Source organism: Megalobrama amblycephala, linkage group LG9 (genome assembly GCF_018812025.1).
Source record: "Megalobrama amblycephala isolate DHTTF-2021 linkage group LG9, ASM1881202v1, whole genome shotgun sequence".
Lineage (NCBI taxonomy): Eukaryota > Metazoa > Chordata > Actinopteri > Cypriniformes > Xenocyprididae > Megalobrama > Megalobrama amblycephala.
In genome coordinates this window covers 20,970,826-21,042,914 of record NC_063052.1, presented here as the reverse complement: position 1 = coordinate 21,042,914, position 72,089 = coordinate 20,970,826, and the positions used below count along the sequence as shown (strand labels likewise).

Below are 72,089 nucleotides of genomic sequence, written 5' to 3'. Positions count from 1 at the left end.
TGCCTCTGACCTGAGGCGAGAACACGGGAGGAGACCGGCTCCACACAAAGGCTATAGTATCTAGCGAACGTGTTAGGTGTCGCCCAGCCCGCAGCTCTACAAATGTCTGTTAGCGAGGCGCCACGAGCCAGCGCCCAGGAGGATGCTACACCTCTCGTGGAGTGAGCATGCAACCTGAGCGGGCAGGGCACGCCCTGAGCTTGGTAAGCCAGGGCGATGGCATCCACTATCCAGTGGGCCATCCTCTGCTTGGAGACAGCCTTTCCCTTCTGCTGGCCTCTGTAACAGACAAAGAGCTGGTCTGAGGTCCTGAAGCTTCGAGTTCTGTCTACGTACAGTCGCAAGGCGCGAACTGGACAGAGCAAAGCCAGGGCTGGGTCTGCCTCCTCCGAAGGCAGCGCTTGCAGGCTCACTACCTGGTCCCTGAAGGGAGTGGTAGGAACCTTGGGCACATAGCCAGGCCGGGGTCTCAGTACCACATGGCTGTCACCCGGCCCGAACTCTAGGCACGATTCGTCGACCGAAAATGACTGCAGGTCCCCTACCCTCTTGATGGAGGCCAATGCCACCAGCAGCAAAGTCTTCATAGACAGAAGTTTTAAGTCTGCCGATAGCAAAGGCTCAAAGGGAGCAATCTGAGGTGCTCTTAGCACCAGAGTGAGGTCCCAAGAGGGTATGGAGGGGGGACGAGGAGGATTTAACCGTCTCGCCCCCCTAAGGAACCTGATGACCAGGTCGTGCTGACCAACAGATTTGCCATCTATGTGGTCGTGGTAAGCGGAGATAGCAGCAGTATGGACTTTGAAGGTGGAGTGGGACAGCCTACGCTCCAGCCCTTGCTGCAAGAAGGAAAGCACGACTCCGATCGAGCATCTTCGGGGGTCTTCCCGGTGAGAAGAGCACCACTCGACGAACAGGTTCCACTTCGAGGCGTAAGCACGTCTCGTAGACAGTGCACGAGCTGAAGTGATGGTGTTAAGTACCTCGGGGGGTAAGTCACCTAGAACCTCTGCGTCCCGTCCAGGGACCAGACATGGAGTTTCCAGAGGTCTGGACGCGGGTGCCAAAGAGTGCCCCGTCTCTGAGAAAGAAGGTCTTTCCTCAGAGGGATGGGCCAGGGAGGGGCTGTCGCGAGGAGTGAGAGTTCTGGGAACCAGGTCCGGTTGGGCCAGTAAGGCGCAACTAACAAGACCTGCTCCTCGTCCTCCCTGACTTTGCACAGGGAAACGCATATTTGCGCAGGCCCCGGGGCCAGCTGTGTGCCAGTGCGTCTGTCCCGAGTGTTCCCCCGGTCAGAGAGTAAAACAACTGGCAGTGGGAGGTTTCTGGTGAGGCAAACAGGTCTACCTGAGCCTCTCCGAACTCTCTCCAGATCAGCTGAACCACCTCGGGGTGGAGTCGCCACTCTCCTGGCAGCGCAGCTCGTGATAGCTCGTCGGCCACACGGTTGAGCACACCGGGAACATGAATGGCGCGAAGCGACCTCAGATGCTTCCGACTCCACAGGAGGAGATGGCGGGCGAGTTGCGACATGCGACGGGAGCGTAGACCACCTTGACGGTTGATGTACGCAACGGTCGCAGTGTTGTCCGTACGGACCAGTACATGCTTGCCCCGTAGCGGGCCTTTGAGGCGGCTCAGAGCAAGGTGTACTGCCAGCAACTCGAGGCAATTGATGTGCCAATGCAGATGGGGTCCCGTCCAAACCCCTGACACTGCATGCCCGTTGTACGTGGCACCCCAGCCGGTGGCAGAAGCATCTGTGAATACCACAGCATGCTGGGACACTTGTTCTAGGGGCACTCCTGCCCGGAGAAACAAAGGGTCCGACCACGGACTGAAGGTTTGGCGGCACTCCTGAGTGACTGGCACCCGGAACGTGCCGCGTTGCCACGCCCATCTCGGGACTCGGCCGTGAAGCCAGTGCTGAAGCGGTCTCATATGAAGCAGACCGAGCGGTGTTACAGCCGCTGCAGCCGCCATATGCCCCAGGAGCCTCTGAAAGAATTTCAGTGGGACCGCTGTCCTGCCGTTGAATGTATTCAGGCAGTTCAACACCGACCGAGCACGTTCCTCTGTGAGGCGTGCTATCTGTTCGACCGAATCCAACTCCATACCGAGAAAAGAGATCCTCTGCACTGGGGCGAGTTTGCTCTTTTCCCAGTTGACCCGAAGCCCCAACTGGCTGAGGTGACTGAGCACCAAGTCCCTGTGTTCGCACAACTGATCCCGAGACTGTGCCAGAATGAGCCAGTCATCTAGGTAGTTGAGAATGCGAACACCCTGTTCTCTCATGGGAACGAGGGCTCGGGGAGACAGGGCCAGCCCGAAGGGTAGGACTCTGTACTGATATACTCGACCTTCGAACGCGAATCTCAGGAATGGCCTGTGTCGCGGAAGAATCGAAACATGGAAGTACGCGTCCTTCAGGTCGATCGCTGCAAACCAATCTCGGGGACGGATGCATTCGAAAATGCGTTTCTGCGTGAGCATTTTGAACGGTAGCTTGTGGAGGCTCCGATTCAAAACTCGCAGGTCCAAGATCGGTCGTAACCCGACGCTTTTCTTGGGTACAATGAAGTAGGGGCTGTAGAACCCCAACCTCAAATCGGCTGGGGGGACCGGCTCTATCGCGTCCTTCGCCAGTAGGACTGCGATCTCCGCACGCAGGACAGGGGCATCGGCATCTTTCACTGTAGTGAAGAGGATGTCCCTGAATCGCATAGCCGAGCCTGATGGTCCGAAGGAGCCAGCGAGACGGACTGGGGAGCACTAGCCAGGCTCCCAGAGAGAGTGGTGAGGTTCTTGCCCTCCCACTGCTCTCAGAGCCCTCTTCGGACCCGGAGATAGAGGAAACTGCTCTTTCATTGAAAATGTGGGTACCGCTGGCTGTTGAGCCAGCGGCGGAACAAAAAAGGGAAACAAAGGATTCTCCACCCGGCCCTCCTCCGGGGGAAGGAGCGGTGCGGTCACCACCTCCTGAAGAGCAGTCCCATCCATCTCCGGGTCGCCCGTCCTAGGGCCGCTTGGACTTGGCCTTGCCACCCTTCTTCTTAGGGGGTGGCTGGACGGGCTGGGCACCCCGCCCGCAACCGGCTCCACGACGCCGCTTGGATGTAGGTTGCTGCTGCTGCTGGGGCGTGGGAGTGGGGGCGGCTGCAGGGGGGCGCCCTCGGCGACGGGCAGTCTGAGGTGCCGCCGGCGGTGGAGGTACAGCAGCTGACCGCCTCGGCAAGATGTGACTAATGGCCTCAGACTGCTTTTGTACAGCCGAGAACTGTTGGGAAAAGTTCTCGACCGCGTCGCCGAAGAGGCCGGTCTGGGACACGGGGGAATTAAGAAACCTGACCTTGTCGGTATCCCTCATGTCCGCGAGACACAGCCAGAGATGGCGTTCCTGGACCACCATGGTGGACATCGCACGACCCACTGACCGCGCCGTAACCTTCGTCGCACGAAGCGCGAGGTCCGTCGCGGCACGAAGTTCTTGCAGAACTTGCGGATCATGACCACCCTCGTGCAGGTCCTTAAGTGCCTTGGCCTGATGGACCTGCAACAACGCCATAGCGTGTAGGGCAGAAGCGGCTTCCCCACAGGCCTGATAAGCCTTGCCGGTAAGATCCGACGAGTACTTACAGGCCCGGGAAGGAAGAGACGGTTCCCCCCGCCAGGTGGAGTTAGGGCACAGTTGCATAGCAACAGACCGTTCCACAGGGGGTATGCGCGTATAACCCTTCGCCGCTCCGCCATCAAGGGTGGTGAGGGAGGAGGACCCACCGACACGGTTTCGGGCAGTAAAAGGTGCCGTTCACGTGCCAGTGAGCTCTTCATGCACCTCCGGGAAGAAAGGTACTGGGGTGGGGGGCTGAGAACCAGCCCTTGCCACCCCGAGAAACCAATCGTCCAACCTCGAGGGCTCGGGACACGGTGGAGGATTCCACACGAGCCCGACCCTGTTGGCGGCCCGGGAAAGCATAGCCATCATTTCCGGGTCTGAATCGGGCACAGTTGTCACTCCCGAAGGAGGCAGAATGCGCCGAATCATCATCCCCAGAAGCGTCGGGCTCACCCTCCGATGCAGCGATCGACATCCGGTCGTCTTGGGGAGCTCCGAAGGATACGGATGGTACACACCTCTGGGGTGGTCCACCGCGTTCCCCCGGCAGCTCTACTGGCTGCGGAGTGCAAGAGGGGCGAGGGTTCCTAGGGGGTTGGTTCCCCGAAGGAAGCGCGCTCACCGTAATCCTCAAGTCACCGGTCCCGCTGCCGAAGCAACCCTCTGGGGAGGATTGGAACGAGGCATCGGGACCGGGACTCCGCCCCTTTGCAGGAACTGGAGTCTCGACCGCAACTCTGCGACGGTCATCTTCCCACAATGGGTACATGACTCGTCCACAAACGCTGCCTCAGCGTGCCTTAAGCCCAAGCACGCGATACAGCGTTGGTGACCATCCCGAGGCGCCAGGTAACGACCGCATCCAGAAACACACAAGTAGAACGACATCTTTAAAAAGACGCAAACTACTTGTGTAAGCTCTTTCAAGGACTGACTCTTTAAGGTGCTGAAGCACGCAGGGGAAAAGCCGCTGCAACACAGACAGGGAAATGTGCAGCCTGTCGTGTGCACTCTCCTTGAAGGCGCTCTCTTACCAGCTGTAACAACAGCTTTTTAGCGCTCTAGGCGCACCGTTTCACCAGCCGTGAGAACGGCCTTCACGCTGACTACAGCTTTTTGCTCAAAATAAAAAGGCAAAAGGAAAAACAAAGGAGAAAATCGGCCCCGCTGCTGCGCTGTCCGCCTGCACCGCAACAAAGAGACGTCTCGAAGAGCTGACTCGTTTTCCAACACTCGTGCAGATGCAACGCACCTGCTGCTCATTATATACCCGCGCTGTGAGGCAAGCAGCTGATGCATATGATTGCATGCCAATGTGCATTGGCTCGTTTAGTTACACTCGAAGTAGATTGGCCTCTCTAGCGAGATTTCTATTCGTCGGCCTGTCCGACGTACGTCGAACGTGACCGACTGAATGGGAACTACAGTATAATGTGCTCAAAGCTCAGTACTAAGGAGAACATACTACCTTTCTTGTTAAGGTCTTTATGCAGAGACATGATCCTCTATTGTGACATCTCACTCACGTTATGTTGTCTGAAGAGGTCCTCCAAAAGGTCTCTGTAGATTTTCTTGTCCTCTGCAGTAGGGCTGCACGATTTGGAGAAAAAATCGAATTGCGATTTTTCTGGTTAAAAATGCAATTTGCGATTTAAAATGCGATTTTATAAAACAAATGGAAATATATATAACAATACCAGGCTTGTTTTGCTTGTTTGTAGGGCTGCATGATTTGGCCCGAAATTATTTATTATTATTATTATAATTATTGCTAAATAAAAATATTAAACAAAATAAGAAATATTTGTAGCGTATGCACACGTATCAGGATAATCAATAAACTTTGGAATGTTCAGAACGCTTTTAGCATGCTGGACTGGGTTGTAAAACCATCCCGGCTCTGAACAGATCTGCCAAAGATGAGCCCACTTGACACTTTTGTGGACCTGCGAGGGTAAACAGAAAGTGCAACTTCCTCACTTTGGTGACTTCAAAAGGAGCACCCCCCCCAGAGACTGACCAGATCCACATTCCAACACCCCACACACACAGGGGCACACAAAAACACACACACAGACACATACAGAAACACACAATCATACATTTTTAACTGTATATGTGAACTACCACTATGCTGGAATATATACATGATATATTTTAGAGCCTATGCATGTTTCCTAGTGTTTAAATGAGTGTATTTGTGCTAGTGTGCATTCTAATAGGGGAATCCTGTCTGTAAACCATAACTTCTTGTCTATGCCTTTCTGATCTGTCGAGTTTGATCTCTCCGTTAAGCTCCGGACTTGAGCTATTCACTGAGGTGGGTCACATGGCTGACATATGCATTTTTCTATGTGTTTAATGATACTGTGAAGAAAGCACTCGATCTCGAAATCCGGGCTGATAGCCATAAATCATGCAGATTAAGTCGTGAGGCCAAACAAAGGGAAAGCTTTCCCGCCAACTTTGCACCCATGTTATTGGCTACCCCACCTCAAGGAGGTGTGTCGGCTTATCTGTCATAAAAGCAAAGACACACAATTTCTTAGTGCTCTCCCGATTGTCTCACGAGCATCTCGTGCACGTTTTTCCCGGACATCTCCGGTGACCACGCGCTGCCATCGCGCTCAGCTTCGGGACCACCATCTTCCAGCGAAACTCACTCTCAAGTCCTCAGTTCAAACCTTCCCGCGGAATGGAAGAAGCCAACGAACTGCACCAGCGCTAAACTGAAATTCGACACGCCCAACCAATGCAAGTATACTGCCGTTTCTCAATCTTAGATGATGAAACTGATTTCCGCGCTGGCCTCAAGGACTGTTTTGTAAGTTTGCTACTTGCCTTCTCTCTTTCTTTCTCTACTTCCACTCTTGTACATATGTGTGTATATTCTTGTATATATATTTAGACGTATAACCTCAGTATTCGTAGTTTGCATATATTAAACACTTAATTCATGCTCGATTGTTCTGTTCGTTCTTTCAACTGAAGACCAAGTCACTTTAACATTTTTCGATCGCTTTATGCTAATAGCAAGTTATTTTCATGGCCAGAGAATAACTCCGTTTATAATATTCGGTGAGGGACTTAGTTTGCTGGACAAACGAACAGTTTCTCTAAATAATTATTAAACCAGAACTAATCATATATGTAATTGATTATAATTCGTTGTAATTGATTCACAATATATGTTTAATTCCCCGTTGGGTCGATATATGAATCATAATTTATTCATAACCTTATGAATTATTATATTCATATTTCATCCATAAATTGATTAATAACTGTACGAACCGCTACATTGTTACATTTATTTGGTGGAGGATGCGGGCACGTTTTAAACTTGGTTTTCGGTAAAAGAGCAATGTAGAATAATTTTGTATGATTTAATGTGTAACGCGCGCTATTTCAGTGAGCTGACACGCCGTACTCACTCTACGCACCGTAAACAAGCTGCTGTTTGTGTCTAAAAACACTGCAGGCCTAGCCTTGGTTGACCGTGAAATACACTGCAGTCCATTGATATTTCAAGCTCGTATCTGTGAAGGACGACAATCTTTGCAGTAAGTTACAGTTTTGAATATTAATTTCCGCTTGAATAAACGAATTGAATCGTGTTCAGCGAGTTTAGAGGGTCGTGGCGAGATTCCTGCGATCACTCTTTCGAGGCCTCATTATATTTGCCACTATTAATCTGAATTAATTGTGTCGTCCAAATAATTCACAATAGTTGGCGCTCCTGGGTTACGTCGTCTGGCCTAGCTACCCAAACCACGTGATCCCCGTTACAGATCTAATCGGAAAAGCAGTCCGTCTGATTTATCGATTGGTGTGTAAGAATTTGGAGCTCATATCAGCATTCTGATCCAATGTTGATTAGTAACAGCGGCGAAGCAATCCCGCAAAAGTTACATATTCGCGTGCATTAAAGTTTGCACCAAAGGGACTGATTCCCAGAGTTGTGTACGCATGAGTAAAACGGTACACATATATTTATGAAAGAATCCGCTGAGGTTCTATAGTTGTAATCGTGACCGTGCAGTTAAAACAGCGTAAGGGTCAGAAGCCCACAAGCGCTCGTTTTTATATCACGAATTAAAGAAAGGGGATGCAGTAACTTTGACCAGACGCCAGAGGGCAGTCTGCTCAGGTGTGGCACCCCTCCCTACTTATTGGTTGTGTGGACTCATTGACGCCACCGCGTGGACGTTCTGAGTTAAAGCCGCTCCATGCTTTGAACTGAAATTATCTCCAAATTATCTTGTTGCTTCTCTATACTGCGGGGAGTTGTAAAAGTAATTTGCTTTTGGTGGTTATGCTTTCCAATCGTTGTTGGAATGTGGTTTACTGATTTAAATTTAATTTAAAAACGTTTAAATTTTTAATTTAAATTAAGTTTCCCTCCAACAAGAGAATTCACTTTCTGAGAGTGCGCCCCCTGGTGGACACTGCCAGATAAGTAAATTCTCTTTTCCTTGCATTCTTTTCCTTGCATTCTTTTCCTGTGTTCACAGATCTACTCTATTTTATTTTATTTTATTTTATTTTAGTTTATGTATTTTATTTTTATTCTACTTTGTTTTATTTCATCTATTCCCTTTTGTCTTTTCTCTCTCTTTCTCTCAAGTTATTTCTTTATTTTTACTTTGGAAATTCATTCCCTTTTATTACTTAATGTTTTATTTTATTCACTCTTAGTTCTGGGTCCTGTTTGTTATTGGCTGGCAATAACATTCACGCACACCCAAGCCTCCCTTATTTCATACACTTATGTTGAATTTAATTAAATAACATTTAATTGAATTTTAAAATTAAGTAGTGTCAATCAGTTGGCATCTTGCTCATCAACAAGCAATCCTCTTTAGGAAAAATCACGAATAGGGAAGGCTTTCTTCTTTCTTTTCCCCATTCTGTTATTCTATGCACTCATTTAAATTTGATTGGAAAAGATTTCATTCAAATTTGAATCAAGTGCATCTGAATTATCCTCGTTGCTTTCTCTTTTCCCATTCTGCTATTCTGCGCACTCGTTTAACGCAAATTTGAATCAAGTGCATCTGAACTATTTTGTTTTTCTTTACCCCCATTTGCTCATTTCAGTTCTAGTTCAACTAGTTCATTCTGACTGTCATTTTAGGCTCATTTTCTTTCAGCATACACACTTTATTATTTAAATTTGGTTTAAACAAGATTTAAACTGAGATTTAAATTTACAATTAAGTTGTGTTTGTGTGACCACTTGTGTATTTGCAGATAAGGCCCTTTGCTGCCGGGTGGTGAGTTGACGGTCGCCCCAGTGAGTTCCAGTGAGTGGAGATGCCTGGCCTGGCGGGTCTTACACTAACCGTGTGTGAATCGGGGACATTCTGACCTCGTATCACGGGCAACACGCAAGGACATCAGCGAGTTGTGTATCAGGTACAGGGAGGCAACGAGACCCGGGGTGACAACAAAATGCAATTTTGTTTAATTTCCCTGCTCAGGCTTCTGCACGACAGAACCGCCCGTTTGGAGTAACTGCCCGTAAAGGGGACAGACTCTGAGTTCAGGGAAAACTCAATTTTGACTGGTCACTCGGGCCGTTGGCGCAAATACCTTACCGAAGTGCGCAATTGTGCTGATGTTCCCTGTTTGAGAGGTTGCACCGTGTTACAAAGAGGACAGGTGGCCACGGACACCGCAGTCGAGTGTTTGAGCGTTGAGGAAAGGTTGCCTGCCATTGAGTTCTTGTCTGAGCACCCACAATTCACCCAGGCCTAAATTAGTGACATACAGTCACTTCACCTAATTGAAAGCCGCAGAATATTACATATTCTTCGATTATTCAGGTGCGGGCCAACCCTTATACTCTTGAGCCATACCATCCCTCTAGGTTTTATGACGCAACAGTGCACTCGCCTGGCCCCGTCATAAACCCAGCTGTGATAGGAAGTTTAAGTTCACTTCTCCCCTCTAGCCCTTCCGTTTTATTTTATTGTTTTATCCTTTCTATTTGTTTACCGGTCTATTTCATTTAACTGCATCCATCCGGTTCTGTTCTGTTCTGTTGTGCTTTTCTACTGTGTTTGTTTCTTTCAGTTCATGTAAAAGCAGAGCCTGTGAGAGCCATCACGGAAAACTGAGTAATAGATAGACGACCGAGCAGCGAGAGTCATCAAAGGACTCTTAGGGCTACCGCCTGTCAAATTCTTTGTTTAAATCCGGCACTCACCCACACAAATTGACCCGCGTGGTCCTTTTGGCTATTGACAATTAAGTGTCTAGCCTACATTCCACTAACTGTCTGCACCAGTTAACTGGAACCAAACCAAAGAATTATATAATCATGCATTATTATAAGTCGTTAGTTCTGCGCATGCTTGCATTGGTTCTGTTTGTGCTGTCTTTCTCTCGCCAACAGCAAGCTAACGTGTTCAGAGCAGCCAGCCCCAGCACCCACGGGGACCGACTCAAGACCTGGTTGGGCTCCCTGACCAGCACGTTCCTGCCCAACGCCGCTGTGGATCCCCAGCACCTAAGCAACGAGCAGCTGGACGACAACCTGAAACGACTGATGGCCCACGATCCGACGCCGAGTTACAAAGAATGGGCGAAAGTCATCCGAGCCATCGCCCACAACCTCAAGCTCCAGGCGGAGGATGCCCGGAGGGATCAGGCCCAGATTCATCGTCACCACGATCAGCGACTCGTCGAGACCCAGGACCAGCGTTGGACAGCGGATGAATCCAAACCCGAGCTGCAGGAGGAGCTGCAAAGACTTCAAAAAGCCCTTGCAGAACTCCACCTGGAGGTGGAGCATAGAGAACTGACTGAAAACCTCCAACACCGCGAAGCTCCCCTAGCCAAAGCAGAGACTAAGCCAAAAGACAGACACACTAAATCCCTGACCTGTGAAAATCATCTTAAACAGTCCCAGAAAGGAGTTATGGCTCCGAAACAACAAAGAGACTATGTGAATGAACTTGACAATGGTTACAGAGAGCTGAAAAGTGGCATGGGAGGGGAAACACACATCACAGAGTTTCCCCTAACCAGTCAAGAAGCCCTAATTCCAAATGGGGTTAAAAGTCCACTGCCCAAAACGTCCAGCGGCCAGGAAACTTTGCCAGCCGCTGTCACGTCCAACCGCCAGCACCTGCGACAGGCTCTGATCCAAAAGCTTTCTGACCCTGCATCAGATCAAGGGCTCCCTGCTGCCATGGACCTAAAACGGGGCAGACTGAAAAACCCATACACTTGCTACAGCCAACTGCAAATGGCCTACTTCAGAGCACGTGGTCAGCCAGCAATGGAGGAAGGTTTCATCTTCAACACTCTGCTTCTCCGAGAGCTGCACCCTGCGGTGAGTGATCACCTGGCAGCCTTGGCCTGCTCATGCAGTATGTCTACTCAGCAGCTGCAAAACTTGGTCGATGAAGCTCACTCCAAGCAGAACACTGCTCCTGAAAAGACTGTAGAAAATCAAACCAGTTACACAGTCTCTGATCACTGCCCAGAAACCTGTCCTTACCTTGTTGAAAGACTGAGAAATGAAGCTGAATGCCGAAATCAGACTCTCAAGTCACAAAGATGTGAGCTGAATGTGCAGTCGCACAGTCCAAACGAGGTCCACCTTGAACACACAGCTCCCATGCACCACACCATTGGTCGAGTGAGCCTGGTACCTCCTGTGGGCGTAGCGCAAATGGACACGTTTCCCTGGTTCACTCACAAAGACCTGCTAGACTGTTTTGAGCCCTTATTGAACGCCAGACCGCTGAAAGTCTGGGCTCAAGTGTGTGAACTTCTGCCTTCCCAGTCACCCAGACCACCTGAGCCAGACGGTCAGGTCACAGAGGTCGCGGGAAATCTCCCAGCTAACCGCGGGAACCCCGGCTCAGAGCACAGTTCAAGGTTCACAGTTCCCACCCGGCGTACTTCAACTCACCATAGACTGTAACTCTCTCTGCTCCAAGGTCACGACAGACTCACAGCTGAATGATGTAACTACAACAGACATTATTCTCACACTGTGGGCAGACAACTCAGCCTTCAGCCACACGCTGTTAAGTGCTCTCAGTGAAGGAACACCGGACCTCCCATTTGTCAACAAGCAAACACACTTTCCACTAGACTTTCGTCTGCCAACCATGATGACTGTCAAGGACATCTGCGTTTTGAACTTCAAATGGAACAACCGGCATTTAACCCATCACTTCCTGGTCCTTCCAGACCTCCTGATGCACTCTAAGGCTCATACGGACAGGGCAAATGAGTTGTTGTGGGCCCCGATGACTGTGCAGCTTCCTGTTGTTCCTGTCAACACTGCCAACTTCCTGTCAGGCCAGACTATCCAACAGGTCTGCATCCTGATCAACATACAGGAAATTGTAGTACCACCTTACACCAAAGGGGGTGCTGTTTGGCTCCACACACAGGAAACGGTAGTACCACCTTACACCAAAGGGGGTGCTGTTTGGCTCAACAAGCAATGTGGTCAAACCCTAAGCCACATGCTGGGCCCCTTCACACTTTCACCTGAAGGCATGGAACTTGGACTTGCTCTAAAAGCCACACCGCTAAATGAAGTGTCACCCTACGTAGTTCACAGCTGGCTCAACGAATGCATGGTCGCAGACATCAGAATTCCCAAAGCCTACCATCTAGAATGGATAGTGGACCACGGCCCCTATGACTTTAAACTCAGGTAAACAGTCATTAACTTAATTAGTCTGGGTAAACCCAGCCTGATCTGCCGGCGATTTGATTTCGCTTGGCAACTCAGTCTGGAAACCCGTGCATTCAATTCTATTGCTTCCGTTACACTTTTGCGGGAGCCAATCACAGACTGGCTTATCCACCTTGCTCGCTATTGGCGGGTATAACACGATGACGATAGAGAAGCGACGGCAAGCAGTTTTGATCTACCTGTCTCTTCAATATAACAATGCACAATCACAGTGTACAATCGATTGTGTTAAGCATTTACCTTATCTGAGAGAAATGTAGCAGAGCGTTTATCCGATAGTCTCTACATAGGAAGATTACAAACGGCGATTAATGACACACGATGATTCTCTGCTGTTATTTTGGTGGTTTGCTTCACGATGTGAGTACAGGACTCTTTTACTTCAACGCCCCTTGATGGTAGACAATATTTTTATTATTTGCTCTATATGTTTCGTCTCCCTGCTTCTTGAATCTCGCGCCGCCTGAGCTGACTGGAATTCTTTTTGGTTGTCATGACAAAGACTTAGTTTAGGGCGGCTATATTCCGCGTTCATTTACACTGAACCAGAACAGTATCAGAGTCGCCTTTTAAACTCTCAACGACGCTGAATGACTTCTTTAGTTTACAAACAAATTGCTCGAGTGGGTGTAAATATCACTCACTTTCATGTTTTTTGTACAACCTGCAAAAATCGCTCGATGCCCTTGCTGCTCCTGCAAACCGCTGAGCAATGCTTCAAACCAATACAAACTAACTCTGCGTCTCAATCAGCTCCCTAGTTCCCTAGGTCGTGAATCAGTATATCATGCAAGTGAATGTGGCTGATTACCTGATCAGTGCCCTGACTACTGAACTAGGGAGCTGATTGAGACACACGGTAAACCTGTCTGGAGTTTTCGCATCGCTCTGCAAAGTACGTCACCCGGATCGTTGATCTGATTGGTTGAAGGACTATCCAATTGCGTGACTAATGCTCGTTGATCACGCCTCTTGTGCAGCAGGAAATCCATACAGACTCTCCAGACCAATGTTCAATTTTAAATTGAGCTTGGTCTGGTGATAGCCAGACTATAAATTAATACCAGCTGCCATGGTCCCAGAAGGAAGCTTAAGCAACACAAGTTTCACGGCATCCTTCAAGAGCATCACCATCACTCCCATCAAACTGGTACCTACCAAACAGGTGCGCAGAATGGAGCTGATGGAGGACCAACACCTCACTGTACCCACAGTCGCTAACCAGCCTGCCTGTGAAACTCAGGAAAGCGCTGCACCTCTGACAGCCAACCTGACAGCTAACACCACAACAGAGGAGCCATTCCCAAGGTTTGAGCCTAAAGGCCAACAGATCCAGAAAGATCCAAGTGCGCTAAAGAATGACGCAGACTGTCAAAGACTCAGAAACGTCTTGCACAAATTCAAAGTGACATTTGACAAAGACCTTTTATGCTGCGGTCTCACTAAACTTCACACAGTGCATAGTGCAACACACCCAAATGCTCCTCCCACCTTAATCAGGCAGTACGAAGGTCACATCGCCCCACATGAACCAGTGCAGGAGTTTGCTCATTCAACAGAAGGAAAAGGTGTTATCTGCCCATGCAACAGCACCTATTCAGTCCCTACCTGGTCCATTGTCAAACCAGACAGCAAGTGGCGACCCACTAGCAACTTCAGGAAGCTGAACCAGCAAGTGCCACTGCCACAACGTGCCAGAAAGCACAAGTCTGCACGGAGCGGAGATTCAGCTGCCTGTCAAAACTGCTATAACAACACACCAGCGTTGACACTTAAGGTAAAGGCACCCCAACAACAGCAACCAACCTGTCACAGGTACCTCAAAGAGAATGCGTGCCAAGGAATGCCCACGGCCTACGTTGATGGACGTTTCTACATCCATAAGGGCATCCCACAGGCAAATGCAGGGGTACGATGGTTAAGAAACCAACCCTGCCAACCACAGAACAGCAGGTGGGGTCCCCAGTCATGTCAGTATGGTGAAGCAGCAGCTACCCTCAAAACCCTTCACGTCTCCTCAGCTCATAACATCAGGGAACTCATGTGCACAGACTCATACTTTGCCAGACCTTGTTTCACATGCCATCTTCTGGGCTGGAAACAAACTGGTTTCAAGACTGAAAGCAACAAGCAGGTGAAACATCAACACCTGTTCCAGACACGTGATCACCTCACCCAAGCACACGACACGATCGCTTATGGGAAAAAGGTGAAAAGATGCTTAAAGCAACCAGGGCGTGACAAAGGCGTGAACGACCAAACTAATGCCCTTGCCAAGACTGGCACCCTGCATAACAAGCTATGGTCACACCCACCCCATTCACCCACCCTTAGTGTGGCAACAACAACCCACAGCCAGCGGACTGTTCCTGCAACATTTCCCGCCTTATTGCCACTGCCACTGACAACCAAACTGTCCAACACTTCCATGCGAAATGCTTTGCACCACCACTCATACCCCTCCAACCTCCCGTTCACGGCATCTGGTCCCACGACGGCCCCTGGCCACAAACAACTACATGAGACCAACCACATGCTGCGTGTGGGAATAAACTTTCTAAAGTATGTCCCTGATGTCCTCACAGCGCCAAAGCTTGTACTGCCACAGGGCCAAAAGGGGGGTGAACGGATATACACCCACGACACACCATGTGCCAAACACCATGGCACCAGAACTATTTATGAGACTTTGAAACAAGTGGCGTACTGGCCCAGCATGCAGAAAGATGTGGCAGAGTATGTCAGAGAATGTCCGGTTTGCTGTCAAGTCCAAACTGTAAACCCAAATCACAGAGCTCCACTGCAACGCAGAGGAGTCACGTTTCCACGGTCAGTCGACCAGAAAGACTGGACTGTAAAACCTCATCTGATGCTCATGGCCATCACAGACACCATACAGGAGTCAACTCAGGTGTTCCCCACAGAACTACTGATGGCATGGCAGGTGCCACTGCCTTTGCACCTGTACCAACCAGGAGACTTGAGTCTCATCACAGCCTGCTCTCCTCATCAGCATCGCAACGAGCTCCGCCTACAACTGAGAAAACAACTCGCAACACAGAGCCAAACCCTGCAAACCATCTGCAAAACCTGGAAAGGTATTGTGGTGGTTCTCTGCAATCACAGCTTCCTGCTGATCCAAACGGCAAACTCAATGAAGCAACTGTTTACAGCCTTCCCAAATGACTTTGCCCAAAATCAGCTGGGCATAGCTCTGATGACAGACCTGCTGCGAGAAGTTAGCTTCTCTATGGACAGAGTGGCTATGAATAGGATCCCTCAGTATCCTACACAAAGTGTGCTGGACTTTGCTACTGGCAGACCCACCAAGACTGTTCCAGCCCACCCCACTGACTCCCTGGGTGCTGCCATCCTACTGCACGTCGACCCTGAGCAGAATGAGTTGGCTGTCCTTCTCAATCTACCCAGCGGTGAACGAGATAACATCTCCAGACCCAAAGACAAGGTCAATATCAGGTGATAGCAATGTAACACCCATGCCAAGAAACACACCTCAGATGTGGTAGCCCACCACAACAGCAACCCATGGCTGTGCCTGGCTCCCCACTTTCGCAGGTGTGGTTTCACCAAAGACTTGCAGTACTTCTGCCCAAACCAGCTCTTCCTCAGAAACCACACTGAAGGAATGGGCCGGTTGCAGCTTATGACCAGCAACACACGCTGCCCTGCCGAGGCCAAGCCTCGCACCCCAGTCAGCAGAGCACAAGCCGAGATTGTGGGTGATCAACTGCTCATCCACACCCCCACTCATGCTGCCACCCTAACCTACAATCAGCACAGCACCGCCACTCGTGTCAACCTGCCCAATCCAAGTAAGTGGATCCAGGTACCCCTGGGTTCCATCCTTCATCGCAGCCATCTGGCAGTGTACTGTCTCTCAAGCAAAGAGGACCAGTCAGAACTGGAAATCCCATCCTCCTCCAGGAATCACCATCACACCTTAGATCCAGGACTGGAACTGAGGATTGACAAAGGGGGGTCCCAGCTAAGTGACAGTACTCCCATCGATGCAGCCCTCCAAGCACTGCCTGTCCTGACCAGCTCACCTAAAGCCCAAGCTTGGACTGCTGCCAACACAGTCCGTCGCTTCTCCATGGCAATCAAGTACACACTTGCCCTGGGCCTGGCCTTCATCCTATCCCAAGGGGATCAAAGGGATGCAAGAGTCCATGAACAAGTGCTTATCTGCCCTCCCTCAAGGACCAGTAGGGACCACCTGCTGTGTGACCATCCGGATCCATGTGCCATCGAACTTGGTTACTGTCCAACGAAGTCTGCACAGGAACTTCGTTGGCCGAAAGGGGGAATCTGTAGCGTATGCACACGTATCAGGATAATCAATAAACTTTGGAATGTTCAGAACGCTTTTAGCATGCTGGACTGGGTTGTAAAACCATCCCGGCTCTGAACAGATCTGCCAAAGATGAGCCCACTTGACACTTTTGTGGACCTGCGAGGGTAAACAGAAAGTGCAACTTCCTCACTTTGGTGACTTCAAAAGGAGCACCCCCCCCAGAGACTGACCAGATCCACATTCCAACACCCCACACACACAGGGGCACACAAAACCACACACACAGACACATACAGAAACACACAATCATACATTTTTAACTGTATATGTGAACTACCACTATGCTGGAATATATACATGATATATTTTAGAGCCTATGCATGTTTCCTAGTGTTTAAATGAGTGTATTTGTGCTAGTGTGCATTCTAATAGGGGAATCCTGTCTGTAAACCATAACTTCTTGTCTATGCCTTTCTGATCTGTCGAGTTTGATCTCTCCGTAAAGCTCCGGACTCGAGCTATTCACTGAGGTGGGTCACATGGCTGACATATGCATTTTTCTATGTGTTTAATGATACTGTGAAGAAAGCACTCGATCTCGAAATCCGGGCTGATAGCCATAAATCATGCAGATTAAGTCGTGAGGCCAAACAAAGGGAAAGCTTTCCCGCCAACTTTGCACCCATGTTATTGGCTACCCCACCTCAAGGAGGTGTGTCGGCTTATCTGTCATAAAAGCAAAGACGCACAATTTCTTAGTGCTCTCCCGATTGTCTCACGAGCATCTCGTGCACGTTTTTCCCGGACATCTCCGGTGACCACGCGCTGCCATCGCGCTCAGCTTCGGGACCACCATCTTCCAGCGAAACTCACTCTCAAGTCCTCAGTTCAAACCTTCCCGCGGAACGGAAGAAGCCAACGAACTGTACCAGCGCTAAACTGAAATTCGACACGCCCAACCAATGCAAGTATACTGCCGTTTCTCAATCTTAGATGATGAAACTGATTTCCGCGCTGGCCTCAAGGACTGTTTTGTAAGTTTGCTACTTGCCTTCTCTCTTTCCTTCTCTACTTCCACTCTTGTACATATGTGTGTATATTCTTGTATATATATTTAGACGTATAACCTCAGTATTCGTAGTTTGCATATATTAAACACTTAATTCATGCTCGATTGTTCTGTTCGTTCTTTCAACTGAAGACCAAGTCACTTTAACGTTTTTCGATCGCTTTATGCTAATAGCAAGTTATTTTCATGGCCAGAGAATAACTCCGTTTATAGTATTCGGTGAGGGACTTAGTTTGCTGGACAAACGAACAGTTTCTCTAAATAATTATTAAACCAGAACTAATCATATATGTAATTGATTATAATTCGTTGTAATTGATTCACAATATATGTTTAATTCCCCGTTGGGTCGATATATGAATCATAATTTATTCATAACCTTATGAATTATTATATTCATATTTCATCCATAAATTGATTAATAACTGTACGAACCGCTACATCGTTACATATTACTGTTGTAACAACTTTCATTATTTAGTATTTAGCATTAGTATTTAATTATAAATATAACTAATAATTAAAAAATAATATTTAAAACTTGTATGACAAAATGTGGGGTTAGCCTACCTGTTAACATGCAAGCAGTCTATAAATCATTAGAAAGGTCTAAGGATTTATTATCAAATATTATATTATTATGATAAAAATCTGTCTCAATTTCTTTATTTTTGTCAGGAGGTATGCAAAATCAAATATGGAGTCTAATGTATAATATAAACTACTACATGCCTCTAATGCATCCACTGTGGGGGGAAAAAAACCCTGTACACTTATGTATGCTGGAGAAAAACATATTGATTATATGTTTCCCTCAAAGTTCTTTAGAGAGAGGAATGATTTTTTTCCTATTTTTTCCCTGAATAGGATTTAAAAAGTAAATAGCTTTACTTGCCGCTAAACATGTCTGTTTCATACTGGCGCCATTGAGCAGATACTCCAAATACACTAAATATACGCAATATAACAAACGCTGTTCCAGGAAATCCCCAATGGGCATCATGCTATCGCTGTCACCAAAGAATATACACTAACAAGAAGCCACACTTAATAGAATGTTCCCTTGCAACACCGGCACCCAGCAGCAGCCCTGCGTTTCCGCCATTTTGTGGTGAAAGCGAGTCGGCAGTCCACTAGTTTCTATGGCAATATCAGCTGTTTTTTTTAAAATAACATACATTAAAGCTGAAATCCAACCTGAATGATGACAACACAGAATAAAATACTATCACTAGTGATCATCAAATCCTTTTAACAGTTTTTTTTACAGACTTTGTGTTTAAGTCTTTTCAACTTTTTTCACAAAAACTTTGCTCTCTAGAAACCAGTCAGTTTGGGTTAAAATTCTTTAAAGTTCAAGTATTAGCATTATAAACACTGAATTAATACAACATATGAAATTAAATTAAGGACATGCATAAAAAAAAATTGAATGTTGGACAATAAATATATGAATATAACAGTTTGATTTTGCAGTGTTGTCTAAGTACGTCAAAGCAAAACTGTCCAAAATTGTGAATTATGCGATAATGTGAATTATGCGATAATGTGAATTATGTGATAAAATTGTGAATTATGCGATAAAGTTTGCAATTGTGTAAAAACAACTTTCTCTAATAATTTGTAAAGAAACAATTTTAACAATGATACACTATATTACTAAAAGTATTGGGACACCCCTCCAAAGCATTGAATTCAGGTGTTTTAATCACTTCCATCGCCACAGGTCTATAAAATCAAGCACCTAGGCATGCAGACTGCTTTTACAAACATTTGTGAAAGAATGGGTCGTTCTCAGGAGCTCAGTGAATTCAAACGTGGTACCATGATAGGTTGCAGTGGCATGCACAGACCTCTGCGACGGCAGGGGTCGTAGGTTCTCCCTCGGTAGAAATCGCGTTACAGGGGAGAGAAATGGGAACACCGCGATGCGACCACAAAGGACACTTTCGGTGCGTTCCAAACGGGATATATCGCCCTCCCCACTTCGGAGAGAAAATAATCATGGCCGCCATATTGAAGGGTCGTTCCAAACCGAAGAGCTCAAAACTGGGTACAACTGATGGACACTTCGGGCCCCCATGATCCTTTGCACAGGGAAATTGTTTGATGTCACAGAATAGGTACAGGAGGCTTGGAGTTCGATTTTACCTATAAATGTATGTATAATATTTTTCTATAGGCCTACTACTGTAATATTTATATGAGTTAGATTTGGCACATTATTATGGTCAAAACGACATTGTACTTCAACAAAAATACTTTACAGCTCCCTTTATCAGTCCATTCAAATGTTTAAAATACATAGACACAATATACAATATTGTTTAACTAATGTTAAACAAAGGGCGCAGGTTGCACAACCTACTCCTCCTTGATTGTCTTGTTAAGATGACGCAGAAGTGCGTTCCAAAAAAAGAGTTTTTTTGACCCCTACACCCTTCATCCCTTTGAAGCTCTCACTTCGGAGGGTAAACCCTTTGAAGGGATTAGGGCATATGAGCCCTTCCGAATGAAATGCAGGGTTTCACTTTCGCGATCAAAGGAAAAGCAGAAAGGGGAAGCAGAACCTTCTAATAATGGAATAAATTAAGACAGTTATATACCGTTATCAGCATATTATGTTGAAATTTGTCTCTGAGAGAATATGCTCCGTTAATGCAGCGTCAGACAGCTCTGTCACTTTTTTTTTTTTTTTTTTTTTGCACTGTGCATGTGCCCAGAGACTTCTGAATACGATTGAGAAAGTAGTCGGATTCAAGCATTTACATGGCCATTTTTTGCTGTTGGATCGGATTTGAAAAGGATTAATCCAAGCCTTCCAATACGATCGAAATTTCATTCGGATCAAGCTCAATCGGATCAATTAAGGTGTTTACATGATTGAGCCGTAAATCCAATTACAAATGGATTATTTGGGTGCATGTAAATGTAGCCACTGATAGGCTGCCACCTGTGCAATAAGTCCATTCATAAAATTTCCTCACTACTAAATATTCCACGGTTAACTGTTAGTGGTATCATAACAAAGTGGAAGCAATTGCTGCTGAGGCGCACAGTGCGCAGAAGTCGCCAACTTTCTGCAGAGTCAATAGCTACAGACCTCCAAACTTCGTGTGGCCTTCAGATTAGCTCAAGAACAGAGCTTCATGGAATGGCTTTCCATGGCTGAGCAGCTGCATCCAAGCCTCACATCACCAAGTGCAATGCAAAATGTCGGATGCAGTGGTGTAAAGCACGCCGCCACTGGACTCTAGAGCAGCGGAGACGTGTTCTCTGGAGCGACGAATCACGTTAAGTTACGTAAGTTATATTTATGGGCTTTTTGTGTCTTTATTTGGAGAGGACAGTAGAGAGCAGACAGGAAAGCACTGGGCAGAGAGAGGGAGGCAGGATCAGCAAAGGACCTCGAGACAGGAATCGAACTCAGGTCGCCATGAACGCATTTTGTGCCATGTCGGCGCACTAACCACTAGGCTATCAGTGCTGACGGAATCATGCTTCTCTGTCTGGTGATCCGATGGACGAGTCTGAGTTTGGCAGTTGCCAGGAGAACAGTACTTGCCTGACTGCATTGTGCCAAGTGTAAAGTTTGGTGGAGGGGGGATTATGGTGTGGGGTTGTTTTTCAGGGTTTGGGCTTGGTCCCTTAGTTCCAGTGAAAGTAACTCTTAATGCTTCAGCATACCAAGATGTTTTGGACAATTTCATGCTCCCAACTTTTGGGGATGGCCCCTTCCTGTTCCAACATGACTGCGCACCAGTGCACAAAGCAAGGTCCATAAAGACATGGATGAGCAAGTTTGGTGTGGAGTAACTTGTCTGTCCTGCACAGAGTCCTGACCTCAACCCGATAGAACACCTTTGGGATAAATTAGAGTGGAGTCTGTGAGCCAGGCCTTCTCGACAACATCACTGCCTGACCTCACAAATGTGCTTCTAGAAGAATGGTCAATAATTCCCATAAACACACTCCTAAACCTTGTGGAAAGCCTTCCCAGAAGAGTTGAGGCTGTTATAGCTGCAAAGGGTGGGCCAACTCCATATTAAACCCTACAGATTAAGAATGGGATGTCATTAAAGTTCATGTGCACATAAAGGCAGGTGTCCCAAAACTTTTGGCAATATAGTGTATCTCTCAAACAAGAAAGAGACAGGCTCAAACTGGTTAAAAACAGCAGAGCACATAGGGGTGATAGATGCATCAGATGTGGTAGGTAAGATGTGTGATCTAACAGTAGCAATGTTGTCAACAAAGAAATGTAAAAAGTTTTCACACTTCAACTATCACTCACTTGCTGGCCTCCTCTCTTGAAAAGTCAACAGGAAATCAGTCACACCCCCGAGACGCTTACAAACCCCTTTTGTTAGCTGTTTGAGATAAGGAACAAAAGCATTCAAAGCATATGATTGTTTAATAAGCAAAATCAATTTCATATTCATCTTCTGCTGATGGCAAAGGAGACAGATCATCTCTCTGGCTTTAGGGTCGATCCTCTGTTGTCCAAGCGCCTTCTGTCTTCCAATCCTCTTTATGTCATGCAATGTCAATTCTAAGTTATTTTTGTTTGTTTTGGGATTTGTCAGTAGTGTTCACTTTATGTGGTTTATCAGGATATTTATCAGGATATAGGCTACAACAGATTTAATGAGAGAACTTTCAAATCATTAAAATTCAACTTTACCAATGTTTGATTTTGATTATTTGAAATCCAGTTGAAATATATAATTCATGATGTTAAACAAGTTGTCTTATTTTGTAATATATTTCTTGCAAGCATGTTTGACAGCATCCCGGGATATGAGGGAATTGTGGTCGACGGAGGTGGTAAGAAGCACAAAACAATATTAATTGCTTTCATTTTCTAGTATGTACGTTGTTATATTAGGTCATATATAATTTTTACTGCAACAATTAATAGAGCTCCTATCGTAGGAGCATACACTAACATTAAAAAAAATTGGGGGTTGGTAAGATTTATTTATTTTTTTAAATTAATCTCCTGCTAATCAAGGCTGCATTTATTTGATAAAAAATACAGTATAAACAGTAATATTGTGAAATATTATTAAAATTTCAAATATTATTTTCAATATATTTTTAAATGTAATTTATTCCTTTGATGACAAAGCTGAATTTTCAACATCATTACTCCATTCTTCAGTGTCACATGATCCTTTAGAAATCATTCTAACATGCTAATTTGCTGCTCAAGAAACATTTCTGATTATTATCAATGTTGAAAACAATTGTGCTGCTTCATATTTTTGTGATTCTTTGGTGAAGGTTTTGAAGAACAGCATTTATTTGAAATAGAAATGTATTTTTTATTTTATATTACTTTATTTAAAAAAAATCTTACTGAACCTTAAGGTAAAACAGTCAGAAATGGAAAAAAGAGCATATGATGCAGTAGTAGCTTCTAGATTTCATTCATAAAATAACAGAATTTGGATGCTGAATATGTTGCTAAACACTGGTCTCTTGTGAATGTCTCTGTTCTCTTGTAACAGGTGCATATCTTCCACCTCCAATGTCCTCTGTGCCGATGCCTGTGCCTGAACAAGCCTCCAGCCATCCAGAATGGCAGTATGTTTGGCAGTTTCAATGCAGCTTCACATTAATAAACAAAAAAATATCATGAGGGGCCGTTCACACAGAATGCATTTTTACATTTCACTCTGACCTGCGTTTCGTGTTTTTAAAGGGATAGTTCACCCAAAAATGAAAATTTGATGTTTATCTGCTTACCCCCAGTGCATCCAAGATGTAGGTGACTTTGTTTCCTCAGTAGAACACAAATGATGAATTTTAACTGCAACCGCTGCAGTCTGTCAGTGGTATAATGCAAGTCAGCGGGAACTTTGACTATAAGAGTAAATAAAAACACGACAAATCCAAATTAAACCCTGCGGCTTGTGACGACGCATTGATGTCCTAAGACACGAAACGATCGGTTTGTGCGAGAAACCGAACAGTATTTATATCATTTTTTACCTCTAAAACACCACTATGTCCAACTGCGTTCAGCATCCTGTTAGTGAGGTCAAAAAACACGTTCTGATGACGGAAGTGATGTCTCGCCCATATAGAGAATACGATTCTGACGTCACGCCGCGTTGAGTTCTGGGTAACTTCTTTGTTTATACGCCATCTTGACAGGATCGCGCAGCCTTTCCGTCATTGAGTTTAGTTCAGTAATTTGTTTTCTGTCATGATTGTGAAAAATTTCACCATTGTATGTCATTAATGCTGCATCGATAATGGTGATAGTAACTCTGATAATCGTTCTGAGAGAGAACTGGACAATGAGCAACGTTTTTTGCCTTTTCTACGTGTAAACACAGCAAGGGAAGCAGGTCGAGGAGATGACGAGAAGACGCCGGATGGCAAATCTTTTAGTAATGGCACTGATTAAACCCACTGCATATCACTCAATAAAAGAATCACATTGCTGAGTGTTTTTTGAAATTTTTGGTTTAATAATTAACATTACCTTTTGCGAGTCTGACTCTCACTACGCTCGTGAATTAGTAGAACTTGAACGGGAACATTCAAATGCTTTTAAGAATGAAGAAACGCTTAATGCACAGAGACAAACACAAAATTCTGTACATATCTGTTAAAGCATACTGTGTGGAGAATGCGTTGCGTTCATATTCAGGGCTCGTCTGCACATCTTTTAATATAATGTCATCATAATACACTAAGCCAGTGTTTTTAAAAGGTGCCCTTGCAAGGACTCACTACTAAACTGTTGACAAGCTCCTAGGGTTTTGATTTTGTTTGTCATCTGTTGAAATAAATATAAAAATACAGTGTGTTCGTGTCCGTCTGTCCGCTGACTGACCCATAATCTCTGATTCTCTGGGATCGTGGAAAGGAATATTTACAATGACAACAGTTGTAGGCCTCCTCAATATGCTCGTTTAAGCATCATTTAAACGTTTCCAACAAATAAATTAATCGATTTTTCTCAGCGTGTTGAACACATACTTTTATTTGGATATTCATATGATAGCTGAAGCAGCAGCGAGCGTCCAGTGTGCGACACGGTAAACAGATGAACATTGTAAACGAAATTCTACAAAACTTCAGTGAAAAAATTAAAAAATAAATAAAATTATCATGCAAAACTATAAAATAGCTTCTGTTCCCTGCAAACGATACCCTTAAAAATGTGAATGTTCCACTTAATGGCAGAAACAAAACAAAAGGTAAGCAAGTATCTGTATTCATTTCAGTGCAAGTAGTAGGGGGCGATCCTGTCAAAATGGCGGCGCCGCCCCAGCATGCAACACGGCATGACGTCGGTTCGTATTCTCTATACTTCAATGAGTGCGAGACATCACTTCCGTTGTCAGAGTGCGATCAGACCTCACTAACCGGATGCTGAACGAAGTTGGACATAGTGGTGTATTAGAGGTAAAAAAAATTATATAAATACTGTTCGGTTTCTCACACAAACCGATCGTTTCGTGTCTTAGGACATCAATGCGTCGTCACAAGCCGCAGGGTTTAATTTGGATTTGTCTATGGAAGTTTTTTCGACTCTTATTGTTCAAGTTCCCAATCACTCTTATTATTTGACTGACAGACGGCAGCGGTTGGAGTTAAAAATCATCATTTGTGTTCTACTGAAGAAACAAAGTCACCTACATCTTGGATGCGCTGGGGGTAAGCAGATAAACATCAAATTTTCATTTTTGGGTGAACTATCCCTTTAAAATCAAAACTGTGTTCTGTGTGAACCGGCCCTAATGTTGCAAAATTAATCAATTATGAAGCAAATTTATTTCAGCTATAAGCAGCTCTACTGAAGACAGTGCTGTCATCCAGCTGAATTCAGTTACAATTCTGTGCTCATCTGAAAGTGCCAGTGCAGTTAAATCGATTATAGTACTGTCACGATCACCTGTGAGAGTGCCCTTCAGCCACTAGAGGGCACTCCTTCCCGGACTCTCTGTTTCACCCATTTCATGGACTACATTTCCCATACACACTCCCCGGACTAATCACTATTCATCATTGCACCCAGCTGTTGTTTATTTTGTCATTAGTGTCTGTGTATTTAGTCTGAGTTGTTTCTGTCTGTTCTTGTGGTTCATTGTTGAATGTCACCCTCGAGTCTGATCCCTGGTTTTCATGTTTCCCCGTTTTGGTTTGTAGTTTCTTGTTTCTTGTTTTATGTTTGGACTGTTGTTTTGGATTCTGACCCCTGCCTGTACCCTGGATTACGCCTTATGGATTTGCCCTCAATAAACACCATTGCTGCATTTGGATCTATCTCGTCTTCATGAGTTACGTGACAGAATGAACCACCACTTAAGATCCAGCAGCATGAGGACTATTTTGTCAGGCACATGCAGGGAGCGTGTGGCTCTGCTTGGGGCAGTGATGGCGTTACGCCAGGAGGGAGAAGAGGTAGGATGCTTTGCCAAGGTCTTTTGGACGATGGCGGTGGGGCTGAGGTACAACGATGCGGCGCTGAAGGATATCTTTAATGGCTGCATTGACGATCCTCTACCTCGGTGTGAGATGGAGGGGCTACTGGACTTGGATTTCTGGAGATTCGCCGCCTATCTTCGCCACCGGGTAGATTGGGCCTCACCAAGTCAACCAGGCAGTGTGCATGCTCCTGACCATGAATCCGTCTCTGAAGTCACCGGGGAGGTGGGCACTGAGCCTCAGCTTCACCCCGGTAAAGCGAGGAGGAGGAGAAGGAAGAAGGTTTCCTTCGGACGTCAGGGCCCGGAGGCCGCTCCGGTCAGTGAGTCCGCTCCAGAGCCCACTCCGGCCAGTGAGTCCGCTCCAGAGCCCGCTCCGGCCAGTGAGTCCGCTCCAGAGCCCGCTCCGGCCAGTGAGTCCGCTCCAGAGCCCGCTCCGGCCAGTGAGTCCGCTCCAGAGCCCGCTCCGGCCAGTGAGTCCGTTCCAGAGCCCGCTCCGGCCAGTGAGTCCGTTCCAGAGCCCGCTCCGGCCAGTGAGTCCGTTCCAGAGCCCGCTCCGGCCAGTGAGTCCGTTCCAGAGCCCGCTCCGGCCAGTGAGTCCGTTCCAGAGCCCGCTCCGGCCAGTGAGTCCGTTCCAGAGCCCGCTCCGGCCAGTGAGTCCGTTCCAGAGCCCGCTCCGGCCAGTGAGTCCGTTCCAGAGCCCGCTCCGGCCAGTGAGTCCGTTCCAGAGCCCGCTCCGGCCAGTGAGTCCGTTCCAGAGCCCGCTCCGGCCAGTGAGTCCGTTCCAGAGCCCGCTCCAGCCAGTGAGTCCGTTCCAGAGCCCGCTCCAGCCAGTGAGTCCGTTCCAGAGCCCGCTCCAGCCAGTGAGTCCGTTCCAGAGCCCGCTCCAGCCAGTGAGTCCGTTCCAGAGCCCGCTCCAGCCAGTGAGTCCGTTCCAGAGCCCGCTCCAGCCAGTGAGTCCGTTCCAGAGCCCGCTCCAGCCAGTGAGTCCGTTCCAGAGCCCGCTCCAGCCAGTGAGTCCGTTCCAGAGCCCGCTCCAGCCAGTGAGTCCGTTCCAGAGCCCGCTCCAGCCAGTGAGCCCGCTCCAGCCAGTGAGCCCCTTTTGGGTGAGCCACCGCCTCACCCTCATAAGCGGAGGAGAAGGAGGAAAAGGGCTTCCTCCGTCCTACAAGGCCTGGCGACCACTCTAGTGGTTGTTCGTGGGTTCTCCAAGCGCCTTGCCCTGCCGGCGCCACCGAAGCAGCCCGAGCCCGCTGCCGTCCCAGAGCAGCCCGAGCCCGCTGCCGTCCCAGAGCAGCCCGAGCCCGCTGCCGTCCCAGAGCAGCCCGAGCCCGCTGCCGTCCCAGAGCAGGCCATTCTTCCTGAGATGGTCACGGAGCACCCTTGGTCTGCCCTGTCGCCGCCGCCGCCCAGACCTTCTGCCCTGCCTCCGCCGCCCAGACCTTCTGTCTTGCCGCCACCGCCCAGACCTTCTGTCCTGCCGCCGTCATCCAAGTCTTCTGCCCTGCCGCCACTGCCCAGGCCGTCTGAACCGTTGGAACCGGCCTGGTCAGTTCCTCCGGCACCACCCTGGCAATCAGCCAGGACTCCAGACCCGCTGGAACCGGCCTGGTCAGTTCCTCCGGCGCCACCCTGGCAATCAGCCAGGATTCCAGACCCACTGGTACCAGCCTGGTCGGTTCCTCCGGCGCCGCCCTGGCAATCAGCCAGGACTCCAGTCCTGCCAGTATCCGCCTGGTCAGTTCCTCCAGCACCGCCCTGGCGTTCAGTGGAGCACCCGGGATCTGGCCCACCATCCCTCCCCCTGATCCTCCTCCAGTCCACCTCCCTCCTGAGTTGTTTGTGTTTTTGTTTTTTCGGATGGAGCGTCTGGTAGCCGCTCCTTTAAGGGGGGGTAATGTCACGATCACCTGTGAGAGTGCCCTTCAGCCACTAGAGGGCACTCCTTCCCGGACTCTCTGTTTCACCCATTTCATGGACTACATTTCCCATACACACTCCCCGGACTAATCACTATTCATCATTGCACCCAGCTGTTGTTTATTTTGTCATTAGTGTCTGTGTATTTAGTCTGAGTTGTTTCTGTCTGTTCTTGTGGTTCATTGTTGAATGTCACCCTCGAGTCTGATCCCTGGTTTTCATGTTTCCCCGTTTTGGTTTGTAGTTTCTTGTTTCTTGTTTTATGTTTGGACTGTTTTGGATTCTGACCCCTGCCTGTACTCTGGATTACGCCTTATGGATTTGCCCTCAATAAACACCATTGCTGCATTTGGATCTATCTCGTCTTCATGAGTTACGTGACAAGTACTGAATATGAATTAAAGTACTTTTTATAGATTAAAGAGACTAATCATAACCAGAGGTCTCTGTGTTTCAGATGTCTTCATTTCTCAACTGACTCCAGTTGCATGTTCATAATGCATGTAATTCAACACGCATGTCTGTTAATAATTTCTTTTTAGCAACAACATTCCTTCCATCTCAGAGGGAAGAGCGTGTGCAGCTTTTGCAGATTACGTCTCCAGCAAGTGCTGCTATAGTTCTGCCCCTGTCAGAGATGGCGTTATAACCAACATGGAGTCCTTTAAGACCTACAGGGTGACCTACAATAAATAATTTCCATTTTAAGCATAGTGATACTATCATTCTGTGTATCAGTAGACCTGCATAAATCTGATATTGTTTTGGCGTTATAGAGCTGAATGTGGTTAGCAATATTCATATGAGGTCTGTCTTTTTGTTCTGCTTCTGTTCTCAGTATCGTTTGGAGACATTCACAGAGTACAGATCTACTGAATGTTGTCAGGAGCCTTACACAGGTACCGAAAGTCAGTCGAGTCTATCATTAGTAGTGCTTGATTATTTAGGCAAGCATCACCATCACTATTGCTAATACTTGAGATTAGAGATTTAATCTCTAGACCTCTATGTATTAAACTATGCTGTGCTTTTTGTGATATACAGATATGATTGATATCTCATATTGTGCAGCTTATTGAGGAAATCTGTGCTATTAGAAAATGAAAAAAAAAATGTGAAAGAAAAATCCCTTGGACTTACATAGGAGGGACTATATAGGGACAGAATATCATAAGCTATGTTTCCATTAACCTATTTTTCTGTGAAAGTTGGGTTATCGTATAAAACAATGCTGGATGGTATCGCCAAGATGCGCAGAGCCGCAGACATGCACATAATACATGCACAAGATAGAGGCACTTTTACTGAATAAACCCCTTGATGCACAATAAAAAAACTCATGTGACTTTGCCTCAACAGGGGATGTGTTTGGATGACTGAACTAACCAGGGAACTAATCTTATTGCACAGCATCTCAAATGTTGGTTTGATCATTCTGAAATGCCTGAGCCAAAGTTTGTCATCAAAATGATTTGGTATAATTTCCTCCCAGAACAGTTTCTCAGGATTGCAAAACCTGATTTCACCAATATGTTCAACATTTCAATCAGATTTGAAGTTTACAGTTTATGTGAAGTTATGGGTAGGATTAGGTTTAGGGGTAGGGATATGGTTATGATTAAATTTTCGGACCGGAATGTTGTTCCAGGATCAACAAAATATGTCAACCCGAGGAAACCCGTCAGCAAAATCAGGACGTGCCATGATTGTGTTCCCAAACACCAGGCATCTGCCTCTGAATGCAAGATAACATGACAGCATTTATTGCGTTTCATCTGTCAGTCAATTTTTACCACAGACATTTTGCACCAATTTCCAAGGAGACTCTAGTAGGGCTGCCCTCGACTAAAGTTTTTTCTGGTCGACTAGTCTTTCATTTTAAATGATTAGTCGACTAATCGTACGTTCATTAATAAACCATATAAATCATAAAAAAGAGCCTTTAATGCCTAAATAGTCTAATCAGTGCTCAAGCGCACACATAAATCTTGCCACAGCACACCGACAGAAATAATGATTATGAATACGTCTGGGAAAGCAGCAAGTAGACTGCTTCAACATTTTAATAATTAATTTATAAAGTAGTGTTTTCTGTGTTTTTGGCTGCAATGAAGTTGACGATGCTGATGCTGTCATCTCCGCAGTAGTGGACGTGCCTATATCCATGTTTTATACTGATTACATAACCTGAGAATATTTGTTTTCCATTTGAGTTGTTTCATTTAAAAGTAGACATTTCACTTTCTAAAGATATATTTTTCATGTCTGTGAGGCAAGTTTACATAGAGTTAAGGTTCTTTTTTTTTTGCTGTGCTCAAGTTCACAGAGAGAGATGGCAGAAAGTGCACCCTGTTTGCTTTCATTATTTTACAAAAGCACAATGTTTTGTTATTGTGAGTGAGCGCACACACAAATAAAAGTAGACCCTTCACAGATGCAAAAGATGTATTACTCTTATCTGTATGACCAAAAATTATGGAGTATTTTAAAGGGTTAGCTCACCCAAAAATGAAAATAATGTTATTTATTACTCACCCTCATGCCGTTCCACATCCGTAAGTCCTTTGTTAATCTTCGGAACACAAATTAAGATATTTTAGTTGAAATCCGATGGCTCAGTGAGGTCTCCATAGCCAGCAATGACATTTCCTCTCTCAAGATCCATTAATGTATTAAAAACATATTTAAATCAGTTCATGTGAGTACAGTGGTTCAATATTAATATTATAAAGCGACGAGAATATTTTTGCTGTGCCAAAAAAAACAACAAAATAACGACTTATTTAGTGATGGCTGATTTCAAAACACTGATTCAGGAAGGTTTGGAGTGTTATGATTCTTCTGCGACACGCTGATTCATAACGCTCCAAAGCTTCCTGAAGCAGTGTTTTGAAATCGGCCATTACTATATAAGTCCTTTTTTTTTTTTTTTTTTTTTTTTTTTTTGGCGCACCAAAAATATTCTCGTCACTTTATAATATTAATATTGAACCACTGTACTCACATGAACTGATTTAAATATGTTTTTAGTACCTTTATGGATCTTGAGAGAGGAAATGTCATTGCTCCCTATGCAGGCCTCACAGAGCCATCGGATTTCAACAAAAATACTAATTCGCGTTCCGAAGATTATATGAGGGTGAGTAATAAATGACAGAATTTTAGTTTTTGGGTGAACTAATCCTTTAAGTGCAAGTGATCGCACCGGCGCCTCCATGTTAGCTGTCATGCAGTAAGTGAGCTACTATTCAGCTTTCACACTTTTTCACACATAGACAGCTGTTAATGATCTGTCCGTCACAATCTGTGTGACTTCGCCACTTCCTGTGGATTTTTTTTTCCTGCGACTAAGCAACTAATAAAATTTTGGACAACTAAGCCTCTTCTCGTTGACTAACAGTTAGTTGACTATTAGGGGGCAGCCCTAGATTCTAGAGACTATGGAGACTCTGGGATCGGCTTTTTTGACTTGGGCCAGTAAGCAACCACCCATAACATCCTAGTAATGAGTTAAAACCACATCACATTATAGCAACAGGTTTTGTGCAGTTCAAATTTGTTGAAATTATTAGTTCCACATCTAAACCTTGTTCCCTGGCTAAATCATCGTCTAAACTCTTTTGCAGGGCAGCACATCGATGCCGGGATTCAGCGTGCTCCTGGACCGTGGGAGATTGCAGCTCAACCTCCGTCCTACTTTACTGAGCACAAGGAGACCATTAGAGTGCCTTACACTTCCTCAGTCAAGGTTTGATCACTCAAGATCCACAAGAAGGGCCAATACAAACAACAGAGTGTGCAGCAACTACTGTATCAGAACATTTCTATATGAAACATCACTATCTATGGAGCTTTGGCAGCACTTCATTTTAAAGTGCCCCTATTATGCTATTTTAAAGGTTCCTCATTTTGTTTTAAAGTGTTTCATCCGAAGATAAAAAAACACTTTAATTTTCTTATAATATACAATGCAGCATCACCTCTTCACTCACAGTGTCTGAAACCGGTTTGATCAAGGTTTCAGTCTCTCTAAACCCCTCCTTTCTGAGAGCCTACTCTGCTCTGATTGGTCAGATGGCCCAGTCTGTTGTGATTAGTCTATCACTTGCAGCACGTGTCAGAAACAATTTCAACGTGTCATATCTCAATTTCAGTTGCGGAGGCTTCCTCAGCACTTGTATACACAGTGATACGAACAGTAATGAAGGCACTGGTTTTATCCAGTTCCTTCAGAAGTGCATGCAAAGTGGATTTGCTGAAAACTGCTTCTTCTCGATATGTCGACATCACAAATCAAACTGTTCCAGGCCTCAGCTACAACTCATAGACTGTAAAAAAATATGTACGTAGTGTCCATGACGTCACCCGTGGATTTCTGAAGAGCATTTTTGAAGCGAAAAAGCAGCCGTTGCCATTTTGGCAGCGCGTCATCGTGCGTCATGGATAACTGAAAGTGGGCAAAGAGGCGGGATGTGGTTGGAACTGAAGCGCCTGGTTGCTGAAACAATGCCCACCTATCACGACGTGATAAGTTATGTCATTATAAATTTCTAAAGGTTTACTGTCAATCTATGGTGTCTTTTTTACGATATACTGTAGCTGCTCCAGCACCAGTAATATTGTAATTTGTGTTGGGTGTGCAAATGACAACATGCAAAATCAGAACGGGACTCCATATGTTTATAATGAAATAGCGATCGTGAGATGAATCCAATCTGTCGACCTTGGGTAAAATGTCTATGAGCGTCCATTGAAAAAACAAACAACAATATATTGTCCATTGTTTGCATCAAATTTCTTCTGAATGATCTGCTCTCCATCATCGTTCTTCAAGAAATTATGCAATCTGAGCAGCATTTATGTTGTAAAACTCTCATAAAAAAATGAGCCCGTGTATAATTTTTCAAAATTGCGCAGCAGGTTTAGTTATAATATCCACAGCAGTGCTGCTGTGTCTTTAGAGGCATATTCTCCAGCCATTGCCATTGTAGTAAATCTGGCGGACAAAACTTTTAGCCAATGCCAAGGCAATCCAATAACGTGTGTTCTGTTTATCTTCCGCATATGTGCACATCTACAAAGACGTAATGTTACATCTGTCTCGACCATAGGCACAGCAAGCCATATTATTTGATAATTGTATGAAATAATCCAAAAAAAGCACAAACCCAGCAGAGATGCCAAGTTGAGCGGCTGGAATTAGCTGAGGTGACGGCTCACAGACAGCAGCGCAATCCACCTGTCACTCAAGTGGCCACGCCCTTAATTATGCAGAACTTTTAAGCTTAATATAATTTAAACGGATGAGTTATAAAAAAATTCACCCCCCTCATAGTTGTCATGAAGGGCAAAATTAGGTGTATAGGCCAAAACCACAATTTGTACCATGCTGTAAATATGTTTTTTTTTTTTTTTTTCTGCTGTAAAGTTGGGCATTTTAACATGGGACTCAATGAGATTCTGCTCTCTTTTGGAGCCTGTCCCTAGCGGCCTGTCGATGAATCGCAGTTTAAGTCACTTCCGTATTGGCTTCAAGAGAAACTGGGGAGGTTGCTGCTTGCTACATCTACAGTGTTTGAGGGTCAAAGATGTTCATGGCCAGCCAATGAAGACCATATAGGCTTGCATTATGCAAATGTGTTACAGTCCTGACAGTCCTAATAATTTACTCACCACCATGTCATCCAAGATGGACATGTCCTTCTCTCTTCAGTCGAAAAGAAATTAAGGTTTTTGATGAAAACATTCCAGGATATTTCTCCATATAGTGGACTTTGATGGCCTCCAAATGGTTGAAGGTCAAAATTACAGTTTCATTGCAGCTTCAAAAAGTTCTACACGATCCCAGACAAGGAATAAGGGTCTTATCTAGAGAAACCATCGATCATTTTCTAAAAAAAAATGTTAAATTATATACGTTTTAACCATAAATGCTCATCTTGAACTAGCTCTCTTCTTCTTCCTCTCTATTAGAATTCCGGCAGTGTAGACACTGCTAAGTGTATTACTGCCCTCCACAGGTCAAAGTTTGAACTAATTGTTATATACTTGCACTAGCATATTGTATATGACAATTTAATTCAAACTTTGACCTGAGGAGTGTCTACACTGCCGGAATTCTAATAGAGAAGAAGAAGAAGAGAGCTAGTTCAAGATGAGCATTTATGGTTAAAATGTATCAAATTTTATTATTATTATTTTTTTTTTAGAAAATGAGTGATGGTTTCTCTAGATAAGACCCTTATTTCTCGTCTGGGATCGTGTAGAATGCTTTGAAGCTGCAATGAAACTGTAATTTTGACCTTCAACTGTTTGGAGGCCATTGAAGTCCACTATGTGGAGAAAAATCCTGGAATGTTTTCATCAAAAACCTTAATTTCTTTTCGACTGAAGACAGAAAGACATGAACATCTTGGATGACATGGGTATGAGTAAATTATCAGGAAATTTTAATTTGAAAGTGAACTAATCCTTTAAGAAGATGTAATTTACAGGAAAGTAATTTGTTTCTTGTTGTATCCTAGAAATGTAACCCGTGCAGTGGATTGGGAAGAAACCCCTGTTCTTCTTGCACTGGAACTGGAAGCGTAAGTGAAGTCTTGACTGGCCAGGCTGCCTGCATACCAGGCTTTTTATTATTCACTGAATTTTTTTTTTGGAGTACATGGTTATAGGAGGTCATATTATGGGATATAAAACTAGAGACTCTTTTATTTGTGTCTTTATGCAGAAAGTGTGCTCTGGGTGTAACGGATCTGGTCAATGTCCTGATAACGAGTCCTGCAATAAATGTGACAATAGTGGACGTGAAAAGTAAGTCTGCCATTCTCCATAAGCTGTAGTAACTCTTTGTATGTTTCTAGCTTTTTATAAAATGACAGATACTTAAACCACTTTCTTTCGCTTGTGTTTGACAAACATTAAAAGTAACAAGGCCTGAGCTGCCCAAATTGAATAAAATGCAGAGTAATGAATGACCAAAAGCTAGCGTCTCCAGGAAAATAATGTGCATGCATTAATATATTAAGATTATGCAGAATGCATGCAAACAGAAATATTCCAATAGCTGTAGAGCATGTAAAGGGCTGAAAACATTCTACGACATAAAATGAAGTATATGTGATGTCATGAAAAAATTAGAGAGAATTTTGAGAACACAACATATCAATTTGTCTTTTTTTATTTAAAAAATATGAATACTCAATAATTCAATAAATTATTGATCTCTGTTTATGGCCTCGCCCACTGATCTGGTAACTCCTATTACTGTCCTGCAGAGACCTGTACTTGGTTTGTCTGTCTCATTTCAGATGTAGTTCATGTAGCGGCAGCGGCTTCCACAAGTGTGACACATGTGATGGAAAGGGACAGATACTCACTTTCATAAATCTCAAAGTCAAATGGTATTATATTATATTCACTGATAATACTAACCCTGTACACTCTGTCAAAATGAACTTTTTCATTCTGAAAGCTAGTTTATTCCCCCCATTTTTAGGAGCACTGAGAGGGATGATTTCATTGCGCAAGATTTGAGTGGTCTGAGACCGGAAAAGCTGGGGAAGGTTTCAGGGAAGGAGCTCTTCAGCAACGCCCAGATGACGGTAATAACATATTTGCAGACAGTTAAAGATAAAAGAAATAATAATAAAGAGGCTGAAGTTGATAAAAGTGGCTATATTGTAGGTCTATCCAGTGCTGGGTTTCCCTGATGTTTCTGTTGCACAAGCATCTGAGCGTTTAATAATGGACCATCAGGTGAAATATACCAAGAACTCCCGCATATTACAGCAGGTATCTGTTGTGTTTTATTCATTTTTAATGTATAATTTGTACATTTTCCATATAGAAAAAATAATAATGCTAAATTTTGCTATGTAATTATTAGTCTTTTGACAGTAGAAATTTGGTCACGTAAACTGGTGTGCATGTCAACATGATACCACAATACTGATGAAACCTAAATCTGTTTCTGTAATTCAATATTTCCTTGTTCCAGAGACAGACAATCGAGCTCATTACCATAACAAGGGTGAACTACACTTGGAAAGAGAAGCCCTATGTTTACTATGTGTATGGAAATGAGTTGAAAGTGAACGCTGATGACTATCCTGCCACCTGCTGCTGTTCTGTGATGTGACATCCAACAATCATCATCTCAAACCTGAAACAAAAAGAAAACCCATACAAAATGTCTATTATACACAAGGGCCTGGTTTCCCAGATGGGGTTTAGATTAAGCCAGGATTAGGCCTTAGTTTAATTAGCACATTTGAGTAGCTTTTATAAACATGTCTTAGAAAAAACATTACTGGTGTGCATATTGAGACAAAACAATGGCATTTACATATATTTTAAGATCATGTCAGAGCAAATTGCTTTCAGTTAAAACAGCTCAAACATGCATTTTATATCCTGGGACTAGATTTAAATCATCTGTAAAACCATGGGCGGAAGTTCACAACTGTTAATGGTTATCTTGCAGATATTTTTAATATCCCATCTTACTAGACATAATGCTAGTATTGCCTGCAGCAAATTTTATGTAATGAAAAAATGAAGAGTTAATTTGCAAAAACTCAATTTTTATTAATTCTCATAAGTTTTGTATTGTGAATTTCAAGTAATATCAAGCAAACTGCAGTTAGGTTGTTTTGATTAAGTAATAGGCTAATAACTCCAAAAAATACAGGTAACTTACAAAATTAAAGTCCGTTGAAAGTATGTTTTTTATATATATATATATTTTTTCTTAGCAAAAGCAGATAACTCAACATTTCAGTTAAACAAAACCCAAGTAATTGCTTTGTAATTGCATTTAAAACACACTCAAACACACGTATGTAGTACACAAACGCACACACTCACACAGATCGGCACACACCTTTTTACAGTCTATGGCGCACACACAGGCATGCGCATACACACACACACGCGCGCGCGCGCGCGCGCAAAAGGACAACCAAGGGTTTAGCATGTAAGACGTGTATGGTGTACAAGGATTTGCAGAAGTCGAAATTATAAATCCTCGATCACATTTAGTCTGCTTTGACGAAACTTCCCTCAGCTACCGCGTCTTTTTGAAGTGACTAGAAGCCTTGTCACATGACCTGAATGCTGCGCGCTGATTCGCTAAAACGGACTTATCAACAACAAGGGCGCTTGTTGTAAACGTGAACTCGCGATGCCTTGACAGTGGATAAAACATAATCTACTAGTGTATTACTAATAATATAATTTTTCGCTTTAAAGCTTTTTGCAATGAGTTATGTACCTCTCTCCATGCCTCTCTCTCTCTCAAAAAAAAAAAAAAAAAAAAAAAGTCTATGTATCTATGTAAAAAAAAAAAGAATATGTATTACATCCTACTTTTAACATTATTTTTCTTTACCACAACTCAAATTCTCATATTCATTACGTTGTTAATCTTTTTATGATACTTGTCAAATTTTGTATTCATTTTTTTTTTTTTTTTTTTTTGGGTAAGATTCCACTGCTGTCATTTTTTTTTCCGGTAGACTAATTCCTGTTTTGTCGTTGATGGGCATAAAACAACAAAAAATATTTGAAAAGACAGATAGCTTTCAATGTTTAACCTTGTATATTTATTTACAAATATTTTTCTCTTTTGCCATTACAGAAATGAATTAGTATATGTTATTTTTAAAATAATAAATACATCACTGATAAATACCAATGATAACAATAAACAAATCTGTCAACCCAAAGATCAACCATTTACATTGTTTTACTCTGACAAATACGATAATATTCTATTCAGATATATTATTTTATTGACAACTAGAATAATTTAGGCTGTATCTAGCCAGCCTAACTATGAAGCTAAACTACCCTGGTATTTAACCTTATCTGTACATGGAACATAGAATCTGATTAATTTGTAATTAGGTAAAATGTTCACCAACTTGACCACCAACTTGTCCAGGCTGGAAGACCAGTTTGACTACATAATCCAGGTTGGGAGACAAACTAAAACCAGCTGAACCCCAGCTAACCCAGGGTGCTTGGGAGACTAGCTTGACCAGCTAAGCTAGGCTGGGAGACCAGTTTAAACCATCTGAACACTAGCTAACACAGGCTGGGAGATCAGATTGACCAGCTACTTCCAGCTTAAACCAGCTAAGACCAGCCAACCAGCTTAGTCTGGTTTTAGCTGGATTTTTCAGCATAAATCATAGTGTATTTTGAAAAACAACCTAGCGCTAATCGTATGAATTACAGGGGAATTGCCAGCTCGTTGTGATGAAATATTGTCAAATGTTATTTTCTTATTTATCTAGAATGGTAATGTGTCTCTCACTTGGCATTCTCAGAAAAAGTTGTAATACGTTGTATTAAATTATTAAATTGTATTAAATTATAAAAATGTATTAGATATCAGTAATAGATATGTCTTACAATAATAAACTTAATTGTGTCATTCAGTTTTATTAAAAAACACTTAAAATCTGTCTGAAAGAAAAAGAGGTCTGACGTCGGAACCTTTATTCTCTTGTTCGTGTTTCTAGCCGAGTGAAATAAACTCGGGATCGATTTCCTCCTGTACGTTGCACGCGCGTACGCAGGCTAAACTAAACAACAATTGAATAAACCATTTACTTTGAAATTAAAAAATCAACATGGAAACGATTTTAGAGCAACAGCGTCGATACCATGAGGAGAAAGAGAGACTTATGGACGCAAAAACGAAGGAGATGTTGACGAAAAAAAACACGGTAATTTTACAGATCTGTGAATGAGTTTAAATGATGCTAATACATGAAACTTAGCCTGCTTTTTCTACTGTATCTTTTTGCTTTGTATATGTAACTGACCTAGTATGTTATGATTGGCTAATCCTTAATATGTTTGTTTTTATTCGTTGTGACCTCACCAAAAACGCAAGCTCTTTTTTGGTACTTTTTTGACAATACTACCATGGTATTTTTGAAGTACTTTCAAAAGATAAGTTTAAATTTGCATGGAGACATTAAGCAGATGTTTTTAATTACAGAAACTTACAAGCAGAACTTGAGCTTTACAGTTAAAAAATTATTAGTATTACAATAGGATAAATGCTATCACTGTACCATGATACTGTCACCCCTTGTAAACATGAAAAAAAGGAACATTCTGTTTTCCTGATATGATCCATTGAACTTGTTAGTTTCTTGTGGAAACCTGTTGCACCTTTGTATACTTTAGTAAATTCTGCCTTAAGTAATTATTTCTGGTAATATCTGATTGGCCGTAATCACTGCTGCATGCTGTGTTGCTATCTATTTGATAAATGAACTTGTTCCTTTTTCTGTTCAACAGCTGAGAGACCAGATCAACTCTGATCATCGAGTGAGGGCTATGCTGGATGTAAGATTCATCTGTTCTTTTGTGCTGCCTTTGGTTTCCTACAAATAATTCTTAATGTCACGGTCATGGAAATGTGTTTTAAAGTTGTGTAGCTGATATGTTTGTGTTATTTAATACATGCAGAGATACATGGAAGTAAGTGCAAACCTCAGAGACTTGTATGAAGACAAAGATGGGTAAGACATTCTCGAGGACATTGGAATAACAGAAATATATCTCATCTGCCTTCATTTGTTTGATCACATGGTTGTGTTGTTTGTTCATCAGAATGAGGAAAGATGAGCTAAATGCAATATCAGGACCAAATGAGTTTGCTGAATTCTACAACCGACTCAAACAGATCAAGGATTTCCACAGAAAACACCCTCATGAGGTAGACATGAAGTTTCTGTCTTTCAACTCTCACCCTGTTCTGAATTGCATGCTTTTGTCTTGGAGTCAGAGCATGTGAGCCTGAGTGCGAGTGAAGCGGGGAGCGGAGTGCTGGTAATGTTTCCTCCGGAGTGGAGAGCGCTTGCTCAACCCAGAATGCCCTTTGTAATATACTGCTTTGAGAACGTGAAATAAGCAATAGGTCTAAGGTTACGGAGTTCAAATATTGTTTTTAATGAAGTTGCACATCTTATACTCAAAAAAAGGAGACTTATACATAATTGAAAGGCAGTGTGGAGAAACCGAGTTAGCAAAGATTCTTTTTGTGATGTACTCACAATGAAGTTTTTGTTCATACTTTGCTTTGGGGTAAAAAGAACTTTGAAATAGCTTTGCAGCAATACACTGTTAATGGACATCCTGACACCATCGGAGCTGCTGAGAGTGCAGTTTAGATGAATATGTGAATATTATATTGTCCTCTTAATAACAAAAACACACAACAAATATGACAGTGGTGAAAAAATAAGTAATATCCAGGGTTCCCACGCGCCTTGAAAGTACTTGAAAGTACTTGGATTTCAGACACATGAATTCAAGGCCTGGAAAGTACTTGAAAACAAATATTGGTCCTTGAAAGTCCTTGAATTAAATTTGAAATAAATTTTGTGAAAATTATAAGATGCCCCTCTTATTCCTAGTATATATTTGTTTTGGAATATTGTTTTACAATCAGTTTTTAGAGTGTTTTCCATTGCGGTACTTCCCCTCGCTTGTTATTAGGTGAGGTTTGGACATTTGAGCTGTGACACTTGCTGTGTCTGAAATTAACATTCTTATAGTTAGCGATTTTGATCATGGACGATTAAAAGGTCTCCACAATCTGCTTTTGAAGAAATATTGTTGTATCATAGTGCTTTCTGTCAGTTGCAGTCCTGGCGCATTCACATCACGTTAACAGAGTTTTAAAGCCTTGCCGGTTAAACATTTTATCTGCGTGATGGTCTGACACGTGCTTTTCTGAGCAATACACCCGAAGCACGCACTCTCAAAAAAAAAAAAAAAAAATTACTATGGTAGTCAATGGGGCGCGAGATCTGTTTGGTTACTGACATTCCTCCAAATATATTTTGTTGTGTTCAGCAAAACAGTGAAATTCAAACAGGCTTGGAACAACGTCATCTCCATATGTGATGTGAATTTGATAGGTGCCTGATATAAAATAAACGGTGCTTTAAAAAGTCCTTGAAAGTCCTTGAATCTGGTGTTCATGAAAGAGTGGGAACCCTGAATATCACCAGCTCTGCAATTCAGAACGCGAGTCAAGACACATTACTTATTTATACCACTTTATAGCTACAAGCCTATTTCTTTAAAGCCACATATCAGAACTATCTCTAAGCCTACTGTAATTGAGACATGTATTCAAGACATTCATTAAAAACAAAAAGATGTGTTGTTTCGGTCTTAAAAAGGCTGCGGAAACATGGTAGTGGGTTCGTTTGTTACGCACTTCAATCCACTTACTCATGCTGTTCACTTTTTCTAATCAACATAGATGAAATTAAAAAATAATATTATAATATTTAAACATAAATATGAAACTAAATGGGCTATGCGGTCGACGAATGTCCCGGCACATTCTGGCGTATTATTTCCTTAATACAGTGGAAACAATTTAAAATACCATACATGCCTCACAAATAAATATTGAAGCTCAGCAAATAGCTATCACAAACATGAAACATATGTCTAAAGAAAGCTTGAAATGTCTACTTTTAAATAAGGCAATTTAAAACAAATATTCTCCTGCAATGTAATCTGTATGAAACTAAAGAGATGCACAGTTTCTCCTGGGTCAGCTAATTATCGTTAATGTAATATGCATACTGTGCTGAATAAAAAATAACGTCCCCAACTATGCCTTAAAAGCATCAACAAAGGCTATAGTAAAGCCTTTAACACAAATAGTGCAGTACATAGAAATTTCATGTCAGAGCGGGATTTGAGCGTACGTCGTTTTACCGGTGAGCATGAGCGCTACATAAGTGGAACGTTCGCTTGGGCCCATGAGTGATTGAGCAGATCATCACACCGCTCCACTTTGCTCACATGCTCTGCTTGGAGTGCAAAATATACACTCTACTTGTTCTTTGTGTCAATTCCAGATCTGCGTACCTATGTCAGTGGAGTTTGAAGAGCTCATGAAAGCCAAAGACAACCCTAGTGAGGAGGCACAAAGTAAGTCTTGCAATGTAAGTGATGTTTGCTAAGGCAAGCATCACTGATGTGATTGCTTATAATACAAAACATTATAATACTTTAAGTGATTAGGAATTTGAACACACCTTTAACCCCAAATATTATTAAAGAGGTCCTATTATGGCTTTTTACAAAGTCTTGATTTTGTTTGTGGGGTCTACTAGCATAGGTTTTTTAATGCTTGAAAGTTTATATACCATGCTTATTGATATAGAGAATAACACCTTTGTAGTGGACTTTGTGCTTTGTAACTTTGCAGACCTTTTTCATGCTGGAACAGCAACATTACACACTAAAGAAAGATAAAAATGTAAAAAAGCACAATAGGTCCTATCATTAACAGACATAAATGATACCTGAAAGCGGAAGAGAGAGATTGTACTTTGTAAATGTAATAATTTATCGATTTGAATTATTCGGTTTACATGGTCTAAAGGCCTGTTCACAACAAGGATGATAACTATAAACAGGGCTCGACAATAAGGACTGCCCAATGGCCCGGGGCTAGCAAAAACAATGTTTTGGACAGTTGATGAAACTGTCAATTGCCTGATCAGACTGGTGCTGCATCGACACAGAAGTTTTTTCATTTGCACGTTTTTAAGACTTGCCAATTTAAATATTGAAGCGCAAGAAGACACGAAAGAGAACTCAATTCAATACATGTGCGCTGTGTGTGAAGTTTTGCGTGCGCAACATGCATACGAAGCTTGCGCCTATTATTTATTACTTTTTTTGTGGTGGGGCCAGTGAAAATTTTGGCGGGGCAAGTAAAAATGTTAACGCTAAGGATTTTTTTTTTTTTTTTTTTTTAGAAAAATCCATAGTGTTGAGCCCTATTCTGATCATTAAAAGAGAAGTCCACACTACACTTATGACAATATCAACACAGAGGAATGATAAACATTTTTTTTTTTTGCTGCTGATAAACAATAAAAACATTGACAGCCAATCAGAATCCACCCAACATTAAAGAGTTTGAGCATTTAAAGCAGCAGACAACATAACTGCAGTGCATGCTTGTAATAAACAAAAAATGTATATCCTTTGTTGTGGACATAGTTATAGTTATAGCTGTTGTTTTTGGTGTAAACAGTCCATAACAATCTTCTTGCTGATCACAGATCTGGTGGAGTTCACTGATGAAGAGGGTTATGGACGCTACCTGGATCTCCATGACTGCTACTTAAAGTACATTAATCTTAAAGGAGTAGAGGTACTGTCTGATTTACTGGCTTATTTGAATTGCCTGACATCTAATTGAATAAAAGGTTCTAATGCCTTTGTCTGTTGATCTTTTCTAGAAACTGGAGTATGTCACATATCTGTCAACATTCGATCAGCTCTTCGACATCTCTAAAGATAGGAAGAATGCTGAATATAAGAAGTAGGTGAAAGCTGGTCATTTTAAATACCATATAACAGCACTGAACAACTGATCAAAATAAAATCAAAGTAACGGTATGAGTTTTAGAGATTATCAAATCACAAAAGTTGTGATTTCAATAAATATGCATATTTCAGAATGAAACACTGTATTCATTTATACGCATGCAGCTTACGATAAGGTAAATGCTGCTCCACACAAACGCACCTCTGCGTGTGCTTTAACATTGGGTTGTAATAACAAGCATTTGGGAACACAACATGTGCCAACCATTTCTAGGTTTGTAATGAGAAGTGTTCTTTAAATCAGTTGCCAACAATGGAGACACCAAAATAAAATTTTTTTTAAAAAGTCCTGTTGTTTAACTTTTCAAAATGAAGAAATTATCATTTATTATTTATTTAGTCCTTTTCATACCAGCAAACTTATCGCCATTCAGTGAAATTCGACATTCTGACAGAGAATTATGATCACATGATTAGTGCAAACCCAAGGAGGTTTTTTGTTGTTACATGAATGTATTTTTGCTTTGCATTTTCATTCAGTCCATTTGCTATTTTTGTTCAGACCAAATATATATTATATACTGTAGTGGCCAAAAGTGATGTCCGGCCTAAGAGAATTTCTTCACCCTTTATTCAAATATTATTAAATCAAATAAATATTTTGTAAGCATATTGTGTAGTTGTGCTTGGAGTCAATTGTTTTATTTGTGATATTGCAATAAAACATGCCAAATTGTGGAGACATAATTTTTGGCCAGGGTGTCATACAAAGAAATTATAAACGCATGCAAAAACAAGAGAGAACAAAAAAAAAATAGTAATAACTGATTATGTTGTAGTCAGTGAATGCTTTTTTCCTGTGTGCTTTTTTGCATAGTAAAATAAAATCTGCGGCTTGCCTTTTTTGCAAAATAATTTTGCATCATTTTGAGATGTCTCTGCTCTTGCAGGTATCTGGAGATGTTGTTGGAGTACCTGCAGGAATACACAGATCGTGTCAAGCCTCTCCTGGATCAGAATGATCTCTATGGAAAGATCTTGATAGAGTTTGAGAAGAAGTGGGAGAGTGGAATGTTCCCAGGGTGGCCGGTGGGTTTAAGCGACAACATTAATGAGCTCTACAGATCTTTTTACATGCATTTCAGCAGTGTCTGCATAGTTTCCAAACATAAGTGACCATTTATTTGAAGCTTATATTCATAACTGCTGAAATAATGGTTGGTAGATTTTATGTTCTATTTGAAATCAGCAAAGAAGTATTGCAGGATAGTGAGATGCCTATCTTTTACAACATTACTTACTGAATATTTTTTACAACATTACTTACTGACTTTATTTTTCTGCTTGGTGTTGTGGTGTATAAAGCTTTGGTTATACCACAACTGTATTGCTATACAGTAGTGATCGACCGATATTGATTTTTTTATAACCGATACCGATTATTTGCATGTTTATGTACCTGATAACCGATATGCAGAACCGATATTTATTTACTGTTATACTTCTGTTTTTGACAATTATTACAACACAAATGAGCTGAATAAACCATTTTATTTATAACAATCACTCCCTCCTTGCATACAAAAAAAATGATAATAATGGTTATGTAGTAAATCAAATGATTATATAATCTAGGGTGTTTAAACGAGATAATCTTGTCAAAAATTTCATGCAGTGGCCGCGCTTGAGGCTTCCTGATCATCAACCCATTCAGGTGCTGAGCAATATGAACGAACTTTTTTTTCCGAGACTATATAAAGTTAAACAGCATTTTGCAGTTTGCATTTTATGATCCAAATTTAATCTAACGTTAAATCATGAAATGCCAACTGACAAAGTGCTGTTTGACTATAAGTTAATCAACCGCGATCGCGCATGGAGATAATAAATAATTAATTTCCACAAAGCGGTAGGCTATATTTATATGTGTATTAGCGAAATAATTATGTAGTAAATGATAATATAATCTAGGGTGTTTAAACAAGATAATCTTGTCAAAAGTTTCATTCAGTGGCCGTGCTTAAGCCTCCTGATCATCTGTCAGTTGCTAAGCAATATGAACGAACTTTTTCTTCTAGACCAGTGGTTCTCAAACCTGTCCTGGGGACCCCTCACCACTGCACATTTTGCATGTTTCCCTCATCTAACACACCTGATTCAACTAATCATCTAATTAGTAGAAACTGCAAGAGTTGAATTGGGTGTGTCTGATGAGGGAGACATACAAAATGTGCAGCGGTAAGGGGTCCCCAGGACAGGTTTGAGAACCACTGTTCTAGACTAATGGTGAGCAAATACAACAGATAGAGAATTAAATTCAGCACTTTTATTTTCAACATGCACTCATTCATGTCTGTTTTATTTAATTCATGTAAAGTTACGTCTTTATTGGGGCAGGACTTGAATTACACTACGTGACTCAATGAGTTCGTCTCAATTGTTTAGAAACAAGCTGCATAAATTAACTATATCAGGAATTTATGTCTCAGATCTCATTTGTGCATGTCTGTTATGTTAAATAAAATTGATTAATTAAAGCAAACCAAGTAGAACACATACTTTACCTGTGCACTGAGTTGTTGTTGACTGATCTCCTCAGACGCCCGGGCTGCAATGGCGGAAATCTCAAAACGGCCACAAGATGGCGCCGTAAATCGGCAAATCCGATATTACAAAACCGATACCCGATTATGGAAAAATGCTTAAATATCGGGAAAAATATCGGTAAACAGATACATCGGTCGATCACTACTATACAGTACACTGTCATGTGTCATTTTTCATATCTTTATACCATATCATAGAGCCCTAACCCTAGGGTAGATTACTAGTTTAGTAAGCTGCGGCAGGTGCCATTTTACAAATTTAAGGAAAGATGTTCTGCCGTCCTCTATTAAATATGTGCATTGGGAATGAATAAGGATGTTTTTCTGTAAATGTGTTGCAGAAAGAGACGAGTAGTGCTCTGACCCACGCGGGAGCCCATCTGGATCTGTCTGCTTTCTCTTCCTGGGAGGTCAGTGTCTCTGGTCTTGTCTGTTACAAATGTGTCCTGTTTTCCTAGGTAATAATGTTTTCATTAATGTTGACTCACACAGTATTGTTGTTTTATTCCTGTAGGAGCTGGCGTCTCTGGGTCTGGACAGATTGAAGTCTGCTCTCATGGCTTTAGGCCTCAAATGTGGAGGGTGAGTATGAACAACACACTGCCCTGCTCACGTAGCACTGTTTAATTCTAGTTTCACATTTAACAGGATTACAAATAAAAGATGCATAGGACTGACAGTCCCTGATTCTTGAGTCTGTATGTAATGTCTGGTACAGAGTATGTGATTTATTATTATTAACTTTTTTATGTTTTCTTTGTAGTACTCTAGAAGAGAGAGCACAGCGTCTGTTCAGCACTAAGGGAAAATCTCTAGAGTCATTAGACCCCTCACTGTTTGCCAAAAACCCAAAAGCCAAGGGACCAAAGAAGTAAGCCCTTCCCCACTCTGGAAACTATATAATATAATGCAGTCCGGATTTAAATTGGTACTGAAACAAGGGACTAAATTCAACATATTTGTGTTTTTACTTGAATGCAGCCATACTTTGTATACATTATTTGCCTTTTAAATGTAACTTTTGATCTTTTGTCTTGTGTCTGCAGAGATTCAGAGCGCAACAAGGAAATTGGCTTTCTTGAAGCTCAAATTTATGAATATGTGGAGATTTTGGGGGTAAAGAAGTCTGCCTGTTTTTGTTTTAGTAGCTTTGTGTGTATATATATCAGTAATGTATATTAGTGTTCTGCTCTGGTAACCACTTTCTGTATGAATGGTTTTGGTAAGGTGACATCTGTTATGGATGTTGGTGTGAGTTCTCTGCAGTGATAACACTCTTTGTATTTTGTTGTGTGTGTTGTAGGAGCAAAGGCAGCTGACCCACGAGAATGTTCAGAGGAAGCAGGCACGCACAGGAGAGGAGCGTGATGAGGAGGATGAAGAACAGCCCAGTGAGAGTGAGAGTGAAGATGAAGATAATGAGATTATATACAACCCCAAAAACCTGCCACTCGGCTGGGATGGAAAGGTACGCTTGGTTTTGTTATAGTGTTAAGGTTTGGCTAAAGGAAATGAGTTCATTCAGATTAGATATTGAGATGATCGAATTGATGTGTAATTGTTTCCAGTCCCTCCAAAAGATAATGGACAGTAGTGATCATTAAGGCTGGGCCTTAGTGAATAATATTTCAAACTTTTTTTTTTTTTTAATATTTTGTTTTTAGCTATTTTATCTAGCCATCTCAAATATTCAATACATCACCCAGCCCTGGTGATAAAAGGCTTGCTCTGTGCCATTTAACCTTGTCTTTCGTCTGCTCTTTAGCCAATTCCATACTGGCTGTACAAGCTGCACGGTCTGAACATCAATTACAACTGTGAGATCTGTGGGAATTACACGTACAGAGGACCCAAAGCCTTCCAGAGACACTTTGCAGTAAGTTTCCAAAAAAAAATTGCTCTATACTAGTGGGTGTATTTATAGAGCAGGATCTAATTTTAGTTAGTTTAGTGATTTCACTGACTAGTCAAATACGTAAAACTACGTAAAATACTACTACGTACAATTTTACTACTACGTAAAATAAAAATAATTTAACTTTTACAATATGAGGGAGAGAATCTGTGCTTTTGTAATTTGATGAAAGATGCAGTATAAGAGACTGCAAAAGGTCAGTAGTAGTAGTAGTAGTAGTAGTTTGAGGTTCAGAGTTTGTGAATGTCAGCAAAGACAATGAATCCGTTTTCTCTTTTTCAGGAGTGGCGTCACGCTCATGGTATGCGCTGTTTGGGCATTCCCAATACAGCCCACTTTGCGAACGTCACCCAGATTGAGGATGCAGTATCCCGTGAGTACACTAATTCTTAAAAGATCTATTCTTAATGGGTATGTAGTAGTGTTAATAAATAATAATAAAAAGCATTGTTCCATCAACCAGCTGTGTTGAGGTATAACTGCTAACAGGGTTGATAGTTTACAGTCTCTAGGACACATTTTTCAGTAGAATGGTCGGTTTTTCAAAACTCTTCACAGTTTTTCTTACCAACTTCTAGCTTCACACAGCAGTCAATTTCACATTCAAATTGCACTAAAACTACCAAAACACTTCATGTCTCAAATCAACTCAAGGGGTTTTCATCCAACAAACACACTTTCACTCATAAAACAACAAACTTAACAACAAATAGCATTATACAATGTTTTTTTTTCTTTACAAAACAAGAATGACAGCTGTCTACTCTTTAGAATTCACTGCAGTATGTGTTACTTGGTGCATGTTTATATTACAGTATACAATTATTCCTAGGTTTTCCCCTTTCGTATAGATGGTAATGAAATTTAAAGATTAACACCTTGTTCAGCTTGTAGGTGTTCAGCTGCATCTAATTGTTTGGATGGCATTTCATTTGTTTGGATTAGGAATATATTTCAATAAGGTATTACTGTAGAAATGTAATAACTTGCTGTCTTATTTCATATTAGGTTAGGTTTTGAACTTAAGTCTAACAGATTAATTGGCCTGAGGGTACAGAGTTTTGGTTTTTGGTGGTGGTTTTGTCTTAGTGAGAATAAAATTTGAAAGTAGTAGTCATTGAATGCCTTTTGTGCCAAAGCTATCATAAATAATGCATAGTTTAGCCGGCAAAGACTGATGTTGTGCTCGCTGTGTAAAGAGTTTTGAAAAAGTGACTTGAGTATTTAAAAACTGGTCCTAGCGATTGTTAAAGGTGCCCTAGAACTTTTTTTTAAAAGATGTAATATAAGTCTAAGGTGTACCCTGAATGCATCTGTGAAGTTTCAGCTCAAAATACCCCATAGATTTTTTTTTTTTATTCATTTTTTTTTAACTGCCTATTTTGGGGCATAATTAGAAATGAGCCGATTCAGGGTGTGTGGCCCTTTAATTCTCGTGCTCCACGCCCCAAGAGCTCGCGCTTTTCTTAAACAACATAAAAAAAAGTTCACACAGCTAATATAACCCTCAAAATGGATCTTTACAAAGTGTTCGTCATGCAGCATGTCTAATCGCGTAAGTACAGTGTTTATTTTGATGTTTACATTGATTCTGAATGAGTTTGAGGCTATGCTCCGTGGCTAACGGCTAATGCTATACTGTTGGAGAGATTTATAAAGAATGAAGTTGTTTATGCATTATACAGACTAGGGCTGCAACAAACGATTATTTTGATAATCGATTAATCTGTCGATTATTAGAACGATTAATCGACTAATCATCGATTATTGCACTGATTAATCAGTAGGCTTTGTTCGATTATTCTACTTTAGCAATTAGTTAAAATATTGAGTTATACTGTACTTTAACTAGTAAATAAAACAAGGAAATCACTTCAGCTTTTAAAAGTGTATTTTTAATCATTTTTAAGCCAACTGAATAGACCAATATACTATAAATATATAAATATAATGTAATTATGTGGGGGTTTTTGTGAAAAATGAAACAACATACATACATACACATATTACATATCGTATGTATATGTGTATGTGTGTGTGTGTGTGTGTGTATATATATTAGGGCTGAAACGATTAGTCGACATTATCGACAACGTCGACAATAAAAAATTGTCGACAAATATTTTTGTTGTCGAATAGTCTCTTGATCTCATACGACCTATTTGAAGGGCCTGCAATAACGCGGTGTAACCAGTGGGGCGCTGTAGCGCAATACTGTAATGCAGCCCTCCGGGATCCAATCCAATAAAAGAAGTCAGCGCTTTGGAGAGCATAGTGCAAACGAAGTCGAACCCGTGAAATGTGGGAGATTAACATAGCATAAACATAACAAACATAACGTTTAGCATAACTACAGAATACTGTCATGCAGGGCCACCAACTCTCATTCAAACTCACTGTTCTCACGCCACACGTTCATTTTCTCACACAGTGAAAGATGCATCGCAGAGCAAAGAGGACACAGACAACGGCAACGCACCGCCAGATCAGGTTACTTTTGATATAAAACTGTCTAAGCTTTTAAATTCAGTCAATATTACTACGGGATTCAAACAATACTTGTGGTGGTGACTCTGTTTAACGTTGTGTGGCAGATCGCTGTAACACCTCGGTTCAAGCGGCATGTGAACCTATTCCTCTCTATTACAGCGCGAAATAAACATGAATGAACATCAAAAAGTACTTACTTAACTTACTGAAATGAATCCATCTCTATTGTAATCACTTAATCGGAGTTTTAACCGCAGAAAGAAGTCAATAAAACTTGCAAACAAATATATCACACAAAATGTAACATTTACCTCAGGAAAGCCATTCAATGACCATAAACTCGATAGTTTGTGTGTGTGTGTGTGTGTGTGTGTGTGTATATATATATATATATATATATATATATATATATATATATATATATATATATATATATATATATATATATATATATGATATGTAATATGTGTATGTATGTATGTTGTTTCATTTTTCACAAAAAAACCCACATAATTACATTATATTTATATATTTATAGTAGGGGTGTAACGATACGCTCAGGTCACGATACGATACGTATCTCGATACGGAGTTCACGATACGATACGTATCACGATATTTTGAACAAAATGAAACTGAAATTCAAACAAGATTTATTAAAAAAACATGAACAAATTTCAATAATTTTCCTTGTTGTACATACAAGATCACATTTCAATAAAATAAATAAATATAAAATTTTAATAAAAACCTTCTGTATTCAAATTAACAGCTGAATAGGGCTGTCTGTCACTGAAAAAAAATGTTAAATTTAACATGAACTTAGAATTATGAATAGGGGCCGTTCACATATCGCGTCTAAAAACGCGTGGAAGGCGCGGCCGCACCGCTTCTCCTTCTTTCCAAAGCGCTTGCGCTCCCGTGGCGTCGGTCGTTGCTATGCAACCATGAACTGAGCTCTCCAAGAGGATCAGGATGTTTCTGCTAAGGATAAATGATTTCTAGCCCTTGCATTAGTTTTACTACGAGATATATTGATGGAGATAAGATATAAAAACCACCATGTACAGCTATGATCAGCTGTTCGGCTGAGCTTTTGATGTTTTGTTACGGAAAGGCCATAGCTGATCGGTTGATTCTTGTCACACGACCTGCGGTGCGCTTGCGGCATTCTGAGAAGTTGAGAATTGCATGCGCGTCGCGACCGCGTTGATCCCATTATGAGCGCGCTTGCCGCGCGGCTACATTTGAAAATAATAACTGACTTGCACGCGGAAAAGACGCAATATGTGAACGGCCCCACAGAACTTCTTAAAGCAAAGCATCGCAAGCGTCTTTTGCTTTTCTGTGAGCACAGCTGTTCCTGTGCACTGCGGTGAAAGAAAGCCACGACTTTTCTCACGCGACCATGCAAGAGACTGACATGAGAAACGTTTAAACCTGCTTGCAAGATTCAATGTGTGCCCGAAACACTTACTGAACTAGAGAGCTGATTGAGACACACCATCTACGATAAATCGTTACACCCCTAATACTTATAGTAATTTAAAAATGTGGTAGCATTGGATCTGGACAGGAAGGATAACTCTGGGAGTTGGAAGGGGTGTGTCGCGATTCTGCCTTCTCACATCGCGATACAGGTTCGTGGACCTGCGTATCGCGATTTCGGTTTCATATCGCATATCGTTACAGCCCTAATTTATAGTATATTGGTCTATTCAGTTGGCTTAAAAATGATTAAAAATACACTTTTAAAAGCTGAAGTGATTTCCTTGTTTTATTTACTAGTTAAAGTACAGTATAACTCAATATTTTAACTAATTGCTAAAGTAGAATAATCGAACAAAGCCTACTGATTATTCAGTGCAATAATCGATGATTAGTCGATTAATCGTTCTAATAATCGACAGATTAATCGATTATCAAAATAATCGTTTGTTGCAGCCCTAATATATATATATATATATATATATATATATATATATATATATATATATATATATATATATATATATATATATATATATATACATACAGACATACAGACATACAGACACACACACACACACACACACACACACACACACACACACACACACACACTATCGAGTTTATGGTCATTGAATGGCTTTCCTGAGGTAAATGTTACATTTTGTGTGATATATTTGTTTGCAAGTTTTATTGACTTCTTTCTGCGGTTAAAACTCCGATTAAGTGATTACAATAGAGATGGATTCATTTCAGTAAGTTAAGTAAGTACTTTTTGATGTTCATTCATGTTTATTTCGCGCTGTAATAGAGAGGAATAGGTTCACATGCCGCTTGAACCGAGGTGTTACAGCGATCTGCCACACAACGTTAAACAGAGTCACCACCACAAGTATTGTTTGAATCCCGTAGTAATATTGACTGAATTTAAAAGCTTAGACTTAGTTTTATATCAAAAGTAACCTGATCTGTCGGTGCGTTGCCGTTGTCTGTGTCCTCTTTGCTCTGCGATGCATCTTTCACTGTGTGAGAAAATGAACGTGTGGCGTGAGAACAGTGAGTTTGAATGAGAGTTGGTGGCCCTGCATGACAGTATTCTGTAGTTATGCTAAACGTTATGTTTGTTATGTTTATGCTATGTTAATCTCCCACATTTCACGGGTTCGACTTCGTTTGCACTATGCTCTCCAAAGCGCTGACTTCTTTTATTGGATTGGATCCCGGAGGGCTGCATTACAGTATTGCGCTACAGCGCCCCACTGGTTACACCGCGTTATTGCAGGCCCTTCAAATAGGTCGTATGAGATCAAGAGACTATTCGACAACAAAAATATTTGTCGACAATTTTTTATTGTCGACTTTGTCGATACTGTCGACTAATCGTTTCAGCCCTAATACAGACTGCAAGTGTTTAAAAATGAAAATAGCGACGGCTCTTGTCTCCGTGAATACAGTAAGAAACGATGGTAACTTTAACCACATTTAACAGTACATTAGCAACATGCTAACGAAACATTTATAAAGACAATTTACAAATATCACTAAAAATATAATGTAATCATGGATCATGTCAGTTATTATTGCTCCATCTGCCATTTTTTGCTATTGTCCTTGCTTGCTTACCTAGTCTGATGATTCAGCTCTGCACATCCAGACATTAATACTGGCTGCCCTTGTGTAATGCCTCGATCATGGGCTGGCATATGCAAATATTGGGGCGTACACCCCGACTGTTACGTAACAGTCATGGTTATTTTGAGATTCGCCTGTTCTTCGGAGGTCTTTTAAACAAATGAGATTTATATAAGAAGGAGGAAACAATGGAGTTTGAGACTCACTGTATGTCTTTTCCATGTACTGAATTCTTGTTATTTAACTATGCCAAGGTAAATTCAATTTTTGAATCTAGAGCACCTTTAAAAACAAAAAACAAAAGAAACAACAACTGTAGTTTAAAGGATGATACCTTTTAAGTACACATTTTAATGATGGACAAATATGATGGTGACCGGGTTGAGCACAACATATCATTAAGCTTAACAAAATATATAGGACAATTAAGACAAACTTTTTGAATTATTTAAATGTTGAGAAAAATGGCTATAATAATATTGGTGTCAGAATTTTGTTAATCATAATTTGTGCATGTTAACACAAAATGGACTTGGAAAATGGAAATGAATCTAATGTTATCTGTCCTTGTACTTTTCTCTGGAATAGTCTGGTCAAAGCTGAAGTCACAGAAAGCACTGGAGCGATGGCAGCCAGACACAGAGGTGAGTTGTTCTGCTCAAGCATCAGGTTTTAAGCTACATTCTGCATGATTTTTTTTATTATTATTATCATTTATTTATTTTGGAGGTTGAAAGATGAGTGAAGTTTTCAAATGGCTGCACTTTTGTATGAATGAATCCTGAGACTCAATATTGAGAAGTTAAAAAAATAATTTGCCTTGCAGGAGGAATATGAAGACTCTAGCGGAAATGTGGTTAACAAGAAGACTTACGAGGATCTGAAACGACAGGGGCTGCTGTAGGGCCCTATTGCAACACAAACAAGATATCTGAACATATGAAATACAATGTAAATATTGAAACCAGTGTTTCTCTAAGTAATAGCGATTTTAGTCTTATTGTTCTTTCCAGTTTCTGAGAAATGTGATGTCTTTTTGAAAATGATACATTTGTACATTTTTATTACTATTTGATTATTCCCCATTTTCTCATTTGGTGTCTCAAACATGACATACTTTTCATTAATCAATAAATTTTACTATGTTGTGTAAAAAAAAAAAAAAGCATGACTTAAGACTTAGTAAGGTGACTTCACTCCCTTTTTATTCAGTAGGCATGTCAATATATTAAAAATTTATTCCCCTTCATTTATTTTCCACATTTTATTTTGCATCAATCTACATTCTGTACCACATAATGACAAAGCAAAAATCAGATACCACATTGATAAGTATTTAGACCCTTTTCTATGACACTTAAAATTTGGCTAAGGTACATCTCATTTCTCTGGATAATCATCAGATTAACAAAATACTTATTAAAATGCAGATTTACATAATGTTCCAAAAACATCTTGCATCAAAGGTCCTGAATGTGTAATGATAACACAGTTGTTTCAAGTGATCTCCTTAGAACAACAGTATCCTGTCAAATCCCTGCCCAAAAGATTCTTTAAAAGTATAAACCCATTCTGCATCTGAGGATATTTTCCAGTCTTTTTTGCCAATATTGTTCTGTCACACTTTGTTTGGGACTCAGTTGGGACTCCCGAACACAAAGTGATTGAGATTTTAACATTTAGTAGCTTAGAAAGTCTTTACTCTGTTATAGTATAGCATACATGTTACGGTCAATGACAGAAGTTCAGCTGTAGTTTTGTTAGAAAATAGAAGAACCCAAAACATCTTACGGTTTCTCATTGGTAAGTCATGTCTAAATTAATAAATGTAAGCATGTTCTGATTTATCATACAGCTCAAAGTTGGCATATAACAGTACAATGTGTAAACTCTCTATAATCTACATAATCTACATTATAATCTACATTAACAGTTTTGCTGATGATTGACGACAAACCACAAACCCAGGATATAGAGGCTGAGTGAATGTGGTCTGGATGCTGTGGATGAGGCTCATTGAGTCAGAGACATTGTAGAAGGATAGAGTTCCTGCACTGTGATCCACATATACTCCTATCCTCCTGGAACTGGAGGGTACAGGGAGTTTAGTCTTTTTATTATTGTGCCAGAATGAGAAACTGGAGGAAGAGCAGGACAAACACCAGGAATGATCATTAAATCCAAATTCACACTCATCTTCAATTCCCTTCCTGCTGATCTTCTCATATGACAACGATATACCCACACCACGACTCCCACTCCACTCAACCTCCCAGTAACAGCATCCATACACTCTGTCTACACAACACCTGAAAACATCCATCAATCTGTCTGGATGATCAGGATGCGGCTGGAGTGTGTAAGTGAAAGTAGCCACTCTGTTCCCTTCAGACAGACAGAGGTTTTTATGCACTGTGTTTGGATCCAGAGTGAGCTGATGGGAATCTGATGGAGAAAAACATTTGAATCAATAGTTAGACATTTTTTTTTATATAAATGTATATACTTATATTTAAACATGGGTTTGACCTATTAAATGATATTCACTTGATAAGTCAAAACCTGTTACTCCAACATGGAATCTTTGAAAGTTGGAATCTGGAATGTTCCATTTCTAGATTTCCCCTCACTACTTTGTTTTGCTTCTATCTCAACTTTCTTTAAAATTTAAGGCAAAACCCAAAATATGTTTTATCTTTGGTGTGTGTGTAGCTGAACTCTGAAAGCTCTTCGCCTGTAGTTTGGAAAAAAAGTGTTTTTCTTTCACTTCTGAGGAAGAAGCATTCTAGATGAGGTATCTTAGCACTCATTGCGTGCCATTGTGTTTGTTAGTGACTTACAGTGTAGGAAGTCATCTCTGGTCCTGGGAACAATGTTACTGTGTGTGACTGGAAATAACAGATATAAAACAGTGTAAATCATATTTAGAAAGATAAAAATTTTATTTATTCCTTAGACATTTCTAACATGCTCATATATATATATATATATATATATATATATATATATATATATATATATATATATATATATATATATATATATATATATATATGTTTGGTTCATTACAGAGAGCAGATTAATCTGCTGTATTTTACCAGATATATTTTTCATCTCCTCTTTGCAAAAATCCTCCAGTTTCTGTTTCAGCTGACAGACAGATTCTTTCACTCCATCAAAAGAAAAGAGGAAACTGACAGAGATGTTGTCTGTGGATTCAGGAGGAGCTGAGAGAGACTGAAGACTACAGGAATACATTACACAGAAAAATCTGCAAATGATCTGTAAATGCAAAGATATTGGCTAGAAAAACAAACAAACAAACAAAACAACAACTGCTGACCATCTGCTAATTTCTCACTAAAAAGAATTATAAAGACTTGCTTTCACATATTAGAGCCCCTAAAGGACACACTGATGAAAAAAAAGTTCTGAGGAAAAATCATGTCAATGCTTTTGCGGTCTATCACAAATGTCTGCAAAAGATTTGCGAGTGAACGCAAAGTTTCTCATGGGAATGCAAATGTTTTGCTAGTGAATGCAAAGTTTCTAGGGGTAACACAAAAGTTCTGAAATATATTTTTTCCTCCCATCTCATATTTTTTTACCACCATTTAGGGGCTCTGTATTCACAAGATACAAGTGAAGTTTAAAAATGCATACTTGTGTTGTAGTTCTTTTTCCCAACATAATGTATTCTCATTAATGCCACAGATGCTGAATTTATATATGACTATGATTTTAATGATCAACAAATAAAATTTCTGTCATAATGGATATGTTCGATCACCTCAATACTGCAGTATACCTGAGTGAACCTTACATGTATACTTGCAGTATAACTACTAAACTAGTAGTTTACTGAGAGTATACTTCAATGTGTACTTTCATAAACTAAAAAATGTGCTACAAATATTTAACTAATAAAATCAATACACCTATAAGTTCACGTGTAGTACAAATGAAAACATAGTTGTAAACCATTTATGTACTCAGTTTACTACTGTTACACTTAAGTATACTTTTATACACTAAAAAGTGACTTGTTTTCATTTGTCATGTGTCTCCTATCAACAAAGTACATGAGTTTGTTGTGTTTGGAACGACTTGAAATTCTGTTAGTGTGTGATCCTGAGTCGTTTAGTGTATGATGATCAGGTTTTTTTCTGTAAGCATTTACGAGGTCTGCAACAGTATGATACCTTGTTTCAAAATCTGTTCAGATTATAAATGTCGTATAATATATTCCAGCCTTTACCTGAAGGAAATGGATGTGATCGTCTGTGTGTGAAAGCTGCTCCAGCTCAGTGTTTCTCCTCTTCAGATCATCAATCTCCTGCTTCAGTTGCTCCAGTTGTCCTTCAGCTCGACTCACTGCAGCCTTTTCCTGATCTCTGATCCGCTCTGTCACCTCAAAGCGGCTTCTCTCAATGGAGCGGATCAGTTCTGTAAAGATTCTCTCACTGTCCTTCACTGCTGTTTGTGCAGAGCGCTGTTATGGGACACAAATCACAATCACACAGCCTGTGAGCCGCTGTGGCCAGAAAAAGCTTCAGCACTGTAAGACATGTTCCTGAATCAACATATTTTGTTGATCCTGGAACAACATTCCGGTCTGAAAATTTAGTCTTAACCCTATTCCTACCCCTAAACCTAATCCTACCCAGAACGTATCCCTAAAATCAGAGGGGAAAGATAGGTGAATAACACTGACGTAGAAGCACCTAACCCTGGTTGCAAGCCTAAGCATGACATAAACGGTAAACTTGCCCCTCAAATCTGATTGGTTGATTGGAATGTTGTTCCAGGATCAACAAAGATGTTGATCCAGGAACATGTCATACTTGGCAAAATCACGGTGACCGAGTCCAAACTGTCTCAAACTTCTCCAAACTCACCTTATGAGACTCCACAGCATCTCTCAGCTGCTGAAGATCTTTCTGTCTCTGCTGGATTCTCTGTTGGATTATCCTCTGTGTCTCCTTCAAGTGTTTCTGTAGAGAGGGGGAAAAAAAAAACAGCAAACCTGTGACATATAGCTTTGATAAAGACCACACATTAAGGGGGCTTTATATATAGGCTAATTATTATTACTGTCCTCATTATTCTGCAATCATGAATTATTATGAAGCAGAAATAGAACTTGAACTTGGAATAGAACTAGAACTTGAGCGATGTGACAGTTCAACTTGCATGCAAATGCACAGAGCCATCATGTAGTAACTCCCAATGGGAGTGTAGATCACATAATCCACATGATACAGCTGGATACTGCCTGTGAAGAGCAGCACTTGAAGTGTCAGCATTAATACATCAATGTATAATTTCAGTCCATACCTCTTTCTCAGCTCTCTCTGCTGCAGTTGATACAGTGTCATGGTTTTTATGTTCATCCATTGCACACAGCATGCAGATGGATTGCTGGTCAGTACGGCAGAAAACCAATCGAGGCATATCATGTTGATGGCAGATCATCTGCTGCAGTCGTCCAGTGGCATCAGTCACTTTGTGTGGTTTTCCTGAGCGAAACTCTTCATGACGCTCAAAATGAGTTTGACAGTAAGATTCCAGACACACCAGACAGGACTTGACAGCTTTGTGTTTTCTTCCAGTACAAACGTCACATTCCACATCTCCAGGAGAAGCAGGAACAGCAGCTTTGAGTTTGGTTTGTTGGACTTTGGTTTTCTTCAGTTTCTCCACCACTTCAGCCAGCATGGTGTTTTTAGCTAAACTAGGTCTTGGACTGAAGGTGTTTCTGCATTGAGGGCAGCTATAGACTATAGACTCTCCATAGTCTCTCTTCTGATCCTCTTGATCCCAGCAGTCTGTAATACAGCTCATACAGTAATTGTGTCCACAAGGAATGGCCACTGGATCCTTCAGAACATCCAGACACACTGCACAGATGAACTGCTCCTCTGAAACACTGGCTTCAGCCATTTCACTGCATGTACAACAATAAAGAAAGACATACAACAGCTTCACAACAAATTAGTTTTTGTTTCTTTTAACTGAGTTTCCTGTTTCTGTGTTTGAGAGACGTGTGCAAAAAATGCGTGTCTGTAAACTCATATATTATGTCCACTAGGTGTCAGTATCATCCAGAAACTGTCGAAAAGTAACCCTATCTATTTTCTAAATGCATGTTATTGATTTTAACCTGTTAACTGTCAGTGTCCCACTAGCAGGACACAGGGTGCACTTTTTGTTAATTGCCTTTTTATCATATATTTTAGCAATCGTCATAAATTAGGTAGACCATTATACGAAAGCTTAAACACTTATTCTTTCACATCCTGTGAAAACCGTTTTAAAATGGGCTTCTTCCCCTAGGAGTAGGCCTATGTTTCATATTACAAAATTTACTGCATAGGTGCACCCTTCACAAAACAAATTGTTAGTGTCACCCGGTATAGATATTTTTATAACGTCTAAATAACTACATTTTTGTGATAACAATTTGGAGCACAACTTGGTTATGGCCAAGTCAGAGTCCAAATAATTTAAAAAAATATATATTTTATATATAAAAAATGTTAGTACAGTGCTTTCACATCAGCAATAATCTGCCCAGTGTCTTCTTTAAAAAGACATCTGTATTCTAAGGCATTCAGTTAATATGAACAAATGTACAAAATTTTAAAATAAGTTAAAACAGCTAAAAATAATCAAGATTTAAGCTGACATGTTTCTTAATTTGGGTTTTCATCGGTTTTAATTGGGCTTTTCACACTAGAAATAGTTAACCCAGGGTCATTCTAAACCCCGGATAAACGGAATCCTCGTTATCTTGTTTCACGTTTCACATTCTCATAATTTACCCGGGGTCAAAATTAATCCCGGGTATTCATAAGATGACGTTTCACACTATACATTCCTAAACCCAGGGTTTAGGAATCGCCTCACACGTGCTTCCGCTTTCCGTATTCTTCAAAAAGATAACGCTGTATGTCCTACCTTCCCTATTCTACTTACGGAAAAAAACTGAACTGGCGCCACGTTTGCTCCGTAAGTTGAATAGGGAAGGCGTAGGACATACAGCGTAAGCTTTTTGAAGAATACAGAAAGCGGAAGCACGTGCAAGGCGATCATTTGTGTTTATAAAGCATATACATATTTTTGTAGAAAATGACCGATCGTTTCGCTAGATAAGTCCCTTATTCCTCGTCTGGTATCGTTTAAAGCCCTTTGAAGCTGCACTGAAACTGTAAGTTTGACCTTCAAACGTTTGGAGGCCATTGAAGTCCATTATAAGAAGAATAATCCTGGAATGTTTTCATCAAAACGTCTCGGTTACGTATGTAACCCTCGTTCCCTGAAGGAGGGAACGGAGACGTACGTCAGTAGTGACCGACGAATTAGGATATCGCTAGAGAGCCCCTATCAGCTTCGAGAAGACTAAAACAAGCCAATGAACATTGGCGTGCGATATTTGCATAACGCACCCCTCCCCATCCGGGGCATATAAAAGGGGGAGGAGATGCAATCGCACTCTGTTTTTCGCTGAGGAGACAACTGGTGTCCGCACAACAGCGAGGGTACAGAAACTGTGGCGACGGGACATACGTCTCCGTTCCCTCCTTCAGGGAACGAGGGTTACATACGTAACCGAGACGTTCCCTTTCAGTCGGTCACGTTCGACGTACGTCAGTAGTGACCGACGAATTGGGATCCCAAATAAAACGCCACAGTTACGAACCCCTTCCAGTGCCCAGCGCAAGCTCAGCCGCCCGTCGCACCAATTGGGACGGTGAAGGGGCGAGCTTACGCCGGGAAGTCTACTGCTGTTCCGATATACCCACTAAGTAAACTAGACTACACTGGGGAAGCGAACCCGTAGGGGGGCGCTGCGGAGCCACTACCCACCCAGTGGGGAAGGAATTTACGTGGAACATATGGCCTGGCCCGAAGGGCAGAACGCATATGAGTCCCTGGGATGGCTCCACCTGAGTAGGGGGAGACTCATCTGGCAGGTGACAGCAGAAACTCTGCTAAGGGGAAGACACGGGCTCACCGTAGGGAGTAACCGTGGACAATACACATATGGAGTCACTCACCTAGAGGGATTGCAACATATGGAACCCAACCAACAGACAACATCGAAGATGGATGTTGGTCTGGCATCAGACACTCCGCAATGTCCGAGCCGAAAGGGGAGGCGGAGGAACTCGACAGGGTTCACCGATCGGGGAACACGACTGGAGTCAAAGATGCACGTATCCAGCCCAGAGGGCGGGAATGGCATTGCAAGCCGACACATAGAACAGGTTCAACGCGTCTACCGGCTCGTGGAAGCGAGTACACGGGAAGAAACCGGTTCCACACGTAATCTATAAAACCTAGCAAACGTGTTTGGTGTCGCCCAGCCCGCAGCTCTACAGATATCTGTCAGCGAGGCGCCCTGAGCCAACGCCCAGGAAGAGGCCACTCCTCTGGTGGAGTGGGCTCTCAACCCGAACGGGCAAGGCACGCCCTGGGAATCATAAGCCAGGGCGAAGGCATCCACAATCCAGTGGGCCATCCTCTGCTTGGAGACAGCCTTCCCTTTCTGCTGGCCTCCGTAACAGACAAAGAGCTGCTCTGAGGTCCTGAAGCTTCGAGTTCTATCCACGTAAACGCGCAGAGCGCGGACTGGACAGAGCAAAGCCAGGGCTGGGTCTGCCTCCTCCGAAGGCAGCGCTTGCAGGTTCACTACCTGATCTCTGAAGGGAGTGGTAGGAACCTTGGGCACATATCCAGGCCGGGGTCTCAAGATAACGTGAGAATCACCAGGCCCGAATTCCAGGCACGATTCGTCGACCGAAAATGCATGCAGGTCCCCTACCCTCTTGAGTGAGGCCAATGCAACCAGGAGGACGGTCTTAAGGGACAGTACTTTTAACTCGACTGATTGCAAGGGCTCGAAGGGATGACGCCGAAGGGATGAAAGAACTAAGGAGAGATCCCAAGAGGGTATGGAGGGGGGACGAGGCGGATTCAGTCTCCTCGCTCCCCTCAGGAACCTGACGACCAGATCGTGCTTCCCCAAGGACTTCCCATCAACTGCATCGTGATGTGCGGCAATGGCGGCAACATACACTTTGAGGGTGGAGGGAGACAGCCTTCGCTCCAGACCCTCCTGCAGGAAGGAAAGCACGGATCTGACCGAGCATGATCGGGGGAGAAGTGGAGGTTCCACAGGTCGGGACGCGGGTGCCACAGGGTGCCCCCTCTCTGAGTCAGAAGATCCTTCCTCAGAGGAATGGGCCAGGGAGGGGCTGTCGTGAGGAGCATCAGGTCCGAAAACCAAGTCCGGGTGGGCCAATAAGGGGCCACCAGCAAGACCTGCTCCCCATCCTCCCTGAGCTTGCACAAGAGTTGAGTAAGAAGGCTCACTGGGGGAAACGCATACTTGCGAAGACCCCGGGGCCAACTGTGTGCCAGTGCATCCGTGCCGAGGGTACCTGCGGTCAGGGAATAGAACCACTGGCACTGAGCATTCTCCTGGGAGGCAAACAGATCTATCTGAGTCTCGCCGAAGTAATGCCAAATCAGCTGGACCACCTGGGGATGGAGTCTCCATTCGCCCGCAAGTGGAGGCTGCCGTGAGAGCTCATCGGCTGCACGGTTGAGCACACCCGGGACATGAATGGCACGAAGCGACCTCAGATGCTTCTGACCCCATAACAAGAGATGGCGGGCGAGTTGCGACATGCGGCGGGAGCGTAGACCACCTTGATGATTGATGTACGCTACGGTCGCGATGTTGTCTGAGCGGACTAGAACGTGCTTGCCTGACAACAGCTCCTTGAAACGGCCCAGCGCAAGACGAACTGCCAGCAACTCGAGGCAATTGATATGCCAATGCAGCTGAGGCCCCGTCCAAAGACCTGAGGCTGCATGCCCGTTGTATGTGGCGCCCCACCCTGAGGTCGAGGCGTCTGTGTGAACCACAGCATGCCTGGACACCTGTTCGAGGGGAACTCCTGCCCGCAGGAACGAGGGGTCTGACCATCGAGTGAGGGCACGGCGGCAGCTCAGTGTCACAGAAACACGGAACGTGCCGCGTTGCCACGCCCATCTCGGGACCCGGCTGTGGAGCCAGTGTTGGAGCGGCCTCATATGAAGCAATCCGAGCGGCGTGACTGCGGCTGCGGATGCCATATGCCCCAGGAGCCTCTGAAACATTTTCAGTGGGGCCGCTGTCCTGCACTTGAGCGCACTCAGGCAGTTCAACACCGACTGGACGCGCTCCTCTGTGAGTTGCGCAGTCAGGGCGACCGAGTCCAGTTCCATACCGAGATAAGAGATCCTCTGCCCGGGGGAGAGTTTGCTCTTGTCCCAGTTGACCCGAAGACCCAACCGGCTGAGGTGAGCCAACACCAGATCCCTGTGTTCGCACAACTGCTCCCGCGAACTGGCTAGAATAAGCCAGTCGTCGAGATAGTTGAGAATACGAACGCCTTGTTCCTTGAGGGGAACAATGGCCGCCTCCGCAACCTTCGTAAAGACGCGGGGAGACAGGGCCAGCCCGAAGGGCAGGACTTTGTACTGATATGCCCGACCCTCGAACGCAAACCGTAGGAAGGGTCTGTGACGAGGCAGAATCGAGACATGAAAGTATGCGTCCTTCAGGTCTATTGCTGCGAACCAATCTTGGGGACGGATGCATTGAAAAATGCGTTTCTGCGTCAACATCTTGAACGGCAGCCTGTGAAGGGACCGATTCAGGACTCGCAGATCCAAGATTGGCCGTAACCCACCTCCTTTCTTCGGTACAATGAAGTAGGGACTGTAAAACCCTGACTTCATATCGGCTGGAGGGACCGGCTCGATTGCACCCTTCGCCAGGAGGACAGCAATCTCCGCCCGAAGAACAGGAGCACTGTCCAGTGACACCTGAGTGTAGTGGACACCTCTGAACACCGGGGACGCCGGGCGAACTGAATCGCATAGCCGAGCCTGATAGTGCGGATGAGCCAGCGGGACGGGCTGGGAAGCGCTAACCAGGCTTCCAGACACCGAACGAGCGGGACCAAGGGCACCACAGGTGCACCGCAAGTGGGGCAGCGAGGCAGAATACTGGGACTCGACTCGGACAGCGCAGCGGCCCGAAGTGGAGTCAGATTCTGCGGGGTGACAGCACCGATGGGAGACAGTACACGTGGTACGGCCTGCACCATCGGGGCGCCCCCCACTGGCGAAATGAGAGGGGGCTGCGGACACCGAGGCAGAGCCCCGGGTCCTGACAACCGCGCCCTCTTGTGACCTGGAGGATGGAAGGGAAACAGCTCTTTCTGTGAAAAGGTGGGTACCGCTGGACTCCGGAGAGCCAGCGGCGGGACAGACACAACAAGTTTCTCCCGGCCCTCCCCCGGGAGTGGAGGGGCAGATGGAATCCCCCCCCGAAGAGCTGCAACTTCCTCCTCCAGGTCGCCCGCTTCAGGATCGCGACTTCCTCGACCTCTTGCCACCTGGCTTGGCTTGAGCGGGCTGGGCGCCCCGGCCGGCGCCGGCTCCCTGCTGTTTGGCTGGTGGAGGCTGCTGCTTGGCCAACTTAGCAGGGGTGGAGGACGACGCGGGTGGGCGCCCTCGGCGACGAGCAGGCTGAGGTTGCGCCGCCGGCGGGGTGGAGGCAGCAGCGGGCCGGCGGGGCAAGACGTGTTTAATCGCCTCAGCCTGCTTCTGGGCAGCGGAGAACTGTTGGGCGAAGCTCTCCACCGCGTCGCCGAATAGGCCAGCCTGGGACACGGGGAGTCCAGGAACCGATATTTATCGGCTTCCCTCATGTCAGCCAGGTTTAGCCATAGATGGCGCTGCTGGACTACCATAGTAGCCATCGCTTGACCAACGGAGCGTGCTGTCACTTTAGTCGCCCGGAGGGCGAGATCGGTGGCAGCGCGCAACTCCCCCAACAGATGTTGGTCAAGACCACCCTGCGGCATCTCCGATAACGCTTTTGCCTGGTATACTTGCAAAAGGGCCATGGCATGCAGGGCGGAGGCGGCCTGCCCACAAGCTCTATAAGCCTTCTCCGTCAGAGAGGAAGAAAACTTACAGGCCCGGGACGGAAGGCGTGGGTCACCACGCCAGCCGGCGGCCGTAGGGCACAACTGCATCGCTACAGACCGTTCGACTGGAGGGATCCCCGTATAGCCTTTAGCCTCTCCGCCATCCAGGGTGGTGAAGGCGGACGAGGGGCCTGGTCTCGAACGAACACTATACGGCGTCCGCCAAGACCTGGTCACCTCGTCGTGCACCTCCGGGAAGAAAGGCATCATTGGGTACCAATTGTCAAGCCGAGAGGGGCCGGGACAGGGTGGAGGGTTCCACGCGAGCCCGACGCTCTCGGCTGCCCGGGAAAGCACAGCCATCAACTCAGGATCCGACTCGGCCACAGCCGCCACGCCATGAGACGGGGGCTCAGCCGAGTCATCCTCTCCCGAGGACTCGTGCTCGCCTTCCGATACCGTGATCGACATCTGGTCCTCCGCAGGTGCACCGAAGGACAATACTGGACGCTCCGAAGAGGGCCCGGCATGACACGGCGGTAACACCACTGGCTGCGGTGCTGTAGAGGCGGCAGGGGCCCGCGGAGCAACGCTCGGCGGGGAAGCCCTAACCGTGACCCTCAAGTCACCCTGCCTACACGCCGACGAACCGTCACTCCGACCGAAGCCAGAGAAAACGGCCGCACGGGGCATAGGGGAGGGGACCCCCGCTCCCTGAGAACCAAGGAACGAAAGTCTCGACCTCAGCACCGCGATAGTCATGTTCCCACAATGAGAACATGAACCATCTACAAACGCGGCCTCAGCGTGCTGAACGCCCAAGCACGTGATACAGCGATTGTGCCCATCAGCAGGGACCAGGGAACGACCACATCCAGTAGCGCACAGACGAAATGCCATCTCCCCAGATGCAGGGTTCGTCTGTAAAGTCTAATAGAGGGGGAACTCACAGCTCTTTTGTGAATGAGACACACAGGGAGTGTCACGAAGTGTGTTAAACACACACACACAGGACCCGGCCAAATCGCAGACCAAACAATGTTGGGATTACAGCGGAACGCTGTCTCACAGCCGATGTTGCTGCCCGGACCCGGAAGCTCGTGGACTCGCTGCAGTGTCGTAGTGCCAAACACGGTAAGAGTGTGCTGTTTTCTTCTTTTTTGAAGATCTTCTCAGCCATAGGACACCAAAGCTTGGCTCCGAAGCGAAAGACAGAGTGCGATTGCATCTCCTCCCCCTTTTATATGCCCCGGATGGGGAGGGGTGCGTTATGCAAATATCGCACGCCAATGTTCATTGGCTTGTTTTAGTCTTCTCGAAGCTGATAGGGGCTCTCTAGCGATATCCCAATTCGTCGGTCACTACTGACGTACGTCGAACGTGACCGACTGAAAGGGAAACTTAATTTCTTTTCGACCGAAGAAAGAAAGATATGAACATCTTGGATGACATGGGAGTGAGTAAATTATCAGGAAAGATTTTTTTTGAAAGTGGACTAAACCTTTAAGCGCAGCGTGAAAACCCCTTAGAAAACTTGGATATATCAAAGAATTTAAAAAGTGTGATTTCTAAGTCATTGAAATGAATGAAGTCTTAAGTTATGAACATTTTTGACAAGTTATGTCAAGCTCTAAAATATTTTATTTGGTAGAAATCGTTTGTGAGTAAAAAGTTTAAAATCACTGTAAATCACAAATAAATAGTCATGTAAATGTCATTGCATAATAAAAAGAGTAAAGCCTGAAGAGCAGCTTTGTCAATACATCCTTTTTTTTCTGAACAAAATGTGAGTGGTGTTTCTCATTGAAAAAACTTGATGCCAAAGCTAAGATGCTGGTGAAGGTTGCTCACTGGCCCAGCAGAGCTCAGTATTATCATTCAACAATTATGAGAGATGAGAGTTCTGATCACTAAAGTGATTGTGATCTGTTAATAATGCCTGATAACTACATAACTACAATGACTACATTGCATACTGATAACTACAATGCATACTGAGAGCTGTTCACTTTTTATTTATCAACTCATTTTCAGGTCAGATGTGGTGCAGTAGGTGCACAGTCAGGTATCTTTTATCCTGGTTCAGTCTCTGTTCCTGTTTTGCCAAATTTATTTCCAGTGTGCAGTGTCAGCATGTCCTGAGAAGGCTTTTTATCTACACCAGGCAAATTGCTGAGATCACACACCATCTTTTTTCCCCCTTTTCTTTTTTTTTTTTTTTGCTAACAGAGCATCTGTCTGAGCTGTATCTTGGCTCAGACAGCCTGATGGGGCCTAACATTAGAGAGCCTGAAATGCTCTGGACCTGCTTTGAGTGATTCACATGAATGAAGCTGATGTGACCCTCACCTGACAGGATAAACAAAGAGTTCAGATCAGTGAAGCAGTCTGAAAGTGAAAAATGAAGGTGTAAAATATAAAATTTACAGAATATGTTAGTTCATTAACCTATTTTTTTAAGGTCACACAGGTGTCTTATTGCAGATCAACCATAGATGTAGTTCACTATGAACATGTTTCAACTAACAGTTTTTTCTTTATTTCACTAAATTACCAGTTGATTAAATTCATGATTCATTGTTATATTGTTTTCATTGTCAAGGCAATTCACATTTGTTTATAGCACTTTTTACAACAGAGATTGTTTCAAAGCAGCTTCATAGTAATAAACACAATAATAACAGTGTTGTTGTAAAATAATCAATTATGAAACAAATTCAATTTCAGCTGTAAAGCAGCTCCATAGAAGACAATCGTTTCATTATTCAGCTTAATTTAGTTCAATGTTTAAATTCAGTTCAATAACTGTTGTGAAGTTCAATTCAGCTACAAGAAGCTCTACAGAAGGCAATAGTTCAGTTCAGTTCAGTTCAGTTCAGTGTTGACTCTTGTCACTGATTCTACATGCCTTGGTACCATAATTATATTTTTATGGTTTCATGCATTTCTGCTGATATGAAAGGCAGTGATGGTGTGAAAGTGCACTTATAGCCAAAGGCTGACTGTTTGAAAGCATATTTTACTAAAGGCTATTGTATTCTCACAACAGGGTTGGGGGTCAAGAGAAGGGCCACAGTTGCAGACAACAAAGACAACTGTCAGAGAACATGGACTGAGTATAGTTCATTTGGTGAAAGCGGAAGGAAGTGTCAATATTTTTAACATCAATACTTCTTAGAAGTTCAGCCTCTGTTGAAGTATAGGATTACATAACATTTATATAAAGTAATTAAGTATGACACTGATTTCACTGTAGCTAATTTCTTATTAATTTTATGTAATAGTGTTATACTCTTCCCATGTTACACTCCTTAATAAAGGGCTTCTGAAGCAAAGCGATGCATTTGTGTAAAAAAAAAAAAAAAAAAAAAAAAATATATATATATATATATATATATATATATATATATATATATTTGTATATATATATATATATATATATGCATTTGTGTAAAAAAAAAAAAAAAAAAAAAAAAAAAAATATATATATATATATATATATATATATACATACATATATATATATATATATATATATATATATATATATATATATATATATATATATATACATATATATATATATATATATCATTGGATGGAGACACTTTCTTCAGCTTATACTCATTGATCCCTGCCATTATAAAGCTCGGATGCGTCAGGATATTTATTAATATTTCTCTGAATGTGTTCATCAGAAAGAATAAAGTCATATACATATAAGATGGCTTGAGGGTGAGTAAAGCTTAGAGTAATTTTCATTTGAAAGTGAACTAATCCTTTAATCACCAAAACATACGCTTTTAGAGAGTCCAAATGTGTATAGACACTTTTATCCAAATTTCTCATAGCAAACACTTTACAATAAGGTTCCATTTGTTATAGTTAACTACATTAGTTAACATGAATTAACATTTATTAATCTTAGCAAATGTTAATTTTAACATTTACTATACATTACTAAAATCAAAAGTTCTCTATGTTAATATTATTTTAATGGATCTGAATTAGCATGAATTAACTTTGAACAGTAGTATTTTTATTGACTAATGTTAACCAAGATTAATAAATACTGTAACAAATACATAATGGCCCGGTTTCACAGACAGGGCTTAGGCCTTATTTCAATTAGGGTATTTAAGTTGCTTTTATTAACATACCCTGAAAAAAAACATTACTGATGTGCATCTTTAGACAAAACAATGGCACTGACAAATTTTAAGATATGTCAGTGCAAGATGCTTTCAGTTAAAACAGCTCAAACATGCATTTTAGTCTAGGACTAGCTTAAGCCTTGTCTGTGAAACCGGGGGATAGTGCTTATTATTAGTTGTTAGTTGCAATGCATTAACTAACTTTAACTAATGTAACCTAATTTTAAAGTGTTACTGTTTATTCTGCAGTATCCATAATGATTATGATGTCATCTCTCTTCTATACTGTGTAGATGTACTTTCATATCTGTCATCTCATGCTTCAGGCCTGAGTCATTCAAAGCACTCTTACCATCAGGCAAAAAATAATTGAAAGTCAATTTTGTACAAGATGAATTTACTACCTTAAATGCCCTTGTTTTGAATGAGAACATGTCCTTGGTTTAGTACAATGTAGGCTGTGTGGATTGCATCTGCAGGGGTGTAAAGCAATGGCAGTTTATTACAATATTCCAGTATTATTCTGGTAAAAAATTTTACATTACGAGTACTATTGAGACAGAAAGCTTCAGATTTCAGATTTTTTATTTTTGGTCATATTATTTGGACACATTATTGTTATTATTATTATTATTATTATTATTTTACAGATAAATTATTTATAATAATTAGATTAGAGTACTTAATTAGATTACTTGTACATAAAATACAAGAATTGTTTTTTCATGGTGACTTTAGAATCTTTTTGTTCCCCTCTATTTAATAAACTCTAGCTTTATTACAAAACATCTCAAGCAACTTTAAGTGTTCTCTATTCGTGTCACATGTCATTTTCTATTTCCTGTGCTGTTTTTCAGCTCTAGTCTTACTAAGAATTGTTGATGGAAGGCTGCGAGCACAGGCTTGTCACCCGAGGAAAGAGATTGCTCACAATTATGATTAGGTTTGACATTATTTTGTGCATGGTGCAAGTTGGTTATATGAGCAGGAAAGAGATTATGGGGGATGCTGTACACTAATCATGTCATTCCACCCAAATGGGCCAGAAACTATAGGACTGGGAACAAGTGCCCATGGGCATTAACATCAGAATGTTGCTCTCAAAGTACACTTTGTTTTATATCATGATTTCTATATTAAAACTCTTGAAATGTGTAGTTTTTGTACCATCAATGGTTGCAATTTATGTTAAGATGATATTGTTAAAGTGTAAGTGAGTACATGAGTAAGTACTGAGTAATATTAATTAACTACATTAAGGTTAGGGTTGATTGCTTAAAGGATTAGTTCACTTTCAAATTAAAATTTCCTGATAATTTACTCACCCCCATGTCATCCAAGATGTTCATGTCTTTCTTTCTTCAGTCGAAAAGAAATTAAGGTTTTTGATGAAAACATTCCAGGATTTTTCTCCATATAATGGACTTCAATGGAGCCGAAAAGGTTGAAGGTCAAAATTACATTTTACAGCGATCCCAGACGAGAAATAAGAGTCTTATCTAGAGAAACCATCGCTCATTTTCTAATTTTTTTTTTTTTTAATTTTATAAGTTTTAACCATAAATGCTCATCTTGAACTAGCTCTCTTCTTCTTCTTCTTCTTCTTCTTCTTCTTCTTCTTCTTCTTCTCTATAGACACTGCTAAGTGTATTACTGCCCTCCACAGGTCAAAGTTTGAAATAAATTGTCATATACAATATGTTAGTGCAAGTATATGACAATTAGTTCAAACTTTAACCTGTGGAGGGCAGTAATACACTTAGCAGTGTCTACACTGCCGGAATTCTAATAGAGAAGAAGAGAGCTAGTTCAAGATGAGCATTTATTGTTAAAACGTATATAAGTTCTCTAGATAAGACCCTTATTCCACGTCTGGGATCGTGTAGAAAGTTTTGAAGCTGCAATGAAACTGTAATTTTGACCTTCAACCATTTGGGCTCCACTAAGGTCCACTATATGGAGAAAAATCCTGGAATGTTTTCATCAAAAACCTTTATTTCTTTTCGACTGACGAAAGAAAGAAATGAACATCTTGAATGACATGGGGGTGAGTAAATTATCAGGAAATTTTAATTTGAAAGTGAACTAATCCTTTAATTATGCATAATCTAAATGTAATATTAAAATAAAATGTTACCTTGGGTTGCTTAAACAGATCTAAGTTTTTAAAGCATAACATTTCGACTTTTCAGAAAGTCAACATACAAATGACTTATGGTTTCAAGGACTTTTATTTGGACATTCATTTCACTCAGTTATGTCAGTATTCATGTCTCTCTTGTTTGTTCCTATTCCTGTTTTCTTAGTTACTGATTGTTGACTA

The 72,089-nt window shown here is 42.3% G+C and overlaps 3 protein-coding genes across 3 annotated transcripts; 2 read left to right on the top strand and 1 right to left on the bottom strand.

Annotated features, from left to right (window-relative positions):
* The first annotated feature begins 21,771 nt into the window (after positions 1–21,771).
* On the top strand, positions 21,772–38,464 carry LOC125275262 (protein SSUH2 homolog). Its single transcript, XM_048202055.1, has 11 exons — positions 21,772–22,555; positions 23,242–23,317; positions 28,638–28,773; positions 28,934–28,994; positions 31,722–31,843; positions 34,620–34,682; positions 34,826–34,908; positions 35,406–35,498; positions 35,594–35,699; positions 35,782–35,889; positions 36,095–38,464. Exons 1-11 carry the CDS (start codon positions 22,507–22,509, stop codon positions 36,233–36,235), a joined length of 1,038 nt encoding a protein of 345 aa, XP_048058012.1. The 5' UTR covers positions 21,772–22,506; the 3' UTR covers positions 36,236–38,464.
* Positions 38,465–38,610: 146 nt separating this feature from the next.
* Positions 38,611–54,868, top strand: sf3a3 (splicing factor 3a, subunit 3). The gene is made up of 17 exons (XM_048202053.1): positions 38,611–38,831; positions 39,415–39,462; positions 39,586–39,638; positions 39,730–39,835; positions 42,003–42,075; positions 43,221–43,312; positions 43,401–43,483; positions 44,439–44,577; positions 46,436–46,504; positions 46,609–46,676; positions 46,858–46,965; positions 47,141–47,210; positions 47,398–47,562; positions 47,860–47,970; positions 48,292–48,382; positions 54,208–54,263; positions 54,446–54,868. The coding sequence occupies exons 1-17, from the start codon at positions 38,736–38,738 to the stop codon at positions 54,521–54,523; spliced, it is 1,506 nt and encodes a 501-aa protein (XP_048058010.1). The 5' UTR covers positions 38,611–38,735; the 3' UTR covers positions 54,524–54,868.
* LOC125275258 (tripartite motif-containing protein 16-like) lies at positions 54,869–60,522 on the bottom strand. Its single transcript, XM_048202052.1, has 6 exons — positions 58,957–60,522; positions 58,518–58,613; positions 57,878–58,111; positions 56,718–56,901; positions 56,460–56,507; positions 54,869–56,064 (listed from the first exon to the last, which is right to left on the bottom strand). The coding sequence occupies exons 1-6, from the start codon at positions 59,560–59,562 to the stop codon at positions 55,541–55,543; spliced, it is 1,692 nt and encodes a 563-aa protein (XP_048058009.1). The 5' UTR covers positions 59,563–60,522; the 3' UTR covers positions 54,869–55,540.
* Positions 60,523–72,089: the final 11,567 nt, after the last annotated feature.

What these genes read in the sequence shown, in the direction of transcription:
- LOC125275262 (XM_048202055.1), top strand. Translation starts at nt 22,507, where the DNA reads ATGTTTGACAGCATCCCGGGATATGAGGGAATTGTGGTCGACGGAGGT. An exon ending in GACAATAGTGGACGTGAAAA is followed by an intron (nt 34,909 to 35,405) that starts GTAAGTCTGCCA and finishes GTCTCATTTCAG; the next exon opens with ATGTAGTTCATGTAGCGGCA. An exon ending in ACTCCCGCATATTACAGCAG is followed by an intron (nt 35,890 to 36,094) that starts GTATCTGTTGTG and finishes TCCTTGTTCCAG; the next exon opens with AGACAGACAATCGAGCTCAT.
- sf3a3 (XM_048202053.1), top strand. Translation starts at nt 38,736, where the DNA reads ATGGAAACGATTTTAGAGCAACAGCGTCGATACCATGAGGAGAAAGAG. An exon ending in TGTTGACGAAAAAAAACACG is followed by an intron (nt 38,832 to 39,414) that starts GTAATTTTACAG and finishes TCTGTTCAACAG; the next exon opens with CTGAGAGACCAGATCAACTC. An exon ending in CACTCGGCTGGGATGGAAAG is followed by an intron (nt 47,563 to 47,859) that starts GTACGCTTGGTT and finishes TCTGCTCTTTAG; the next exon opens with CCAATTCCATACTGGCTGTA.
- LOC125275258 (XM_048202052.1), bottom strand. Translation starts at nt 59,562, where the DNA reads ATGGCTGAAGCCAGTGTTTCAGAGGAGCAGTTCATCTGTGCAGTGTGT. An exon ending in CAGAGAGAGCTGAGAAAGAG is followed by an intron (nt 58,614 to 58,956) that starts GTATGGACTGAA and finishes CCCTCTCTACAG; the next exon opens with AAACACTTGAAGGAGACACA. An exon ending in ATCACATCCATTTCCTTCAG is followed by an intron (nt 56,902 to 57,877) that starts GTAAAGGCTGGA and finishes TTGCATTTACAG; the next exon opens with ATCATTTGCAGATTTTTCTG.